Source organism: Telopea speciosissima, chromosome 6 (genome assembly GCF_018873765.1).
Source record: "Telopea speciosissima isolate NSW1024214 ecotype Mountain lineage chromosome 6, Tspe_v1, whole genome shotgun sequence".
NCBI classification, from domain to species: Eukaryota; Viridiplantae; Streptophyta; class Magnoliopsida; order Proteales; family Proteaceae; genus Telopea; species Telopea speciosissima.
The window spans coordinates 24,196,526-24,268,614 of record NC_057921.1 but is presented as its reverse complement, the minus strand read 5'-3'; the positions used below and the strand labels follow the sequence as shown (position 1 = coordinate 24,268,614).

Genomic DNA, 72,089 nt, shown 5'->3' with positions numbered 1-72,089 from the left:
TTCTTATAAATTTTAGTTTTAGTAATTTCTATGTCTTTTTCTCCATCAATCCTTCCTTCCCTCTTCATTGCTTTCATGGCTACCTAAACCTCTCCTCTTGGGAGTGGGTGAAAACATGAGAGAAGGAAGAATTGATGGCTAGCATTGTTTATGTGATTAATGGACATGATCAATATTGGACTTACAATGGATGACCGCCCAATGCTTGTATGTCATTCCAAGGGGAACTATTTACATCGTTAGCCGTATCTATTGTGACACCATTATGTTCATGTATTTTTTTGTTTACATTGTATGTTGTATGAGCACTATTTCATAGGATATGTTAGTCGTATATGAGCCGTGCCACATATCTTACAAACCTAGGTTGTATGCATGCTTTGCCCCCTAATATACTAGTCATTGTTCTACCCTAATTCTCATGGTGGAACCCATTCCCAAGTGACTTTCTTACTTTTAATTCATCCATTCCTTTAGCGGTTGCCCTAGTTTCTATTTTTAATTTGTTATCTTTGGTAATTTAGTTGCTTCTATATTTGCTAGTTTCCATAATTGGTAGTTTCCATTTATAGGTTGTTTCCATATTTGGTAAGTTGTACACTTCACCTTAATTAAAAGTGGAAACTTATTCAAGGTTGACCTCCTCGTGCTCGACCCGTAGCTACGATTGACCCGTACGCTTACGGTATTATTTTAGACTCAAACAAAGCGCAAGAAGGATTTGAGAGGCAGTTTAGAGAGCTTTCTGTGAAGGCATCAGAGGAGAAAGAGGCAGTTCGCGCTACAGCTGTTGAGGAGTTCAAGAAATCCAAGGAATTTGCCCAGGCAGTTGTCGAGGAGGGGGTGGATGCCTCCATTTAGGGAGGCACTGTGGTGCGCGATTGGGTTTTGGAGTCTCACCCCGATGTTAGCTTCCACGATTATCCAATATTCCACTATGAGGACTCTAGTCAAGAGGAAGATGCCGAGGAGGCCGATCTATCGATCGTCGGCTCTATGGCCGTTGATCAGCGGGCTGATGATGGGCTTGCTACCAAGAGCATCGAGGAGCATGGGCTGCCCCCTACACCAGGCCGTGATGACTTGTTCATCGGGCGGAGGCAATTTATATGCTTTTTGTAAGGCTGAGTGCCTAGAACTTGTGGTTAATCTTCTTTATAGGGCTTGATGCCCTGAATCTTTTGTAGGGCCTGATGCCCAGAACCTTGACTTTTGATTTATGAAAATCTTTATTACTTTATTCTTCCTTTGTTGATTTCTGTTTCTTGCATTACCCTTGCGTGCTTCAAGGGCGTAGTTGTTCAGCTTGAGGGTACAGTCGAGGTGGCCCCCTCGGTGCATTTTGCCCCTTCCAGGATGTAGCCGAGGCAACCTGCTCGACGTGCTCTGCTCGTTTAAGGGCATAGTTGAGGTGATCTGCTTGTCTAAGGGTGTAGCCGAGGTGACCTGCTTAGCATATTCTGCTCGTCCAAGGGTGTAGCCGAGGTGATCTGTTAGGCATATTCTGCTAGTCTAAGGGTGTGGCCGAGGTGATCTGCTCGGCATATTCTACCCATCCAAAGGTGTAGTCGAGGTGACCTACTCGGCATATTCTGCCCGTTTAAGGGACGTAGTTGGGGTGATCTGCTCGGCGTATTTTGCCCATTTTAAGGGCATGGCCAGGGTGACCTGCTCAGCGTATTCTTCCTGTTTAAGGGGCGTAGCTGGGGTGATCTACTTGGCGTATTCTACCCATTTAAGGGCATGGCCGGGGTGACCTGCTCGGCGTATTCTGCCCGTTTAAGGGTGTGGCTAGGGTGACTTGCTCAGCGTATTCTTCCTTTAGTTGGCACACATCTTGGTGAAAATTAACTTTACTGTTGATGAAAATAGAGTGGGCATACAAGAGTGCATGCCCGCACATAAAACATACGAGGTGGAATGCTTTTGAAAGGAAATACGGAAACTAAAAGGAAAGTGAACATAATTAACTCAACTACTGCAACTTCACATCTTACTGGTATTACTTCTTGTGGTTCTCCAAATTCCAAGGCCTTTCTATCTTCTTGCTCCCCAGAGTCTCCAGGTGGTATGTCCTTGGTCGGATCATCCTGGTGACTCTGTAAGGTCCTTCCCAGTTCGGCATGAGTTTCCCCTAATTCTTGGGTCTGACACTTCGGCCTTTCTCAGCACTAGATCTCCGGGTTGGAACACCCTCACCTTCACTCGTGAGTCATAGTACTTCACCGTTCTACGCTGGTATGCCAAGATTTCCGCATGGGATCAATCTTGAACCTCATCGATGAGGTCAAGGTTTACCTTGAGTGCTTCATCGTTCTCCTCATTGTATGCTTGGACCCTATGGGATGGTAACCCTATCTCAATTGGGATTACGGCTTTAGTACTATAGGCGAGGTTGAAAGGGGTATCTCCCGTCCCTGACCGGCTTGTAGTCCTATATGCCCATAAGATGGCGAGTAACTCTTCTACCCAAAGACCCTTAGCGTCATCCAACTTCTTCTTAATGCCATCCAGTAAGGTTCTATTTGTAACTTTTGTCAGGCCGTTAGCTTGGGGGTAGCCGACCTAGGTGTTCTGGTGTTTGATCCCATATGTGTTGCAAAAATCATTAAAGGCTGGGTTATCGAACTGCTTCCCATTATCAGTTAACAAGACCTTTGGTATGCCGAACCTATATATGATGGATTCCCAAAAGAATTTCTCTATGTTCTTCTCGATTATTGTGGCTTGTGGTTCAGCTTCTACCCACTTTGTGAAGTAGTCGATCGCAACTACCATGAACTTCCTCTGTTTTAACAGTGGGGTGAAAGGTCCGAGGATGTCCATCCCCCACATGGCGAAGGGGAGCAGGCTTGATATGGACTTCAGCTGTGTTGCCGGTTGGTGGAGGATGGGGGTGAAGAGTTGGCACTTGGTGCACTTTCGGACAAAGTCCATAGTGTCTTACCGTATTGGGGGCCAGTAGTATCCGTGCCTTAGGAATTTTTGGGTTAAGGCCCTGCCCCCCAGATGTTGCCCACATATTCCTTGATGGACTTCTCTCATGGCATAGTCTGCCTCTGACAGTCTCAAACACCTTAAGTATGGCATCGTGTATCCTCTCTTGTAGAGCGTACCCTCTAGGATGGCATACCTTGCTGCTCTTACTCGAAGCTTCTTGGCTTCTTCTCTGTTGTCGGGTTGAATATTCTCTATGAGGTAAGCCATTATCGGATCTATCCAGGTCTCTTCTGCTGTCACGAGGAGTATTTCCTCATCTTTTCCAATGCTTGGGAAGGGCGAGACTTCAACATAGACCGTTTTGCCGAGCTGGGAGAATTCTAACATGGCCAGCTTTGGTAGAGAGTCCACACTTGAATTTTCATTCCTTCCGACTTGGCAGATGTCAAACTCTTCAAAACTAGTCGCTATCATCTTCACCTTGTTCAAGTACTCCGCCATTCTCTCTTCCTTTGCCTCGTACTCTCTGTTCACCTGTCTTATGACTAGCTAGGAATCGTTGTAGGAGATTAGCTTTTTGGCCATCATCGACTTGGCTAAGCTCATGCCTGCAACCAGTGCCTCATACTCGGCTTCGTTGTTCGATGCCGAGAAGGTGAACCTTAGTGCGTACTCTATAGTGAATCCTTCCGGGCTCGTGAGGATGAGCTCGACTCTACTTCCAAACAAGTTAGAGGCTCCGTCCACGTATAGGGTCCATGGCAGCTCTTCTTGCTCTTGCTCTGCCTCTGTGTCAGGGAGAGTGCATTCGACTATGAAGTCCACCAGCGGTTAAGCTCCGATGGCCGTCTTGGACTTGTATTAAATGGCAAATTCACCCAATTCTACTGCCCAGTTGACAAGTCTTCCCGACAATTTAGGTTTCTGCAGGATTTTCTTAAGGGGCTGGTCGGTCTGTACTGCTATAGTATGGGCTTGAAAATATAGTCACACCTTTCTTGCTGCCATGACCAGGGCATAGGTAATGTTACACCCGCACCCCAAATATACCCCTATACCTCGGGGCAGTTTAGACCTTACCCAATGGGTAATGTATTATGGCTATGGTCAACACTAATGGCTTTGAACTGGTAATACCGTAGAAAGAACCCCCTCGAAGACTTGGAAGTATGGGCCAAAGCCCCATAGATTTCCTTGAAGTTTGGGCCATAACAGCAACATCGGAGTCACGAATGGACTCACTCTTACTGAATCTGCTTGACGATCCGCCCGTTCTGTCATCAGCCTTTTTGGTTTATTTTCTTGTGGGACCCACATACCGGTATCCCAGACACCCTAATTGGACTCTTGGACCATATGGACCCCTACCCTCACCATTGATTGGATTATTTGGACCATGAAATGGGGCCCACAAGGCTTAACTAGGTGAATAATAGGCTTTATACACCCTAACCTAGGCCAAACAGACCCTAGTGGACAATTGAGTCCTATGGATTTAGGGTGCACCCCAAACGTGACCTAATGGACCTAATGGGTATGGCTAAAGCCAAACAAGCCCTAAGACCTAAACCAAAACCCATTTAAAGACCTAGGGCCACCAAATGATTGGGGGTACCTAAACCAAACACACCCTAAGGCCCATCTAACCCCTTAAAGGATACCTAAACCCCTCTCATTCACTTATCTCTCCCCTGCCCCATAAACCGTGGAGGAGAAGAGACAAGAGAAAAGAGGAGGAAGAGGAAGGAAGAAGAAGGAGAAGTAGAAGAGGAATAGGAGGGGAAGGGAAGAAGATGGAAGCCCTGCCAAGGTGGCTGGCAGCTCCACACTTCCTCCCCAGCTGGCCGGATCCAAGGGAGAAGAGATGGAGAGAGTGGTTGGAAGAAGGAAGCTCACCAAGGTAAGCTCCCTAAACCTGGCTCTCCCTCATTTCTCTTTATTTTGATGGTTTCTTGAGCTAGGGCTAACCTAGGGTTCCATTTGGGACTCAAGGTGAAGCTCGGCCCTAATTGGGAGCTCTAATGGATGCTGACCTAAGCCTCTAATTGCTACAATTGCAGCCATGGCCAATGAACCCTTGGTTTGAACCTTAAATCTCAACCCATGGACTAATGTGAGACCCACACCTTGTAAGATCATGGATCCTTGAGGTGAGCCTAGGACCTAGTGACCCTAGGAAGGCTTAGACACCCTCTCCATGACTCGGAGGTGCTAAGGAGCTCCAAGCTTCAAGCTGGAGCTGAAGCCCTCTACAATCTCGGGAGAGACTGCTGGCGGACGAACGATCGGATTCATCTATCATGGTACCGCTGTCAGTCCGTCGTGTATAAACCCTGTGTGTTGGCCTGAGCGAGCAAAGGCACGGATTCACTCTATTTGCCTCCTCCCGAAGCCTGTTGCTCTTGGGTCTGTCTCAGGAAATCGAACGGATGCAAGGGCAGACCCAAGAAGAACATCCGCCCGTTCATCCGCTCCCTTTTATGACTGCCTCAGGTGTCGAACAGATGCACCACCGAACTCAAGTGAGAAGTTCAGCTCGTGGGTCCGCTCGCTCTGTTTTTACCTTTCGGCCTGAACAGAGTCAAGGGCGAATTCACCTCTGCTGAGACCGCCCGTGAGTCCTCTCGTGCTGTCTTGGTTGAAACCTGATTTTAACCTTATGGGCCCAGCATGGGACCCTTCTAGACATACTTTAATGATTGTTTTTGTATTCCTAGGCTACCCAACTCGATGGTTGGCGAGAAGCCCAGGTGAGATTCATGTCAACCACACACGGCGATGCCTGTGTTAGGTGAGTGGGTTTTGGGTGATTTTATTGGGTTTGAATATTATATAATTATTAATCTTAAGCATGCTAGTACATATTTATAAGCATTGTGCGCATTGCATTATTATTCAGATGTGATCTGATATGAATGTGATAGCATGCTCACCATTGTATCGGGCTACGGTGTCGGGTGTGCTGGTACCGAAACCCCAATTTATTTAAATTATGAAAACTGTTGTATATCATCCTGATCTGTATGTGCTGTGCAGTGCTGGTACCCAGGTACTAGATGGAATGGGACGTTGATGCACCCGGAATGCCTCTCGGGACAATAGGACCTGCATATAGTATATCTATGGCTAGGATGCTTATTCCCTTATGCTACGACCCTTGCCAACAGGGGTTTATGTGTTGGATAGTCTGAGCACCTGCGGTCTGTGGAGGTGGGAAAGGTCAGAGCAGGGATAGTGATGGCTATCGGGGTTTGCCACTAGGTGGTCATGATGGCTTCTACCGGCGCAGGTCCCTTCGTGATAATTGAGGTCTCACTGGGGCGATAGGATAGGATAGGATAAGTGAACCTCAGTGTTTTCCGAGTTATCACAGTAGCATATACTTGACCAATCGATTTGTGTGTTAAGTGAAAACTGAATCTAACATTAGCATGCATCATTCTGATTGATATTGATTGTATGGTATATGTGCATTCCCCTTTGCTCCCTCACTAGCTAGTGTAGTTAACCCCGTTGCGTAACTCCTTTTTAGTTGATTATACAGGAGGTACTACTTGGATGAGCACCGATAGATGTGCATCAAGTGGAGCCGATGACTGTGACTTGGATGTAGACGTACACCTAAGATTGGTGCCCTTGGGGCAATTATTTATTATTTAATTTCATGTCTCTTTTGTAATAACTATATGATTATTTATACGGAGAGTAATGGATGGTTACTTATGTTAGAATTGTAATATGTGTTATCATTAGAGAATCGATGCTCTATAATTTCACATAATTTAATTTAATTTCGCTTCCGCTGACTCTGTATCTGGAACGGTTTATTCCTTCCGTACGTTCCTTTCTGTTATCAAGATGTGATGACAAGGTGGATTGTGGCTCGGGACACTGTATCTACAATCCTGGTAGGTGTTGGGATGGTGCGTAATTATCCTAGTCATACCCCTACGTGGCAAAATATCTTACATCGGGATAGGGGCTTGATAGGTAACCTTTTCCACTTTTCGATATCTGGTTTCAGCGTCCAACAATACCTGGCGACGGTACACAGGCTTTTGAGCTTTGTTTTCTTCTTGAACCAGTACCGCACTCATGGCCACAGGGGAGATCGTGAGGTAGAGCTGCAGCTCACCCCCTGGTTGTGGCTTAGCAAGCATTAGCGGGGTCAGGTACTCCTTTAGCTGCTAGAAGGCTGTTTCACATTCTTCTGTCCATTGGAATTGCTCGGCATGTCTTAGGGTCTTGAAGAATGGAAGGCACTTGTCTGCCGACCTTGACATGAATCTGCCTAGGGCAGCTACACGCCCTCTTAGCTCCTACACTTCTTTGATGGACCGTGGTGAGGTCATCTTCTGGATCACCTCGATTTTGTTGGGGTTCGCCTCAGTCCCCCGCTTCGAGACCATATACCCAAGAAATTTTTCTGAAGTGAGAACGCGCACTTGGTAGGGTTCAGCTTCATGTGGTTTTTCCTTAACGTCCCGAAGGCTTCTTCAAGGTCCGCGATGTGGTTTGGGGTCTTAGCACTCTTGACTATCATGTCGTCCACGTAGACTTCTATGTTTCTTCCAATTTGTTCCCTGAAGATTTTATTGACAAGCCATTGGTTGGTCGTGCCTGCATTTTTCAGCCTGAAGGTCATCACTTTGTAGCAATACTGATTAACGCTTACAAGGAAGGTTGTCTTCGGCACATCTGGATCGTACATCTTTATCTGGTTGTAGCCTGATTAAGCATCCATGAAGGAGAGTATCACTCTCGTGATCGACAATCGCATCGATCAACTGGTTGATCCTGGGGAGCGGATAGGTGTCCTTCAGGCAGGCCTTGTCCAAGTCGGTGTAGTCAATGCATATCCTCCATTTGCCGTTTGCTTTCGGCACCATCACTACATTGGCCAACCACTTGGGGTACGAGATCTCCTTGATGAATCCTGCATCAAGAAGCTTGTCTACCTCTTCCCAGATCTTCTCTTGCCATTCTGGGGTGAAATTCTTGCCTTTCTACCATACTAATTTCCTAGTGGGGTCCACGCTCAACCTGTGCTCCATAATGTTGCGTGGTATTCCAGGCATGTCCGAGGCTGACCAGGCAAAGGCATCTGAATTTGCCCTAAAGAAATCCACCATCTCATCCCGATGGGCTCCTTGTAGGTGGCTTCCAATCTGGAACTGTCGGCTGTTGTCTCCTTCCTGGACGTCAACTAAGACCAAGTCCTCGATCGGCTTGCTTTGGGTGGACTCGTCTCGGAGATCTTCTATTGCAATCGGGAGTGCCTCTCCTGACTTATTTTTTCCTCTGAGCACGGTCAAATAGCAGCTTCGTGTCGTGCTCTGTACCACTGTGGAAGCAATAGAATTTGTCTCAATTTCTTCTGCCGAGGTGGTTGCCCATCTTCGCCGGCCATTTGATGAACTTTTCCTCCTGGATCTGCATCAGTATTTTCGATCGAGGGCGGTTGAGGGCGGTGTAGCGCTCGAACTCTTTAGGTGGGCTCTTGGTTCGGTGCCTTTGTCTCTTCCTATCCTCTCTGCGCGAATCCCCCTCTCGATGAGTTCTCTTCTTCTCGCTACGGCCTTCCCGAGTCTCGAATTTCGCATTGAGGGTCTCCAAGGTGTTCATGTACTCTTCCAGGCATGCACGCAGCTTAGCAAGATTGCTTGGCTGTTTCTTGCAGAGCTCCCAATTGAGATCCTTATTGTTGATCCCGAACAGGAGGGCAGTGAACTTGACTGTCGGGTCTAGGTCTTCTACCTCCAACTTCACCTGGTTAAACCTGATGAGGCATGATCTGAGGGACTTGTCGGTCCTTTATTTCATCGGGGTTAGACTTACAGGCGTCTTCTTGAAACTTCGACTGCTTGCGAAGCCTGTCACGAATGTTGTGCTCAGCTCTCAGAAGGCTTTGATCGACTTAGGCTACAATCGATTGAACCACATCCTGGCTACTTTTCGCAAGGTCGTGGGGAAGGCTCGACACATGATGGGGTTGGAGGCTCCGCAAAAAGCCATGAGTGAGTTGAAGCCTTCCAAATGCTGCACTGGATCTGTGGTGCCGTCGTAGTGCTCCTGTGTCGTCATAATCTCGTCGATAAGTGCCGTCATGCCTGAGAAAACTGGTTTCTCGATGTCAGCTTGTTTCGAAAAGACTTTGTTGAACTGTTCTTGTAGCTCTTTCATCTACTTGCCGAGGTCATCCTCGGCAGGAGCTTTGCCATGCTGGTTGACAGGCGCCAGCTTCGAGTTTGCTTCCATGTTTCTGTCATCTTGTTTCTGGCGCTTCCCGCGTTGATGACGAGGGTCCCAATTCGAATCAACTGATCCTGAACTACTGTGGTTGCTAGCATCGTCGCCTGCAGCGAGGGGCGCGATGGACCCATTTCTCGACAGCTATGTTGACTGGGACAGCCTGTTGGATCGTCTGGGTGATTTTTCGGAGCCCTTCCTAGAGGGCTTGGAACTGCCCTTGGGTGACGGGTGCCTGGGGGTTGAGTTGACCCTGCAGCTGCTTTGGTTGGCCTCGATGACCGCCTGATCATTCTGAGGCTCGGCTCTGCGACCCTCTGGCCAGACTAGAACCACGCAGGGGTGAACGAGTGTGTTGGACACTCGGCTCAGAGCGAGGGTTGTCCTGGCTTGGCTCAGCAGGGTTTTTGTCGAGGTTGGATTTCGCTTTGTTTCTTGTGCTCGCCATGATGATTACCTTTCGTCTCACTCTCTCCCAGGGCCCCACGGTGGGCGCCAATCTGTTGTGGCTGAAAAGTCTTCTGGTGACGTGTATGACCTGCAAGGGGAGAAAAGACAAAGAAGAGGCCCGGAGCGGACTCCGAGGGGGGACTCTCCGATGCCAAAGTCAGTTCGGCACACAGATAATTTGTCAGAGAAGGGGTACGGAGAGAGTAGTAAGTGTGTAAAAATTAGAGTGTCATACCTAGGTCCCCTCCTCTTTTTATACCTGGCATGGTTATCAAGGCGGTTGGTGGCCTCCCTGTCTCCCACCTTCTGACACGTGCCGTAGTGGGGTTGGTTACTTGCCTCGATGAGGGGGATGTCTCCTAGTGGGAAACGAGATTCCTTCCCAAGTGCCGTTAGAGGGAACGGTTCTCTGGTTCGTGTTCTATGCAGTTGCTTTCCTCCCAAGCCAAGTTTGGCTATACGTGTCGCGCGATCCATCTTGTTGATTATCGGTTAAGATCTTGCCACGTGTTGACCGCTGAGTGATCGAATGTTTTTTGATGTATCATATACAAGGACCACGCTCCCTCACAGAGCATTCTTGCGCTTGAAGTAGTTGATCTGAAAGAATTGCCCTTGGGTGATGAATTCGTTGATACTTTCTATATTTTTCTTGGGAAAAGATTACGCACACGTCAACAAACAAAACACTATAGCCTCTCCACACACTCTCCCTCCTACTATCGCCCCACCCTCCCCTCCCCTCCCCTCCTCCTTTCTTTTATTAGTATGTAATATCCTCTTCATATATGTAATAAACTTCAATTACATACTAATAAAATATATTACAAATTAAAAATATAAAATGGAAAGTGGTTGGGAACTTGGGACAAATCGCACTTATTCTGATCTATGCTTCTCATCCCCATCGAACCAATAAATAAAAAAGATCAAATGGAATCTTCTTTTTGACATTTAATTTGGCAAAAAAGAGTTAAAAAAAAAAAAATCCAGCCTAGATCTATATATAAAAGGAATGAATATGCGAGAGAAAGTTATTCCATAAATTTTGTAAAGGAATATTATAATTATAAGAGAAGAGAGCTCATCTTACAAGTAAGATTTGGGACAGAAAATATGAAACAAATTAATAAAATGTAGTTGTTTAGAGGAAAAGAAGTTCGAAATTCTTTGAGTGTACAACAATACCAAATCCTTATCAAAACGCGTCACAAAAGGGATATGAACTTATGAAGAGGATATTCCATAACTACTACCATTACGTAATTCTGATCGATCCAATAAGAGGCTTGCAGAAACACGTACATGGTGAATCTCAAAATTAACTAATAAGGCCGGGAATGGGATGACCCAATTGTAAGGGTGTCAATCGGTCAATTCCATGCATGAGCTCTCACGTTATCCCTAATAAAAATTTTCTTTCAAAAAAAATATTAAAAAAGAAATATTCAATTCTGACTGAATCGGTTTTTGATGTGGGAAGATGAATCCAAAACCAAACTAATAAGAGAAAGTCCAATTTTGGTTCAGTTTCGATTTCAGGTTTTTGTCAGTTCTTTTTTTTATTGGTTTATTATTGGGTTGGTTTCAGTTTGGGTTTGGTTTGACATATATATGTCTACATACTTGCAAGAAAAATATGCTTTTTTTTTAACGAATTTCAGGGTGGTATCACTTCCTAATTGGTTTGGTATTGATTTCAATTTGAGTTTTTACTCGATTTCGATTTGGTTTTATGTTATATCAGTTCCGATTTGATTTGGTTTGATTTCTAATTCGCAATACCCCCAATCTAATGCGGATCCAATGAGAATCAGTTCAGTTTAGGCCAGTTTCACGGTTCGGTTTGTTTTTGTGACAACCCTACTCAATTGGGTATATTGATTGCCTCCAACAAATACTCTTTCACATCAGCTCCTCACTTATTGAGACCCAAATTAATTAATGCATAATAGATAGATGGGAGAAAGAAAGCTACCTGGTTGCATGCGGTGCACGGTCCCTATGACCAGACATAGAGCTGTGCGAAATGACCGTCATGCCCTATACAAAAGCGAAAATACCTGAGTGCGCGGTGGCCATTTCATGCGGTCCTATGTTTGGTCGTTGGGGCAGTACACTACACGCGACCGTGTAGTGTTCTCTTTCCCTAGATAGATTTAGGAATATCTTAGCTTTTGAATTTTGTATATTTGGATTTTAATTGGGTCGTGTTGTTCCTCAAATTTTTGCACTCGTTTTGAAAATTGTCACGCTTTGACATTCTTTGGTGGCGACTTGAATGAGACTTTTCCTTACCTGTCTTATTGTAAAGAGAATTTTGGGGTGTTTTTGTATTTGGTTTTTGGGAGAGAACAGCAACGTCATTTTTTGGGTGCTCTTGAAAAATCTTCATTGTAATCTTCTTCCTTTACACAGTGAAATAGCTTCAGCGTCGTCATATAAATAGCACATCATATTGATGTGTGAACCACAGTAACTCTCTGGGTTGTCTGTTTTAGTTTCTGTTCGTAATTTGTTTGGTGTTCGTCCTAGCAGGTCATCCACATCCAATCAGATGTACGTATCATGGTGATCATGTCAAATATTCGGGTTTGCTAAATGGACCCTTTTGACAAAAAATTTCTTTATTATAAACGATACAATCATTTTATAAAAATTAATTTCCTCATTTTTATAAACAAACAGAAATAAAGTGACAATCATAATTTATATATAATCATTCATTTAATATTACATATATGCATCAATTTTTTATTTATTTTTTTTAAATTATTATCTAACAACAAATCATGACTGAAACAGTGTCGGCAACAAAGTGGATTTCACACTGATGGAACGCTTTGGTGCAGTCTTTTTCCCTACTCCAGCACATTGATGGATGTTGATGCGAGTGGTTGATTGTCTTATGGCCCTCTGATCAGAATCGACTGTTTGTTTTTTCTTGGCCTCTGATCCCGGCCTTTGTAACTCACTCTGTAGTAGGGATGTAAACGGATCGGATTTGGATCGGATACGGATCGGATTTGATCGGAGCCGGATATTCCCTGGCCGAATACGGATACCTCTAAACGGATTCGGATGCAATCCATATCTCTTAGATCATGATTCTCTTTTCATCATATTCTAGAACTTGTTTAATCTTCAAAAACCCTTGAAATTATTATTTACTTAATTTTTTATTATTAAGTATTCAGATTTTTTTTCGGACGGATTTTAATCGGAGTATTCGAATTATTTTTCGGATATCTCTAAACGAATACGGATGCCCCTAAACGAATATGGATGCGAATTCGGATTCGGATTTCGGTTATCCATTTACATCCCTACTCTGTAGGCCTCAAACTCTAACCCTATAGTGTCTTTGGTGTATTAATAAGTAATTCCGGGATCTTCTAACAATGTGTGGTGTCAATGTGTCATCCCACATGGTGAGAGTCAACCAAATGCAATATCCAACCCATGTTCTGACACAAGAGTCAAAAGGGTTAGATGAGTGGAGATTCTGTTTGATTGGCATTCCCCACGTGGGCTAGCACCCCATGTGGGTATAGGATGATAACCATGTACTTCCTCTCTACTCCTAAAAATAATAATTTAAAAAAAAACACAGGAGAAATATGTTGAAGAATATGCTTCGAATATTTTTAATATCTGTCAATATGTTCCTATGTTTATTGAGAAAGACATTAAATATTTTAGCACAGTTATTAAAAAATGCAAAAAAACGAAAGAATGCTACTTAGGTGCAAGTGATGTGTTGCTCCTATGCCTAGACATAAGGGAATAACTCCGACACCTCATGGAAAAATAGAATTTTTCATAGATGGGATTAATTCGCCCATCCCTATGTCTAGGTGGAGTGGCAGCATACTAGAGGCGCTCAAATAGGATTCTTTTTTACCAAAATGAAATTACATATGTTGATTGATATATTAAATATTTCAGCACATTTTCCTTGGTTTTTTTTAAAAACAAATGAGAAATAACGCCGCCTTGTGCCAGGCACAGGGGTGTACATAATGACCACTGCACCCCCTTCTAAAGATGGAAATGATCAGGGGTGCAGTGGTCATTTTGCACATCCTCGTGTCTAGATAAGGTGAAGTTGAGCTGGAATACTGGATGAGTTCCACCGACTACTCAGCGAAATTTGAAAATCTGTTTCAAGTACATTCGTAGCAAGCAAGAAATCCATATATATCTCGCGATCCTGCGTTTCTTTACCTTACAGAACTCTACTTCCTCTCTCTTTCTCTATCTCATCTCTCCTCTTACGTTTCTCGCACGCTCTTTGAATCATTTCTCTTTAAAAACCACAACTATTACCTGCAAATCCACTCGACTTCCAAAATCCCACCAACAATGGCGCCTCAACCCACCACCACCACCACTTACTCTTATCCAATCAAAACAGTTGTAGTTTTAGTTCAAGAGAACCGTTCTTTCGATCACATGCTGGGTTGGATGAAATCCCTCAACCCAGAAATCAATGGTGTCATAGGGAACGAGTCCAACCCGTTATCTACCACCGATCCCAACTCGAAACGAATCTACTTCGGCAACAAGTCTGAGTACGTTGACCCAGATCCGGGTCACTCTTTCCAGGAAATCTATGAACAAGTGTTTGGCGTGGCATGGTCGGAATCAAATTCCGGCCAAAAACTGACGCCGACTATGGAGGGTTTTGCTATGCAAGCTGAGGAGAAGGAAAAGGGTACGTCGGAGACGGTGATGAATGGGTTCAGACCGGACGCCGTTCCGGTTTACAAAGAGTTGGTTTCGGAGTTCGCAGTATGTGACCGGTGGTTCGCATCTAACCCGGCATCGACTCAGCCGAACCGGTTGTTTGTGCACTCAGGGACTTCGCATGGATTAACCAGCAACAATAACAAGATTCTGATCGAAGGGTTGCCGCAGAAGACAATATTTGATTCGTTGGATGAAGCTGGGTTCTCTTTTGGGATATATTATCAGTACCCACCTGCAACTCTGTTCTACAGGTAATAAACACAGCTTTTCTTCTTAATTTCTTCTCTGCAACTATATATTTGTTCATATATAGAAACATTTCTTTTGTGGCAAATATGTAGCACTACCAACTCTTTAAGATATTCTTTTCCTTGCTTATAGTTTTCTTTTACTTTTTTAAATGTTTCTTTCAAAAAAGAATAACCACTTTTCAAAAAGAATATCCACTTTAAAATATTCTTTTCTCTCCTTATTTTTAAACTTTCGTCTCATTTTGTCCATTGTTGTTGTGCCCTCCCAACAATTGGTAATACAAGATTATTTGCTTTTAACCCCCCCCCCCCCCCAAAAAAAAAAAAATAAAATAAATAAATATTATATGTACATGCAGAGTATTAAGTGAATCAATCACCGAAAATGCTATGGGTTTAGACATAGTTTTAATTTTTAAGTCATATTTTAATGAAAAATTAAGTGATTTAAAAGCAATATTTTATCTGATATTTTATTTTTTGGGTAGAATTTGAAAGTTTTTACATGGACTAAAATTGGATGTTTGGCTTAGAAAATAAAAATTTGGGTGATTATTTGGCTTAGAAGTAGCAACTAACAAAAAGTGGAGTTGAAATGGCCTCTTACATAACACATAAAAAGTATGGCATCATTCTCATAATATATGTTGCGGGTATGATGTCTTGTATTAATCACATAGTCACATATGTGTCTATGAAGGTTTCACTAGATATTTGTAGTGAGATGACTATTCTTTATAATCTGGGAGCTGTGAGGATGAGCGGCGATAACATATTACCCATTGATAATGAAGTAGGTCTCATTTCATTATAAGCGTATACATTTTTGTCAAACCACGTAAATCCTTATGTGCATTGTGTGATTGTTGTCTGTAATTTTCATTCTTTTTTTTTTATCATTATATGTTCTCGTTTCTCTACAATATAGATAAATAATGGAGACTATTTTTTCTTTTTAATTTGACCTTAATTCAGAGATTTAAATTCATACATGGGTAGTCATCACTTTAATAGCACAATCCTGATTTAGTATCTTCAAAAATTTTTTTGTTTGGGAGTTGCACTAGATGTATTCTCTTTCTAATATCAATTTGTATTTTTTCTCTATCCTAGATTCCCCTGTAAATAGTGTTTTCTATTATTTCCAATCATATTTCTAGTGTTATGTACCCTAAAAAGAAAAAAAAAATTTCCTGCTCTAGTGTTTTTTTTCTTATAGATAAAGACAACAAAATCATTTACTTTATAGGAAGTAGCTCTACCAACTCTTAATTTAAGGTATTATTTTTTTTTTTCGATCTTGATAGGGATTTTGTAGTTTGTTTTACTTTTATTAGTATTTCATTAATAAAGAATATCCTGGTTGGCAATGAAGGATGTTCAAGTGCATACTATTAAATAAATGTCAGAGAGCGTGAGAGGACATATACTACTGAATTAGGTTTATATTTGTACGTCAAGTCATGCAAGTATAAGATTAAAAAAAAAAATCATACAAATATAAAGGTTTAAATAACTCTTGAATTAGGGGGAAAAAAGGAAGAACAATTTTGTGTAATTAAATAATGGTGTAGGGATCGACACACCGCCTGTATATATTAGATCTCCATGTCAAAACCAATAAACTCATGAGAGAGTAACTCATAATTTATAAAGAAAAAAAGGTCATATGGTCAACAAAGTGAGAAAGTGTAGAGAATGTAAGAGGGTGTATACTATAGATGATGTATCATTTATTTTTTGTTAAATAATTTCCACTTTATGATCATTATCTCATATTTTCGACCCCATCTAATTGAGCATTTCCTGATTTCCTAGGATATGCCTTTTTCCTCCTACTTTCATTTCTCTTCTCGCACTTCTATCTCTTATGTTTTCATTTCTTCATTTTGCTTACTTTCAGTTAATCGAATCTATGAAGTTGGGATAAGGCTGAGTTCGTTGTTATTGTTGATCATTATCTCTTATTTATCTTACTAATGTATTGTTTTTTTTTTTTTGGGTAAACGTACTAATGTATTAGTGAAATCTGAATTTGAAGTAACTACTCTTAACCCACATCTCATGACTTGATCTTGGGAAGGTGTGTTCAGTTAAAAAAACAGAGTTTTGTGCATTTAAATATTCATCACTTTACTATCAGTATTTTTTTTTCATCGATTATTTGATATTTTGGTGAGATGAGATATTAAGTTGAATTAAAAACTCTTAACAACTTCTCATGGATCGATCTTGGGAAGGTTTGTTTAGTTATTTATTTCTTTTAATAATCTATCACAATTATATATACTTCTTGTTTGTCTCTTACACAAAATCCAAGAACTATTAGCCAACTTTTCATCACTAATTATTCCATTATCTTTTCTTCATGTGAATCACATTTAGTCTATGATCATATCTGTATCACATGGTTTGCCTCAGCAATTAGGCTGGAAAGTAAAAGTAATCATCAATTGCTTTGTCCCTATTAACAGTTGTTATATAATTATTTTAGAAACACTAGTATGTAATATTAATTTGACCATTGACTAATTATTTTTTAATGAATCAAATTATAAGATTAGGGGTGGTATTTATTAACTTTCTTTTCTTTTCCCCCCCCCCCTTAATTGATTTTACACACTAATGATGATCATAATTAGAAAACCTCTTATAATGTTTTTATATATAATTTGAATTTACTTTACAATGGACAGGAATCTTAGAAAGTTAAAGTACATAGGAAAGTTCCATCAATTTGATTTGGAATTCAAGAATCATTGCAAGCATGGAAAGTTGCCAAATTATGTTGTGGTGGAACAAAGATACTTTGATTTGAAAATACTACCAGGGAATGATGATCACCCATCACATGATGTCTCAGAGGGTCAAAAGTTTGTTAAAGAAGTTTATGAAGCACTGAGATCAAGTCCCCAATGGAATGAAATGTTGTTCATAATCACATATGATGAGCATGGTGGGTTCTATGACCATGTACCAACTCCAACTGGAGTCCCAAGTCCAGATGGTATAGTGGGTTCTGCTCCATACAACTTTCAATTTGATCGCCTTGGTGTTAGAGTCCCAGCAATCTTCATTTCTCCTTGGATTGAGAAAGGAACAGTGATCCATGGACCTTCTTCAGGTCCATATCCTACATCAGAGTTTGAACATTCCTCCATTCCAGCTACAGTGAAGAAAATCTTTAATCTCAAGGATTTCTTAACCAAACGTGATGCATGGGCTGGAACCTTTGAGACTGTTCTCACATTGGAAACTCCAAGAACAGACTGCCCAGGTGAGACTTTTCTACTATATATATATATTTTTGAACCATGGAAATTCTGACTTCGTCTGGGAATGTGTCATGGAATGTACATATATATATATATGATTTGGCATCCTATACTTCACATAACGTGTTTTAAAGCCATGAGGCCCAGGGTTACTATCGGGAATATATTTACAGTGGAATCGTAAATGTAGAATCACTGAAAATCCCACATCGTCTGGGGATGTGGTCATAGGATGTACATATATGATATGACCTCCCTTACTTGGCACGGTAGCTATAGAATCACGCAAAATCCCACATCGTCTGGGGATGTGTCATAGGATGTACATATATGATATGGCCTCCCTTGCTTGGCATGACACTTTTTAAAGCCGTGAGACCCAACTGCCAAAACGAACAATATATATAGGGAGAAGGTTCCCTACACTGTCCATATCATCCCCTATCACATGAATAGTGAAATGTGAGGAGGTGTGGAATATATATATATATATATAATCTGTTTGATGATCAAGTGTTGTATTGATATTTCCATGTTTCTATGGATGAACATTGCAGTAACATTGCCAGAACCTGTGAAAATGAGGGAGGCTGTTGCAAAAGAAGATGCAAAGCTAAATGATTTTCAACAGATATTGGTGCAATTGGCAGCTACATTGAATGGTGACCATAGGAAGGACATTTTTCCAGACAAGCTAATAGAGAACATGACAGTTGGAGGAGCTGTTGAGTATTGTGGAGATGCCATGAAGAAATTCTTAGAAGCATGTGAGCAGGCCAAGAAGAATGGAACAGATGAGTCTGAGATTGTTGTCTGTTCGACTCTATCCACTACTCAACGTCAACCTTCTAAGACCATTCTTCACAAGATGTTTAGTTGTTTCAGTTGCATCAACTGATCATGCTACATTTGTAATTTGCATAAAGATTTAGAGTGTTTAATGGGTTTACTAGACTCATAATTACTCATTAAGGATGAAATGGGCTAGCACTACCTCTTTCTTCTATTCAAGTTGCACTACCTTCCCCTGCAAAAAACAGCAAGAACATCAGCAGGAGATACATGCTCTTTATGTTGCTTCAAAACCTGTATCTTTGCAAAGGAGAAATAAGTAATTCAGTAGTTTACAGGCTATTTAATATCCAAATTTTTTTTTTTTTTTCATTTTAAATGGGATTTAAATTTAGGAGATTGTTTCTTTTGTACAATTTTAAATTGTGAATCATATGAATAGTTTGTATAATAGGGTGATGTTATTAATTTATTATTAATTAGTTAGATTGAAAATATTAACCTTGTGTGTCTTTTTTCTTTAATTATTATTATGTGAAAAGATGATGTCTTGAGTCCTTTGGATGATCAAAAAGTCAAGGATGCCATTCTTATTTGAGAAAATTACAAGATTCCTCAAGATTGTGTTTGGGTTTTACCAAATTTCTCACTTAAACTTTTGTTTTTAACTATATCACTCAAAATCAAAGATGGATATTACAAAACTACCAAAAATAGTGCCCTATACTTCACAGCTTACCCTCTCTCTCTCTCTCTCACACACACACACACACTAACCCCTCCGCACCTTCCCTAGCAAAGACATGGAGCCCTTTCAGTTTAAATAATATTCAAACAAGTTAGAGTCTTAGAAGGTCGATGAATCAGCTCTAGCTTCAATTAGGGAAGAGTAAGCTTCTTTCCTACGCGGTAGGCTTTAGCTGATCAGATCAATGGGTTTTGGGGATACTGCCCGTAAGGGTCTTGATTGACAAGGAGTCGCCACTTAGATTATGGCCTAGGACTCTTACTAAAAATAAAACAAATATAACTCAATTCGAACTGTTCTAATCCAAAGGTTGGGTCTGTGTCAGGTTACGATCTGAGGAAGGTGTTAGGCACCCCCGGTTTATCCGATAAAAACTGGACTTCTACCCTAAGTCAATGTATTATGAATATGCCAAAATAGTAAAGAAACAAACATTTTGAAATTCACATTCACTCACAAAGGGGTGGGAATTGGGATGACATACCTTAATCCCGCTTTACCTTCAAGGTTTGTGTTATGGAATTTAAAGCACACATGGCTTGATTTGAAGGAAAATCCTATGGTAAACATGCTGAAGATCATCAGTTTACATGCTAAAGAACTACAGATTCACCAGTCATCTCATATATAACATCAAAGAATGAAATTCATCATTAGGCATGAATATCATGGGAATCATAGCAAGCATGGCATACATGCATATTTAAGTGCCCTAAGCATGGCGGAGAGACATATATCATATTGTTGCATATGAAAACCTCCGTCACCCGGTTCGGCCACGGATGAGCCTGCAAAAAATTGAGTGAGCGCAAGAGAGCCGGTGTGGCTCCGGCCTAGGACTCTCCGACGCACAAGTCAGGTCTCCAGTGCAACAGCGTAACAGCTAGTAAAAAGTGAGATGAGCAACAAAGCTCCATACCTGAGTATTTATAGAGTGTGGGTGAGGCGGTTGGGAGCGTCCTAGTATGGTAGGAGTCCTTCTTTGGTAAGGCTCTTTTATGCGGAGTGGAGAGTTATTTTTGGGGTCGGACTCTCTCTTTAAGGTAAGAGTCCATGTCAAAGTGTGATTCTGTATTGCTTTGGGGATTGCGGCTCGATCCTTATCCCACGATTCCTGGATGGTGCTAACGTGGCCCCGCGATTTCCAGCAGGCCATTAAGATAGCTTCGGTGGAGGGCTCTGCCTCAGTGGTCAGCCTCGGTGGTCGGCCTCGGCCTATTGATGTGAGGTCAGCCCTGGGGCCCTTGGCTGACCTGGGTGGCGGTCCGCGGCACGGGTGCTCGGCACACAGGAGACGGAATGTCAAATTTGTCGGTGGTCGGGTCGGCCCGACTTCGCACGGCTCGGTTCGGTTTATCGGATTGTCCTCGGCGGGCTGAGTGGTCGGCCTATGTGCTTGGCCAGCTCGGAAATGAAGTGTTGCTTCCTCCGGGCAAACGGTTCGGCCTGGTCTGGCTCGTGCTCGGCTTGGCTCGGCTCAAGGCCTCGGTCTCAGCACATCCACGTGGCGACCTCCGGTTGGTTGGGTGATTTATGACTCATCACATATCAGAAAAATAAATAAAACAAAATTCTTGTATAGAGAGATTACAAAAATACCCCTATTAGTAATCTAGTTTAAAAGGGGTGAAAAATATAATAAAGAGGAGGGCAATGGGTCAATGACCCAAAGCAAAGATTAAAACAGTTAAAAATGGCAGTAAGGACATCTAAAATAGGCCTAAATGAAATGAAGATAATCAAATCAAAATGTTTAAAAGAGGCTTAAATGATTAAAATGGTGATTGAAGAAAATAGAAAAAAAGTGGTAAAATCAGTCTACACTGCAAACAAAAACCTAGGACAAAGTACAAAAACAGCAATGAAAATTCTAGTAAAATCATAAGAGAAAGATAATGGGATGAGGAAAACGTGGGTGTAGATGGGTCCTCTTCAAACCCAATATGATCCATATAATTATGCACAACACCGCTGCCCCATGAAGGGAAACAGTGCAACGTTCTCAATAGAAAAGGGATATAAATCAAAGAAAAATAAAATAAAGACTGAAAGAAGGAGGTCTCACCTGCCTACAAATTTCATGAAGGGAGGAGAGTGGTTTTAGTGGCCTAGATTCAGGTTTGAGAAGCTTCAAGTTGGAATTGACGCAACAGAACAACAACTCAAGCTCCAAAATACAGCCTAACGCATGAGCATACATGTCATATGAGTGTGTAATCATCGGAATCCCCCTAAAACGTGTAAGGGGTCATCTATTCATAGCTTTAGAGTCCCAAAACCCTGCAAGGTATGGGTTCTAAGCTTGCATTTGAGTAGGATCTTCTTGCTTTAAGAAGAGGGGTCAATCTTGGCCTTGGATGGAAGGAGATCGCTTCCACCCGTCAAAGGAAGGCTTCTAGGGTCTTCTTGGGTGTCTTTTAGGTCTTAAAAGTGTTTATGGGGAACTAAGGTCATGGGATAGGAAACAAAAATTGAATCCTAAGTTGAGATTCAACAAATCCCTGAATTCTCGCCAAAATGACGTGTGATGAAGAAATCAGCATGCAGTGGGGGCAAAATGGCACTGTTATTGGGAAAACAATGCCATTTTCCTAAAAACTTGTGTTATTTTTGGACAAGTTGAATTTGGTCCAAAAATAGCACCAAGGGGAGTTTTAGCCAAGAGTCTAAGCCTATTCCAATGGGCTTGGTCTTTGGGACCAGTCTAAGTCTATCTAAGTGTGTCAAAACCTCTTACCATTATTTTTCCATTTTTAGCCACCTATACCATCATGGGGACTAAGAGCACTACCTAAGGTAAGGGAGACACTATAGGACATAACAAGGGGATCACTTCCATACTTTAGAATGATTTCGAGCTCATCAACATCTAGGGCCACTCAGGGTGACAAAATGGGGTGTCTACAATAGCTTCATCAATTGGCGCTTTGACTTCTTCCCTCCACACTCCTTAGGAGTTTCTCTCCAATAGAAATATCTACATTCCAAACTACTACTTTTGATGGAACACAACTGAAAATGTTGATCATTTATTTTTGGAATGTCCATTCTCGATGAGTATCTAGAATGGGGTGTTCCAGAAGTTCTTCCCTAATCATTCTCCCTTGCCTTCTTTCAAAGATGAATGGAATTAGACTGAAAAAGACTTCCGAGGAAATTTGATCTATGCGAGGGTTTTAAAGATGGCCTTTTGTGCTTTGTGTTAGAATCACAGGTACGATTCGGCGGAAGCGAATTGGAATCATTACAACTGATGAGATAAACCATTGAAAACTCAAAACAAAACTTAGGGTTTTGATCGTTACCTGAAACTTCACAAGCGTATAGCCTCCACACGATCTTAGCTCTTTCGCAATGAGTCCCACGCACACGTACAACTTTGTGTTCCCTTGAATGCAAGGTTCTCCACAATCTATTGGGTTTTTACAAAAACCTTAATCACAGACTAGTAGAGAAGAAAACTGGAGAAGATGGAAAACCTCAGTAATATTGTGAGACTATGTACCAGGGTTTCACACCATATCTATATATAATGCAAAGCCCCAATACTAAATGATGGGATAATTACCAAATTGCCCCTGGGTTTTCCTAATGAGAATCGAAATCAGATTCATAATCGAATTCATTTTCCAACAATCTCCTTCATCCTAATATAAGATCTTATCTCGTATGAGGATCCATCATGAAAAGAATTCATGATCCAAGCGAAGCACATATGAGTTGGACTTAAAGGGAAGAAGTAGGATCCCATTGGGATTCCACCTAATATGCCATGTGTCTTATGAACTATAGTCTAAACACAGGGTTAACCAACACAAAAGCTACCAAGTAGAATAACAATCAATACTCGAAGAAAGCAGAAAATACATGCATCAGTCCCCCACTGAGCAATATCGCATGGTTCAATATAGGGGGTCTGTAAAATACTGTCAAATCCCCAATGAATCGGAATGCCATGTCAGAGATCCCATAACCTTGATTGGATAGAAAAGCATTTTCAAAAGGCTCGAGAAATATAGATAAAAATTTGGGTAAATTGCACGGTGACCCCTTGAGTTTTCCTAAATATAGTACGACCCCTGTGTTTCTAAAATATAGACTACCGACCCCCTGAGTTTAGGTTACTTGTTACACTCAGCCCCACTCCGTTAGAGCAATCCCATTAGTTGCCGATGTGTTGGTCATTGATGCCTTAAAATGCAAATTTACCCCTATTGGGGTGTGAACTTACCATTTTGCCCATAGGGCAGCCCAAACTTTACACTATTGTCTCTCTTACTTGTCTTCGCTATCTTTCTTCTTCTTTTTCTTCTTCCTCCTGCAAACTCACCTGCCCCCACCCCTTTGCAACCCCATCCACGCCGGCTTAATCCCCCTCTCTCTTCTTATTTTTCTTATTTCATTTTCCCCCAACCTCAACTTCCCTCACCCCTTTGCAACTCCGCAATCTAAACCCTAACTTACCCTACTCGGCCATTACACATCGACTTACATGCCCGACAACACTCCTTAGAAGAATTAACCGTGAAATCCGTTCCCCATTTGACAGCATGCCCCCAGAGCTCCAAATGATCTATCCTTCTACAACACTTTCCCTCCTCCAAACCCAAATTCTACTCCCAATCACCTCCACCATCAGAAGACGAAGAACCCACCAAATCGAAGTCCAAAAAGGATGAAATGTTCCTCAGTTTGAATGCCGAAGACAAACCCATGTAAACTAAAGAACAGGAGACGAGACCCATTACAGAAGGATCAGGAAAGCCCAACGACTAGTTTCTGAATCGTTTGGCTTTCGACCCATTTGGAATCGAGGGATGAAGAGAAGAAGTTGTTCTGTTTTCTTCCCTAGTTTTGCAGATTTAGTAATAGTAGTAGAAAACAGGAGCCATTGGCTAGAGGAGCAATGGAACCCATAGTCTAAGTTTGAAATAGCAGACTTATATATGAGCTACAAAGTATATCTGGGCGAGGAGATATAAACCAAAATACCTTTGTTAAGTATCATTTCACATTTTGACTGATTACTGGACTCAAAACTAAATCCAAATCTAATGGATACTAACCACTTAGTACCCTTAGGGAAGAACTTGTTAGGCATTCGCCTTGTCACTTTGTCAATGGTATTTTGTTCAACATAAACATTGGAAAGAAGGAACATAGGTTACTCTACATATTGACCAAACTGCACATATAGAAGATGTGTACCCCATCCTTGGTTCTACAAATCTCTCCTAGAACAACTAGAACCCCTATGTCTTCTTTTGGGTGAGAAAGTGTCAACTAGTTATTAGGGACCTTTTGTTTATGAATTTTCTACAAGAAAATGTTCTTGCCATGGCATGAAAGTGAAACCACTGGCTGGAGTTTCAACTAATTGGTTCCCAGTGGTTCTGCAGGAAAATGGACATGAAATTATGTTTAACATAACTCAATCAAGCCTAATACCAACTAAATGCCATACAAATCTTGTTTAGCTATTCAATTCTATTTTAAATGCTATTTCTTATTTTTTAATTTCCATTTGTATCGTATATCACCACTCAACCACCACCACCTTCATTTTCAGTCCATCATTGTTCTTTTGGCTCAACTAAGCATGCAATTACATTTTACATGCCCCCAAGAGCCAGGGTCAACACTATATAGCCTCTTTTAATGGCTCCATTCAGATCAGAGACAAAAAACTATAAATTCTAAACTTGACAAACAGGAAAGTGACCGCTCATTTGGAATCGAGGGATGAAGAGAAGAAGTTGTTCTGTTTTCTTCCCTGGCTTTGCAAATTTGGTAATAGTAGTAGAAAACAGGAGTCATTAACCAGAGGAGCAATGGAACCCAGAGTCTGAGTTTGAAATAGTAGTATTATATGTGAGCTGTAAAGTATATATGAGCAAGGAGGGTCGAAGAGCAATGCAGAATTGGTGAAGTCGGTTCAGCGTGCCCTTGATGTCGATTATTCAAATGGCTCAGCGGTGCCTTCCGGCTTATGGGATCCTCATTAGAGGGTCGCCAAAGTTTGCAGAGCACTCACTAGTGCTGGTATAGGATGGCGTTAGCCCTTGAGGTCGCCACTACGGATCCCATAACCTCCTTGTGGCTGTTAAGGTATCCAAGAGGAGGATTTGGAGCTATTTTAATTGAAGGATAAAATTGCCATTTAAATTTTATGCTTAACACCGTCCACTTAAAAGGTACTGAGTGTATATTTTAGAAACACGGGGGGTCATATTGTTTTTAGGACAACCCTCAGGGGGTCACCTTATAATTTACCCTAAAAAATTTATATACATAAGTATACAAACATTTTCAAACCACAAGAAAATGCCACCGGACCTGGGTTTGCATCCAATCTGTCATAGACTATCTCTCTTTTCGATATTCTTCCAAAAGAATGGGCAGTGGATTCCTTGTTGGACATTTCTTTCGACTACAGCCAAACACCATGAATCCAGTATGCCGATACATAGTCAGAGAGACATCAACCTTTGGTACACCAAAATGCATAGTGCATGACTGCATCGATAAGGACCCCTCAAGTCCAGGGACTAATCGTGAACTACTTAATAGAATTTTATTTTTTTCTTTTACACTGATAGTATCACCATATGTGAAATTCTCGAGTGATCCGGTTTAATGTATATACTGTATGTACAGTCATAGTTGCGCTTTGGAATAAACATTCCTAAGAACACACAGTGTGACCACCATATAAGACAAGGTGTCCAATCTTGTCCCTAGTAGTGAACAATTATAGGTAAACAAACCTATGGACAAGCTGAGCTCAATATATGATCATGCCAATCAAAATAAATTAAATACTTTAATTTAAATAATCAAGTTTGTACATCAAAGCCAATCTCCCATAAGCTTAATGCCTATGTTCTTAACATGTTTCTCAAATACAATAGGTGACAAACCCTTTATCAAGGGATCAAAAATATTATCTGCAGAGTCAACCTTAGCTGTGGCCATATCACCACGCTGTATGATCTCACGAATCAAGTGATAATTCCGCTCCATGTGTTTATTACTTTGATGAGCTCTAGGTTCCTTTGCTTGTGCTATAACTCCCCTGTTATCATATAACAATGAAATGGGATGCTCGACTAGCTCAGGAACCACCCCTAGGTCGGTCAATAATTTCTTGAGCCAAACACCTTCTTTGGTTACCTCACTAGTTGCCAGGTATTCAACTTTAGTTGTGGAGTCGGTTGTTGAATCTTGTTTGGCACTCCTCCAAATTATAGCTCCACCACCCATCATAAAGACCATTCCCGATATAGATTTCCTATCATCTTTGTTAGTCTGAAAATTTGAGTCTGTATAATCCATAACTGACAGCTGATCGCAACCATAAACTAGGAAGTAATACTTGGTCCTCCTTAAATACTTGAGGATCCCTTTGACAGTAATTCAATGCTCTTGTCCTGGATTTGATTGATAACGGCTCACAACTCCTCCAGCATGACAAATGTTTGGCCTGGTGCACAACATGACATACATGAGACTCCTTATAACAGAAGTATAAGGGACTCTCTTCATAGCTTCAATATCCTCAATAGATTGAGGACATTGTGAATTAGAAAGACCGATTCCATGCCTGAGAGGAACATTTCCTCTCTTGGATCCTGCATGTTGAACTTATTCAACACTTTGTCAATATAAGTGGACAATGATAAGCCTAACATCCTATTTTGCGATCTCTCACAAGCTTTATTTCTAGGATGTAACTGGTTTCACCTAGATCTTTCATTGAGAATGTATTGGATAACTACATCTTTACAGATGAAAGTATTGTTAGGGTTTAGGGTTTAAGCACAAGGTTGCTTAAAGCAATACACCCTGCAAATCAAGTTTGCAATAATGCAGGTTGCTGCCTCCACCTAATATTTATAGGAAAGACTAGGGTTTTTAGGTTAGATGGGTTTTATCTAGTGGGGCCCACCATACCCTGATTTTTTATTCAAGTAGAGTTATATTAGACATATTTTGGGGTTATAGAATATACCCTACAATCTCCTCCTATGTTCTACATATAGTCAGCACCAAGAATAGGTAAATATTGTTCAAACGAATCAAATAAACAGAATGTTTAAAACTTTAACGGATCATAAAGTAAACTTCAAGAAATAAAACTTTCTGAGTTTTAGATCAAATCTAAACCCAAACATCTAGAAGTTCCACATGCAAGTGAAACTTAAAAAGAAAAAGATCCTTGTAATCCTTAATGACTTTACTCATCAAGTAAGTCATCATCATCGAGATCCAGATTTAAACATTCTCCTTCATCTTCACCATCCTCAGTAATTTATCAAATATGAATTTCATAACAAAAATGAATTCAATTATTTGCATAAAGATATAAGAGTATCTAGTTCAACAAGAAAAACTTAGTACAATTCATATAATGGCTGAAAATGAATCAAAATTCAACAATAAGCAATACCGTCAAGTTTCTATACAAGAACAAGACTCTATATAGTCTCTTTCATAAGGACCATATCATGTTTCCTTTTGGAATATTATGATCGTCATATTAATCACAGATGTTGTATCATCAAGTTTGAAATGACACATCATACTATGAAGGACTGCAAGACAAGCATAATATCAACGAAACATATCAAAGTAAATTTTCATATTTCTTTGTGGAATAACAAAGTAAGAAAACGAAATACAAAAATTTGCTACACCATCAGATTTGGAATGGTTTCACAAACCTCCATACTTAGTAACCTTACCAAATTATCTGAAATATGTAAATTGTCACAGATGCTTAGTATGGCTAGATGAGATTCAAATAATTCCAAATAACATAGGATTAGATTAAGACATGCCTAAAAGGTCTTTAATCCCATTTTTCTCACAGTTTTGAATGTTCGATCTTTGTTCAGTCCCTTTGTAAGAGCATCTGCCATATTATTCTTTGATAGCACATCGATCAAAGTGATAATTCAGTGTTCTGTCAGATAATTCAGCATGGCCTGTTTTAGCTTGATATGCCTCATCTTTCCATTAAAGAGTGAATTATTAACTATCATTTTCGTAGCTTGATTATCACAGAATATAGATAGAGAGTTTAACTTCAAACTTCTCAATGGAATATCCATAATCAGATCTTTGATCCACTCTGCTTCATCTCCTGCAGAAGCTAGAGCAACAAGTTCTGATTTCATAGATGACAGAGCAATACAAGTCTGTCTCTTGGATTTTCATGCAACAGCTGCTCCACCCAGTGTAAATACATATCCACTGGTAGATTTACTGTCTCCTAAATCTGAGCACCACGATGCATCAAAATATCTTTCCAAAATTAGAGGATGTCCAATGTAGTAAGGCATACCTTAGAGTACCGTTAAGGTATCTCACAAGCCTTGTCAGAGCATCCCAATGCTCTTTACCAGGATTACTAGTGAATCGACTCAACATGCCTACCGTAAAGGCTATGTCTGGTCTAGTACAACTCATTACATACATGAGACTCTCAATCAATTTAGAATAATCTAACTGATTCACAGTTTCACCTGTATTAGGTTTCAGTCGTTGGTTATAGTCATAAGGTATCTCAATCGGTTTGCAATCACTGTATCCCCATTTAGAAAGTAGTTTCTCAATGTAATGAGTTTGGCTAAGAGTGATCCCTTGCTTATCAAAAGTTACTTTTATACCAAGAATGGTGTCTACTACACCAAGATCTTTCTTGTCAAATTCTTTGGATAAGGTTGCTTTAATGTCACTCACTATAGAATGATCAGAATCAAGAATCAACATATCGTCTACATACAAGAAAATAATCATAACCTTATTTGACACAAACTGAAAGTAAAGGCATTTATCCGAGTTACTGGTATGAAAACCAAAGCTCTTTACTATTTTGTCAAACTTTTTATGCCATAATTTAGGTACTTGTTTAAAACCATATAGAGATTTGTTCAACTTACAAACTCTCTTTTTAAAATCTTCCATGATAAACCCTTCAAGTTGATTCATGTAGATTTCTTCCATTAGGTCTTATTACGAAAGTTCGTTTTTACATCCATTTGATGTACAACATAATGCTCAATAGATGCCAAAGCAAGAAGAATCTTTATCGTAGCCAAGTGACAAACCAGTGAGTAGATATCAAAATAATCTATCCCACTAACTTAAGTATAGCCTTTAGCTACTAAGTGTACTTTATACCAGGCTATAGATCCGTCAAGATTAAGTTTCTTCTTTAAAATCCATTTACAATCTATTGTTTTAGCCCCTTTAGGTAAATCAACAAGCTGTTAGATCTTATTATGCATTAAAGAGCTTATTTCTTCATCAATAGCATCTTTCCATAATAGTGAGTCCCCAGATCTCATCGTTTCCTTAAAGTTGGATGGATCAGCCTCTAAATGGTAAATCACAAAGTCCTCACCAAAATCTTTGGGTATTCGATCCCTAGTAGAAACACGTCTATACTCTGATTCAGGAAGCATTGTGTGATGAGTGTCAGAAATAATTGGTTCAGATTCTAAAAGTGATTCTGTAATCATTCCTGTCAGACCTGGTAAGGTCATTCCTTTGTCTTTGAGAAATTTATCCTAAAAAAATATAACATCCCTAGATTCTATCAACACATTGGTTGAGAGATCCAAAAATCGATCTGCAACACTGTCTTCTGCACATCCTAAATAGATACACACAAGTGTTGGTTCTAGTTCCCACTTTAGGTCTCCTAGAGTCTTGTATCCTTACATAAGCTATACAGCCCCAAGTTTTATGAATGCCAAATCTACAGGGATGATTATGCTAAATTTTATAAGGAGTAGAAGTCAACTTAGAGTTTGGTAACCTATTCAGAATGTGATTGGCAGTCAACACTGCTTCTCCCCAATAACAAACAAGCATGTCATCTATCAATAACATGGAGCTTAACATTTCTGTCAGCGTCCTGTTCTTACGTTTAGCTATTCCATTTGATTGAGGCGAGTAAGGAGCAGTAGTTTCAAGTATTATGCCTTGAGAGGCACAAAATTCTTTAAACTCTAACAATTTATATTCTCCTCCTCTATCACTTCTAAGTCTTTTAATCTTTAAGTTCAACTGATTTTCTACTCGATTCTTGAAAATTTTAAAATTTTCAAAAGCTTCATCTTTCGATTTTAACAGATAAATATGATAGTACCAAGAGAAATCGTCTATAAAAGTGATTAAATACTTCTGACCACCTTTGATAGTGAAACTTTTAAAATCACGAATGTCAGAATGTATTAATTCAAGAAATTGTGTACTCCTAGAAACCGAACGGAAAGGTTTTCTAGTAATTTTGGTATAAACACACACTTCACATCTGTCAAATTTAATCAAAGTGTCTAATGATAAATTATGAGTTTTAGTTAGTTTGAGTAATTTCCTATAATTCACATGTCCTAATCTACAATGTAATGTTTTAGGATCAAGCAAATTTGAACTAACTTGATTAATTGTCTCATTTGCTAAACTTAATCCATACATGCCATTGACTAAATAACCACACCCAAAATAATGAGAGTTAACAGACAAAGTTACTCTACCACCATAAAAAGAAACACACATGCCAGTAATAATAGGCTAAGTGAAATTAAATTCTTTTCAAAATCAGAAACTACTTTAACATCTTTTAAAATTAAAGTCTTACCTGAAAACAATACCTGATTTGTAGTTCCTTTCTGAGTCACCTCCACTGATGCTCCATTGACAACTGTAACCGTCTCTGCTACTTTGGCTTTCTTAATCAGCAAGTTCTTGTTGTTGCACACATGACAGGTTACTCCAAAATCCAACCACTAATTTGAAGAGGATCTGGCTTCACCTTTTTCAACCATGGAAACAAAATTTGTAGGCTCAGTCTTATCCACCATTATGTGGACTTCCTTCTTTGGTGTGTCAGAATCCCCCTTTTTAGGGTGTCTACACTCAGATGCATAGTGACCCCACTTACCACAGTTGTGGCACTTACTCTTCTTTTTTAAAGTAGTCTTTTTGGTCTCCAACTGCTTTGATTAACTTTTAGGTGGCTTGAATTTCTTAGAAATATTCTTAGGATGTGTTACCATGTTAGCAACTGACTGTTGTTGTTTAACCATCTCCAAGTTATTCCTAGCCCTGTTCTCATCTTCTATTCGAATGAATCCCTTGAGATCATCCAACCCCACTTGCACTTTCTTTCTATACATCTCAATTTTAAAAGAATGTCAAATCGAAGGTAATTTAAAAATAATAGCACCAACTAGGAATGCATCACAAACAGGTATTTTTTCTAGGTTTAATTTAGACCGTAAATTCTCAAGATCAGTTACTTGAGGGAGGATTGTCTTATCTTCCTAAAATTTGAAGTCCATGAACTTATCCACCAGGTGAGTTTTGGATAGTTCCTCCTCTTTCTTAAATTGAGCATCTAAATTATTCCAGATCTCTTTTGTAGTTTCAGATTTACTGTAGGTCTCTGCAAGTCTATCTGACAAGCAATTCAACAAATAATCTTTGCAAAAGTCTTCATCACTAACCCATTGAGATTCCTCAATATCAATACAGTCGTTGAAAGTACTCGTTACGGTATAGAACCATTTTCATGCATTGAACTCAGATCCACTAAAGGTTTTCAATTTGGTCATCTCAAACGAAATGACATGTTTCTCCATCTCAAGATTGCTATATTTTATTTAAAAAAATATTTAAAGTAAAACAATCGCACTTGATCAGACGAGAAGCGAAGAATACAGTAGATCAAACTCAACTGGGGGTGTCGGAGGCGTCGGGCAGCGATGGCGCTGGTCTCTGGCGGAGGTGGTGCCGTTCGATTTTGAATAACCAAAACCAGAAAAAAAAAATATTTGGACAAAAATCCGATTTTTCTTTTACCTCTTTTTTTTTTTTTAAACGATCAAATCAAAAGCTTTTGAGAAAAAGAACAAAATTCCTTTCAATTCAAAAGCAATCAATGCTTTGGGAGAGCAATCAATGCTTTGAACTTTTTTTTTTTAATCAAAAGCAATCACATCAAGCTTTTGAAGCAATCAAAACAAACTAGAGCGATGAGAGCCGAATGAGATGAACACCGAAACATCATTGGCCTTTTTTCTTTTTTGAATTGAATCAAACGAAGAGAGCCGATCAAGACGAACACTGAAGCTAAAGCTTATCGTTCTTCTCCAAAGTCGATCACACAAACTAGAACCGTGACGTACGATCGAGGAGAAAAAAAAAATAAAACTATTGCTTTAAGATTGTTAGGGTTTAGGGTTTAAGCACAAGATTGCTTAAAGCAATACACCCTACATATCAAGTTTGGAATAATGCAGGTTGCTGCCTCTAGCTAGTATTTATAGGAAAGACTAAGATTTTTAGATTAGATGGGTTCTATCCAGTGGGGCCCACCACACCCTGATTGTTACATCCATAACTAAACCTTTACTAATTTAAGCTTGTGTGTAGGGGAGGAGCTCTATTATGTTGGGGACCTCTGGAACATCACCATGAAACCAACCTATAAGATTTTCAATATGTCGAATGGTGAACCAGTTGAGGAGAGGTTTCTGGATAGGGATCAAGGAAGGTTCATCAACGACTTCGTACATGTCAACCTTCCCCTGGGGCAACCCCTTTGGAGGAATGAAGGTATGTATAATTCACATTATTTTAATTCTAATTATATCCCTGGGGAAAATGGTGTACCAACCTCCTCCATTGATGCCCATTAATACCCCCTCATTGGATGGGGCCCACTCATAGAGGTCTTAGCACTTTGGGACCCCTGAACTGCCATCTGGGACTGGTGGATCATGCAGCAGAAAACTGGCGCATCATGCATGAGCCACCAGCCCATGATCCGCTAAATGTCAGAATTGTCTCTGTGTGGCTAAGAACCACTTGGTTCGACCTTGCCTTAACCTAGGGCTTAGCCAATGTTTGACTTAGGCTATTTGGGACCCAAGGGACCCAATTGGGCTACAAGCCATGAGCCTATGACCCGTTTGGGTTACATCTTAGTGTAAACCCATTTTTGGACTTTAAACCCATCCATAAGCCAAACATGACCTAGACCATTTATATAACCCAACCAAACCCTATCCCTCCTCATTTCACTCATCTCACAACCCTTAAGAGAGCTGAAAACATGGAGAGCAAGCCAAGGAGGAAGGAAGAGGAAGAAGGGAGAAGAAGGAGAGAGTGAGAAAGGACTCCACCTCCATTGGAGCTAACCTTGAGCTCACACCTCTTCCCCAACCAACCCTTCACTCACCTATGGATTAGGAGCTCATGGGAATGGTGTCTTGGAGCCCAAGCTCAGCTTAGGAACTCATTCTCTTACTGCTCTTGGCTGCAACTCATTGTAAGCCATTACTTCCACTTAGTTCTTATGCTAATCTATGTAGATATCATGTATAGATGTCCAATCCATGCTCCAACCAAGGGGCTTTCCATTTCTAAGGAACTAGCCCTCTGATTTGGGCTTGATTTCATCAATTAATGTTCAAGAAGGGACCAATCCCTCAATTCTTAGCTTAGATAGCTTGGAAAACCCAATTGGAACACCATTTCCATGGATGTTGGGTGCTTGGATTAAGTTCCAGCCCATTGGTACTAATTAGAGTCATATCCACTGACCTAATGACTCCATTAGGGACCCTTGACACCCCCCATGTTGTTCCCGAAGAGCCTTTGACCATTGGCCTCAGTTTGGATGTCATCCGAGCTGAATACAGCTCTCTCAGAGTCTGGCGGACGATGCATGATCCGCCAGGTTATATAGGGCATCATCCGCCAAGGCCAAATTGCTCTATTTTGGTGGTTCCAGCATTGGGACTTCAGTTGAGCCACCTCTCACTTGTTGCACATTCATTTTATGACATGTTAGGCTAACGTGTGCGTGTGGGAGGGACGTACATTACACGAAAGCCCTTTCACCTACGCGTGGACTTCAGTGAGTGGATCGAACACTTGAACTATTTTATAGCATGTTTTCATTAGGCATTAAGCTAGGTATGCATGATGTTTGGCTGAGAGCATGATACACATGTTTGCTTTATCTTTAATATATTTAAGTTAATGGAATCGGACTCTATATGAAAGGAGTCATGATCACCTTTGCATGTTGGTAATATTGAGAAGGAGACATGTATATTGTCGGATGTTTTTTATATATATAATTCTTCATATTAATTGATTTATTGAATTGATTCGGGTTGTGACCGGTCGACCATTATTTTGGTATCACACCTGCCGTATTGTTATTTGGGTGTGGGTATAAGCTAAAGAGATAAGAGGATAGTGACCTCCGGATTAGGTACTATGGACTCGGTCTTCAGACTACACTCGCACAGTGTGGGATTATAAATATAAATATTGCATTCAGTAGTTGTTTGCTGGCTAGGGGGTGATGTACCCAGTACTACGACCCTTTTGACAGGGGTGTAGGTGTCGGGCAAACCCATGGGTCCCGACCGTATTTTGGGGTAGCCCACCGCGAAGTCATCGTCGTATTTCAATGACGCCAGGACGGGGTTTGTATTGGGGGCTCACGGATAACTAGGTGAGTGGGTCCGGTCTCGTGGGTTTCCTTGGAAACAAAGGGTTGACATGGTCGGAATACCATCCATTTCTATGGCACCATTAGTTGTCATCCGTTATGGCACCGTTAATTGTCATCCATTTATGGTACCGTTTATCGACGATGCTGCCTGTGTTATTGTAGTACTTGACCTGACTTAGAATCTTGTTGTTAGGTGGGAAATTGGGTAAAAGCATTCATGCATCATATGTGATGTGCATACCTTAGCATGCATTGATAGTGTATCTATTGTTGTATATTGTGGATGGTTTGATTGCTCGCTGGACTTTGTGAGCTCATCCCTCGGGAATCTTCTTTTTAGATGTGGATACAGGGGTAGCGGACACAGTTGAGGGAGATTCGACGTTACCCTTAGGCGAGGACTTTGAGGCTTGGGGTGCTCAGCCAGAGTTGGAGCTGGGGTCGGGTTATCTTTGCGATGAGTGGCACCCATGAGGGGTATTAGTTTGAGCCTGGGGCTTGGACTTTGGATTTGAAGATGGATGTAATAATGACATATTACTTGACTTTCTTTTCCTACTCTTATATGGTGATTAGTACTGGCGTTATACTTGTGAGTTGGGGTATTTGAGTTAAACTGTTTAATTACTTATAAGGTATCACATAGAACTCCTAATCAATTGTGATCATTATTTATATTCTTCCGCCTTAACTCTGATTCCTTCTTATTCATTGAATGAGAAGCCGGGTAGTGTACATGACACAGCAAAGTATGTCGATCCTGTTGTTTGGTGCAGAATACAGGAGTATTCCCATCACATTTCCCTGAGTCGAGTGATGGGGGTGTGACACTGATTCCTTATTCAAGTAGACTTATATTAGGACATATTTTAGGGTTATAGAATATACCCAACAAGTATTCCCACATCATTCCCAATGAACAATATATCATCCACATAGAGGACAAGGAAACACAAGCCATTCCCCCTGATTTTCTTATAAATGCATGGCTCATCAATGTTTTGTTCAAACCCAAATTCTTTGAAAATAACGGATGTTCCAGCAACTGGAAGCCTGTTTTAGTCCATAAATGTACCTCAACAATCTGCACACCTTGTTTTCTTCTTGTGGGGAAGAAAAACCTTCTGGCTGATCCATGTATATGACATCATCTAAATGTCGATTAAGGAAGGTTGTCTGTACATCCATCTATCATATCTCATAATCATAGAATGCAGCAATCAATAATAGAATTCTGATGGATTTGATCATCGCCACTGGTGAGAAGGTTTCATCGTAATCAATACCCTCTTTCTGAGTGTATCCCTTTGCCACAAGTCTTGCTTTGAAACGTTCCTCTTTTCCATCCACACCTCTCTTCCTCTTAAAGATCCAATTGCATCTAATGGGCTTTACACCTTGTGGTGGATCCTCAAGAGTCCAGATGTGGTTGGAGTTTATGGAGTCTATTTCAGAGTGCATTGCTTCTAACCATTTTGCATAATCAATATCCTTTAGAACCTTAGAGTAAGTATAATGATCTATGTTCAAAGCATCAGACACCATATGGAACTCTTCCACTTTTTGATCTTCTTCAGTAAGAAGGTTCAAACAAGTTGGAGACCTGATAGACCTCCCACTGTGTCGAGGCTCTTGAAGTTGTTGTTCCTCAATTGGTATGTCGACTGAAGGTACTATAGATGCAGAAAATTCTTGGTCATTAGTTACTTCTTTAATGACTATTGGATCAGATTTACAAGAAATCATATCATCCTCCAGGAATGTCGTGTGTTTACTTACTATAACCTTCTATCCATTAGGGTCATAAAAATAATATCCAATAGTAGTTTTTGGGTATCTAAGAAAATAGCATCTATCGGTACGAGATTTCAACTAGTCTATTTGCTGCTTACGTACATGTGCAATATAACCCCATACCCTAATATGTTGTAGACTAGGCTTGTACCCATACCACAACTCAAAGGATATTTTAGGTATAGATCTTGTTGGCACTATGTTCAATGTATAGATTATAGTCACTAAGGCGAAACCCCAAAATGATAAAAATAATTCTAATAACTCAACATAGACCGAACCATATTCAATAGGGTTCGGGTTCGTCTCTTTGAAACACCGTCCTATTGAGGTGTTCCTAGGATCATCAACTGAGATATAATCCCAGCAACTTTTAGATAGTCCCTAAACTCATCTGATAATTACTTTTCTCCTCGATCTGATTTGAGGCACTTAATACACTTACCCAATTACTTTTCAACCTTTGCTTAGAACTCTTTAAAATTTTCAAAGATTTCTGACTTGTAGTGCATTAGGTATATGTAACCATATCGAGAGTAATAATCTATGAAGGTTACAAAATAATCATAGTCATACCTTGCTTGAATGTTAATGGGTCCATATACATCTGAATGTATCAATTCTAACAAATATTTAGCCCTCTTGCCCTTATTGTAAAAAGGTTTCTTGGTCATTTTTCTTTGTAGGTATGATTCATAGGTTAGATAAGGCTCTACCTTTAGACTATTTAAAGGACCATCCTTTACCAATCTGTTTATTTTGTCTAGTCCAATATGACCTAATCTCAAGTACCAAAGATAAGTTGAATTGACTTGGGCTGATTTCTTTTAGTAGTAATATTAGAGATTTCATTTACATTAAGAACCTGTTTCAAGAGATATAATCCAATATCAAGGAAGCCAGTAGTAACATATGAACCATTCAACCGAATAGATAACTTAGTTCAAACTGAAAAGTATATCTATCCAAAACTGGCTTCAAAACAGAAACAATGTTCCTCAAAAAACTAGGAACATAAAAACAATCTCTTAAAACCAAAAAATATTATCAAAACATAAATAAAAATCTCCAACAGCCTCTGCAATGGCCTCAGCCCCGGTACCTATTTTGAGACAAACCTTGTCCTTACTCAACCTTCTTGTCAGCTTGAGCCCCTGCAACATGTTGCAAATGTGGGTGGTAGAACTAGAATCCACCAATAAAGTGTTAAATGGTTCTTCTGACAAATTAGATCTCATAAATGATAAAAGTTTCAAAAATACCTTCTTCCGGCTTCTATTCCAAAGATGCCAAGAAAGCACAACAATTCCTCTTCCAATGTCCCTCCTTTTTTTAATAAAAGCAAGGTCCCTTTTCAATTTTCTTGCTCTTCTGAATTCTCTTGGATTCTACCTTTGGGGTCTTACCCTTGTTGGTCTTCTTCTTCTTGCCCTTGGGCTTAGAAGAGGAAGGCTTTTTTTTCTGTTATTAAGACGTCCGCTCTTCGATGCTGCCTCAACTTCTTGCAACATATTGCCAAGCTCGGGAAGTTCTATGGAGAATCTATTCTTGTTAAAATTGATAATAAAAGACCCATAAATATCCCGAGGAAGAGAGTCGAATATAACATCAATTTTATATTCCAATTGATGAGTTGATCCTAGGGTATCCAGTTCCTGGAATAAATTCATCAACTTCATGAAAGGAAGCTAAGGGGAATTATCAATGGACACTCACATCTTAAACTTCCCTCCAAGCTTTGGGGTATGCATTGGAACAAATCAACCCTTATGTACATGTCTTACCCTATCGGAGTTCGTTACATAGATGTTGGTTGAGTAGACTATTCTATCCATCACTTCCAATGATTTTTGATCACCTGAGTGCCATGTTCATTCCTATCGGCTAACACACACTCATGTCAAGTGCATACCCTTTGTCTCGGAGTGAATCATGGTATTGTGGGTTTAATGCTCACTATCGTAGTGCATCTCCCACTGACCATATCCTCTACCTATCACATAGGAGATGAATGCAGGCCATCCCATTTAACTAATGAAGCATTATCTTATCGACATCTGCAAGAGTTGGTCAACAGGATTTCTACACCCACCGATTAAGAGAGGCCATGGAAATCCTACCAGTTAGGGTTTCCTATATCACACTTGTTTTAAATAGGAAAATGCTTCACCTATCTACTATCGTTGTGCATCTCCCATTGACCATATTCTCTACCTATCACATAAGAGATGAATGCAGACCATCCCATTAAACTACTGAAGCATTAACCTATCGGCATCTGCAAGAGTACGTCAACATGATTTCTACACGCACCAATTAATAGAGGCCATGGGAATCCCACCAATTAGGGTTTTCCATATCACACTTGCTTTAAATAGACGAAAAATGGGAACGTATACAATCATCACCATAATGTGGTTATCCATCCATCCATCAGATGAAAATAAAAGGAACTAGTGGTTATGGGATTACATCTACAATCAACTAGAGTTCGCATCTAGTGCGAAAGGCCTTAAACTCTTCAAGAAAGCAATCACATCCTCCAATCCTCTCTCGATCAGCACCACCGAACAAGGATCGATCCATGATCACCATCATATCATGATCAAATAAAATTAAAATCTAATCATTTCTATTACATTCTCTTTAAATAAATAAAACTCAAGAAACTAGCCTACCAATTGGATTACCTGAGGGAAATTACAACATTTACATAAAAAGAGAAGGAGAGAGAAAGAAAGGAGAAAATTACAAACATCACCACTTGTATGCCATACCATTCACCATCCATATAATGCATCTCATGATTATATTTTTTAAATCTCATAACCACAGTCATCATATTGTACTTGATCCTTTCAATTTAATTCCAATTTATGTGAAAAATAATAAAAACACATTATATCATACTAATTCTTAGTATTGCAGGACATCTCATGTCAAAATATTCATGTACATCCAATGTACAACAAAAATTAGATCCAAGTCCAATAGCCCAATCCACTAACTAGTCAATAAAAATAGTTAATAAACAAGTCTAATAACCCAAATCCCATGATGCTATAAATTACCTTCAGCCCATGACTTAAAAAAAAATTGGGGCAAGAGGGTTGTTACTGTCTTTTCATGATAGGGTTTCAAAAATCCTATCATCTTCTTCCTCTCCTTCTTTCTCTTGGCTGCAGGATGCTGCAACTATTGCAGCAATATATTATTTTTATTATTCCTCAACCAATAGGAATGGGTAAAGAGAAGGAAAGTGGGGTTGGGATTGGCCTTGGGTTGATGTCGCGGGGGCAGCGTGTCATGCACGGCCAAGAGGGCCTAGCCAGGAAACTATGATACCGGCTGGTGTGCAAAACACCTGGGTCGCGGGTTGCAGGTTCTTAGTTCTTAGCGCATGGTCACGATGGCCAAGCAAGTTTGGTGGCTTGGGTCTTTGTTGCACAACGCATCAAGGTTCAAGGTTGTTGTTGGCCTGTGATGCTAGATGGCAGTAATCATAACCCCTTTTTATAACATATTATATAGAATATGACAAAAGCAATCATAAGCAATCATTGTGTTTACTATTCTGTGAAAATCACATTATTGTTCACTGAACAGTGAACACATGGTTGCTTGCAATTTTTTTAATCAGAATAAAAACTAAAATGATCTCGTACAATACAGTGCAAAAATTTAAAGGCTCTCCCATGCGAAAGTGAGGCTTTAATACCATTGCTAGAATCGCGGGTACGATTCGGCGAAAGTGAATTGGAGTCGTTACAACCGATGGGATAAACCATTCAAAACTCAAAACAAAACTTAGGGTTTTGATCGTTACCTGAAACTTCACAAGCGCAAAGCCTCCACATAATCTTAGCGCTTTCGTAATGATTCCCACACACACGTAAAACTTTGCATTCCCTTGAGTGCAAGCTCTGCCATAATCAATAGGATTTTCGCCAAAACCCTAATCACAAACTGGTAGAGAAGAAAACTAGAGAAGATGGAAAACTTCAGTAATATTATCTTAGCCCTTTCATAATGAGTCCCACACACACGTACAACTTTGCATTCCCTTGAGTGCAAGCTCCTCCATAATCAATTAGGTTTTTGCCAAAACCCTAATCACAGATTGGTAGAGAAGAAAACTGGAGAAGATGGAAAACCTCAGTAATATTATGAGAGTGTGTACTAGGGTTTTCACACCATATCCATATATAATGCAAAACCCTAATACTAAATGATGGGATAATTACCAAATTACCCTGGGTTTTCCTAGTGGGAATCAAAATCCGATGCATAATCGAATTCCTTTTCCAACACTTTGGTGTATAATATTTGATGGGAAAGGAATATGCGTAGGAGGACCACTTCCTCTCTTACCTTCTCTAAAATTTGGACCTCTATTGACTTTGAGGTTAAACTAGAGCCAATCACATTCAGGCTGTGGATGTAGACTGCTTTAGGAATCAACATATTGTTTCTGTTTGGGGCCTCCAGATTTGGCTCCTTTGATTAGCTTGTTTTGTTCTCCTTGTTTGGGTGATCCTTTCCCCCTGAGGGGGTGTTTTTGTATATATCTTTTCTTCGTAATATATTTCGGGTTCACCCAAAAAAAAAAAAAAAGAGCAATGATGACTCACTTACAACGGCCACTAACAAACTTTAGTAGTGCTCTAGAGCTTGCCATTCTCTTCCTTCTTTCTCCCTTTCTCTTTTCTTTTTTTTTTTTTTTTTTTTTTGGTGACTAGAGCTTTTAGTGGCAAGCTTGGAGCGCTTTGCTGCCTAAGCATTACTAGGTGATATTGTTAAGTGATAGCTATTTGCAGACCTTGTTCTAGTTTGCATCTTCCTATTATGGACCAAACAAGGAAAAACTCTCATAAATAAGGATTGAATTAAAATGGATATTGGTGGACAAAACCAATAATAGATTTTGAGCTGGAACAGACACAATGTGAAGCTCTAAGATCAAATCCCATTTATCCCAAGAAAACAACCATGCAATATGTAGGTACAGCGGCCTCCGAATGCGGGTTTCTCTGCCTTGTGAGCGGGATCCGTTGGTTTCCGTGGTCCCTTGACGACAAAGGTTATGGATGACATCGAGTTTCTATGTATCAACATGGGAGGTTGGAATCCTGCTTCATATATTAAAAATAAATGGAATTGCCACTTAGGATTCAGGCCTAGGACCCAATGGGTGTAGTCTCATCCTGGGTGAGCGGAATGGGCTACGTGATTCCATATGGTGTGGTCCGAGATTCTGGGTAAGTGGTTAGGTTACAAGCGTGGGAAGGTATTAACACCCCATCTCGCCCAGTTAAATAGGTCTTTCTACTAGATGCTAGATTTAGAAGATTCTCCCATAATAACACGTCTTATACCAACATACAAGGCTAGATTATGATGCATCAAACATAAGAAAGAAGGAATAAAAAATCATTTACTATGTACACTAAAGTAAATTACTTTAATGGTCTACATTGTATCCAAAATAAAGGAAAAAGTAGAGATGTAAACCTACAAACAAAATTAAACAAAGTAACGAAAATACAAAAGATACAAAATATGAGGTGTCCCTACGGCTCAAGTGGTGACGGACGATCGGCTTGCCTCTCTCTTGTCGAACATATTAATGACTATATAAAAGGGATTTCGCTACTTAGACTTCGAACAGAGTAATGGTTGTATATAGGATTTCGCTATTTGTACTTAGACAGAGCAACGACTATATGTAGGCTAAATGTGGATCAAGAATTGAGGGAAAGCAAGACTTCAAACCAAAACAACCTTTAGATAGGGTAATCGAAGGATCTAACCATGGGGAAGGAAGATCAAAACTAGCAAAAGGGGGCTAAAAGGGATGTGCAAAGGCATAAAATGAGCAAAATGGGAGAAAAATGGGCTTGGAACCCATCCAAAGATCTTTTTAGCTTGAAAAATGAGGGTAGGGGTCACCTCTAATTATAGGAGTAATCTGGTCAATCACGGCGCCGTTGTCAGGGAAGATGAGCACTTCCTCCTTTAGCATTTGGTAAAGGAATAAATTTTAAGAATGTAAAGATGATATGACTTGGGTATAGGGATAAGAATCCTTCTAGAGACAGATGTCAATGTCTGTCCGTGTCTTGTTGTATTATCGCCGGGGGGTGACAAAATTCAACGTCTACACAATACAACATGGAGACCATATGGGCATACAAATTAATATGAAAATGGGTATTACCATACCTGGATCCATGGTAGAAGAATAATAACTTCTCTATGCTCCCCTCACTATGATGGTCATCGATCTTATTTACCCTCCTTTAATCACAATTTAGGGTTTGTGCATGTCATACACTTAATGGGTCAATGTCGATAACATATAGAGTGAGGTAGGGACTAACCTTGTAAAAGGATACAAAATGTCTTTTCCAATTAAAGGATGTCAGAATCTGTTGGTGGCAACGGAAGCAGTACGATACCGGATACATAATAAAAAATTATAAAGACAGGATCTCAATGAACACATGTGATATCGAATTAATCACTGGGTAAGTAGGTTACCTAGAAAGCACTAATGGCACATTCCTCCAAAGGAATGCAACACAATAGTATGATCACCAAAGCTTTCCTCCAACTCCAATGGCAGAAACCCTAGCTTGAGGAAGAAGAAGACTTTCTTTTTCTCTCTCAAAACTCTTTCTCAACTGGTGAAAATAGTTATGTTGTCTCTCTAGGGTTTGAACCAAGCCTTTCTTTAATTAGAAAAACCTTAATCAGAAGATTACAAATCAATGATCAAGGTCATATAAAGTGGTGTGATCCTAAAGGGGTAGCCCTTTAAGTTGTCCATAATTACACAAAGAAAATCTCTACACTTTAAAGTTTTCCTTAATTAGACAAAAAGACATCTCTATGAAAGGCATGAAAACCCCCTATGCTGAAAACTTTCATTACACTTTCTTCTGACACTACCAACATCTACAATGCATCCTCACAAGTATGGAAACAAAACGTCCTACTAAAATTACAAGTGCACTGCATAATTAACCGTGAGTATTAGGACCAATGATCAACTAAATTATTTAAAACTTCTTTAAAATAATAATATCTAATATTACCGAGGCCCCGGATTCCAATCAATTATTATCCAATAACTCGTATACTTGGATGTTCACCCTATCGGGGGCTGAAACCTTATTGAGGAACATCCCTATTCACGCATATAAATCATATAATGAGCGTCTGGTGTGTAGTAGTAAGTCCTGTCGGTAGACATCAACCACTGGATCACCACAATCACATGAAATATAAACGCAACAGTAAGTGCCTCTTAGGTATAGAAAAACATAACTACCAAAAATTCCCCTTACAAATGCAATAGCAGTAAACTAAGTTGGAAATTCTAATAGATCAATGTTCAACACAATTAAGTGTACACATTTATATTTCTATACTAATCTCCATTAGGAAAATATATAATGTGGCAACCCTAGAACAGAGTGTCCAAGTCTGTCCATAGTTGTGAACTAATAACGGTAAAAATAGGCAGTTGAATATTATCAAAATAATCAAAATAAAAAAATAAATATAAAAATACATTAATTAATTTAATCATATTAAATCGGGCTTGATGCACACATACATCAAATGCAATTAATCCATCAACCTCACACTTGTACATCAAATCCAATTACTAATTAATATTACACCCATGTTATCTACATGCCTGTTGAAAACTATTGGTGTAAGTCCCTTTGTCATAGGATCAGATAGGTTAGCTGCAGTGTCAACCATGGTAAAAGATATGTCACCGCGTTATATAATCTCCCGAATGAGATGATATTTACGCTCCACGTGGTTATTCATCTAATGTGCTCTAGGTTCCTTAGCTTGAGCAATGGCTTTTCTTTTATCACATAACAAACAAATAGGATGACTAATAAGGTCAAATACAACCTCCAAATCGGTCAAGAATTTTCTCCAGCACACACCTTCCTTGGCTGCCTCACATGCTGCCAAGTACTCAACTTTAGTCATGGAATCTGTAGTTGACTTCTGCTTCACACTTTTCCATATGACAGCACCGCCTCCCATTATAAACAGCATCCCTGTTGTAGACTTCCTACTATTGACAAGTCACTTGCACCATAAAAGAGGCAATAATCCTTTGATCTTCTCAAGTACTTCATGATGCACTTGACACAATCTAGTGTTCCTGTCCAAGTTGCATGGATATACACACGATGTATACCAATACAAAAGGGGATATTTGATTGAATTAAACTTTGAAATTTGACATGTGTCTTACCTAGATCATGTCCTCTCCATTGGTCGGAATGGATATATTATTTGTCCATATGGCAGAATAGATGTCTTGTGACATCGGGAGAAGATAACAAACCTTTGTTTCAATAACAAATTAGCCCCAAAAAAATAGTGCAAATGTATAATTAAGGTGTGCTATAGATATTTTCTATTACCAAATAAAAAAAATATAGACATTTTCTAAATAGGGGGACAATGAGAGATGAAAATTTACTTTAATGGAAGAATCAGAAAAGAAATATTCAACAAAGGAGTTTGAATAAATATGGATCTCATTAAAGATCATAAATGTCTCACACTAGTTCTTCCTTGTAGACACTTCTGACAATAAAAGTGTTTCGGGGGAGGGGGGGTTTGGGAACAAAATTTTGCCACTAAAATGAATAGTTGGAAAATCAGGTTTTAACTCGGGTAAGTCATCCAAGTCGAGTAAAAAAATAACAAAACTTAATCAAGAGTTATGTCAATTCGAACAGATTAAAAAATGATCAGACTCAGATCTGAGTTTGCTCGGGTAAAAAATGACTATGTTTATGCCCGAGTCAAATAAAAGTAGTCAAGTTCAGTTAAAATTTTGAAAACCTCACTCTAAACGATGGATCCAGATCTTCTACGATGCGGGCTGCCCATCCTATCGTGTTGTGCAGACACACGATGGTGCACATTGACCGCCTTATCCCTGTCCAAACGCCTTGTTCGAGCGGAGGTAAGGCGATCATTGCGCACAACTCTATGTTTGCGAAGCACAGGCAAGATAGGGCAGCACGCCATAGAAGATCTGTATTGCTAAACGATATTTAATATACAATTTGAATTTGCATTTGAAACTATGAGTAACTTCAATGTCCAATTCATCCAAATTTTTTTTTTTTTTTTTGGATTAAGAGGTTGTATAATAAGGAGGGGGGAATTAGGGGATGGGGATAAGCCCCAAGGTGGTTTGAATTCATGGTCTCTTATTTGAGGAGTGGTCTTTTGCCAACTGAGCTGATCCCTTGGGGTCCAATTCGTCAAAATAGAATGTATAAAATGAGAGCCTCGAGTCTCTTTTACTTCCTACAAACCTCTCACGCATGACATCATTACCCACCCACCCCCACCTCCACCCCCACGGCCCCACCCAACTTTGTCTTCAGTTTCCTTGACAAAAGGAAACCTTTTACTTTTTTATCGGTTTTATAATCACATTAATAAATATTCTATTTGAATTCATGTCATAGTGTTGAGTTTTAAATCTTGTTATTCAAGATATTTAGAAAATACACGTCTCGTTTTGACCGGGTATGACTCGCCTGATCCACAGTTACTGAAGAGGACGAGTCTGAGGCACAAAACTTGGTTTTTCAATTATGCTAAAATGTATTATTTTCATTGCATTGAAACATTTCAAGAGAGCACAAGAAGTGACAAGAGCGGGAGAGATCCATTACAACAAAGTTAATTCTTCATTCAGAACCAAAAGGCAATGGAAAGGATACAAAGATCAATTTTGTGTTGCAACATCATTCTTCAGATACTGGACAAACTCACCTACGTAGTGCTCTTGATCAACAACAGCAGCAACAGCTTCTGCTACTTTGAGGCCTATCCTGTTCCCTTCTTCTGACACCATGGCTTGCCTCAGACACTCGGCAATGCCATCCCTACTAAATGACCCATCTTCATTTTGCTCAACTTGGACAGCCATACCCTTGTCCACCAACAATCTTGCATTATATATTTGATCGAAAACCAGTGGCAAGACAATGAGTCGATGACCATACCTGAGATTCTCTATCACAGAACCCCACCCAGCATGAAACAAAGTTCCTCCAATGGCTGGGTTTGCTAGAATTTCCAGTTGAGGAGACCATCCCATGCACACCAAACCTCGGCCGGCCGTATTCTTTTTGAAGCTTGGAGGTAAAATGTCGAAATCTTCGGTAAGTTCAGATGCCTTTTCAGGTTTGATAAGTGACCATAGAAATGGTAGATTGGAAAGCTCTAGTCCATAAGCTATCTCATCAACTTGATCTTTGCTTAATTTACATGTACTTCCAAAAGTTACAAACACAACAGACTTGGGTTTTTGTTGATCAAGCCAATTAAATGTTTTAACCCACTCCTCACCATAATCTCTTTGCTCAGCAGCTAGCTGATCCGGTAGAAATAACCCCAAAGGAAATACTGGCTTCTGGAAGATCTTCGTAAGTACTTCCAAGTAGTCACCTTCAATTTCCTTGAAGCTACGAAGGGCCACGGCCTTGCAGTTCTTTAGAATTTTAGGTAATCGCTTACCCAACACCATATTGTAAAAGAAATAGCAGCCAATGGCTTCGGGGCCACGCCGGACGGCAACCGATGATGGAAAAGTGATCCACTCAGGCGGTGATGTCAGTGATTCCGGTGATGGACGGACCTTTTTTAGGCCATGTTCCGTTAAAAACTCCGGTGGCCCGGCAAAGGCCATGGTGGCAGCCGAGAAGGCGGAAAATAAGAAAACTGGAACATGGAAATCGTCGGCAATGTCAATTGCCCAATGCGGGAAGATATCAACACCTATCCAATTGGGTGATTCATTGGCGATGAATTGCTTAAAGGGATGACACAAAAGATCATAGGCAGCCATTAAGTCCTTCTCCTTCTCTGAAGAAACATCCAAGGTGGCCTCGGCACCTTCCGGTAAGGAACTGCCGTCGACTACCGGGAGCGGAAATGCCACTAAGTTTATGAAAGCAGATAATTCTGATGGTAGTTTTGGGAGTCTTTGGATGTTTATAGGGGTAGAAATGAAGGAAACACGGATCCCAGCTTTGGCCAAAGCCACGGAGAGATGGAAGAATGGAAGCAAATGGCCAAAGGCTGCATATGGAACCAGAACTACATGCAAATCTTTAGCCATTTTGATGTTTGAGAAATGTTTCCACTGCTTGGTTGCTTTTATTGGTGCGCCTAAGCTACTATGATCACTCCTATAATTAATTAATAAGGATAAAATTTGTGATCTCTGTCCAGCTCATGTTGTTTGCAGCTGTTGCACAATAATGCACATTTTTGTTAGGTGTTGCACATGTTTTGTTACCTCTTTAATTCAAGTTTTTATCCTAACGACCTAACGACCTCCTCTTCTTTTTTAATCTTCTTCTTCGACGAATGCGAAAAGGCAACGCCGCACCTCACTTTCCTCACTCCCCAAGTCCCTTGACCCTTTTACCAAAAAATAAAAAAAGTCCCTTGACCCGCCCTCACCCACCCTTCCCCTGCCCCTGCTCAACCCCACACTCCCATGTAACCCCGCCGAGCCCCACCCTCTGGTCAGGCACGACCTTAACTAAGATTTTTTAATCTAGACACTTGTCACCGTAACTCTATACCTAAGAGGGTCTTGTCACTAAGATACGAACGTGTACTTTGATATATCAATGATTAAGGTCCTATGGTCCAAATCCAATATGTTGGGTGCGGATAAGTATCTTGTGAGTGAAAGAGCCGCTCAACAAGGTTTCCACTACCCGATTGGGGAGGAACATCAGAGAGAGATGTCTGTGGATAGTTGGATGAGAATCAGGATCCTGTACCTTTTAAAATGGTTTGCAAAATTTAATTTCACATAAAATGTTAATTATATGTACGATTTAATTAAAGTATTTAAATCGAGTTTTGTGATTTTGAGCACGTATACAGATACTCTAATATAGACACGTACTATGGAATGGGTTTGGCAGTGTTTACATACATGCCTTAGATTCCATAATGATGATGTTGATTAGTGGAGGATTGTTACATAATAAATGTTATTATGTAATTTAATTTTGGGATTGATTTGCTAATTAAAATAATTGATTTATTTTATTTAATAAATCTGATGTAATATTTTAATTGTCCATTTATCTATCTATTTATCAAAATACATACTCTACATTTTTTATCCAATTTTTCAGATGTCCCAAATTCCCTTGAATTTCCTTACAACCTCTTTTTTCTGCGGCGAACAGACACATCCCCCACACAAAAGATGCCACACCACTGTCTCTTTCTCTCAAACTCTTCCCACCATCCCTCTCATACGCAACCTAGATAATGTAGTTCGGTCTCTCTCTCTCTCTTTCTCTCTCACCCCTCATCCGTCCCTTATTCTCTCCCTCCCACTATCTCACCATGCTTTCAAACGAAAGGTCTCGCAATGTTCCCTGAGTCAGATTTTTATCCTCCTTTTGATTACTTATGAACACATTTGGTTTCTTTACTTTTATATGTCGCTTGCTCCTTTCTCTTCTTCTTCAATGGCCAGGTGTTGTGTTGGTGGCATAGCATGGGTGACCAATGACCAAGTAGAGGGGTTTGAGTCAATATGGCGAGATTATTGAATCAAATGTCTGTTATTATACGGCTTCATCTTCTTAGAGAAGAAGATCGGATCAGGCCGATTCGGCCTTACTTCTCTTCTTGGTTTTCACTGATATTGGATGGCTCCCTTGCTCTGTACTACCTGTGTCTCTATTCTCTAATTGATTACCAGAAACGATGTTTTTTCTTTCGTCGTCCAAGAGACGAGGATAGATCGGTTCGATAGAGGCTTTTTTGATATTCTCATTATCTTGGGGGGGCATTTGATTACATAATGAGTTGGTCCAGCTTACTTCTTTCTCTTCATCTTCGTTGTGCATTCAAATATCCAAGAGAAAAGGCTCCACGAAAGTTGTTGCAATGATGAGTCAATTCTATCTTAAAATTGACTCTTTTTTCCTTTGAATTCTCTAATCAGAAATTGAGGGTTTGGGACCATGAAAAGATTGTAATTTTCCTTATTATTATTAAATATTCACAAATCACAAGTTAAGATCGTCGTAATGTGGATATCTTGAGGGATTTCTTCGAGGAGTCAAACATTAAGTACTTCCATGATTTCAAAGATCTTGGTAATGTCAAGGTGTGTTTCTGTCTTTCAGATTTGATTCGTTACCAGTCTTTCCGACTAAAAGATGTTATAATTCTCTAAACATGTCTTAATATTGCATTGCATTTACTAACAGGCTAGCCCAGATTATAAAAGCTTTTGCTATGTTGCCCTTGCCCAAGAAGGTTTCTGTCTGGATGTTCCAATTGAAGCAAACTTCATAAAAATTCCACCAATGACAGATCCTCTGTTATTTACCCAAAATCACTCTCATATTGGATTGGATAATTTAGGTGATTGGAATTCATAGGTTCCGAATATATAAAAATGAGAAACATTATTCACATTCGTAGATAGAGAATTACCATATGATTGATAGCTTTATTGATTCATCAGAAGTTGTTGTGGTCATAAAAATTTGCTTAAATGACATGACGATGCATGATTGAGAAGAGTACTATTCATACTAACTCATTTTCTTTACTGTTCTATAGATTTATCCATGGAGGTTGATCTTCTCTATTTAGTTGGTCATCCTACTCTCAAATTAGCCCTAATTAACGAAGATAAGAATATTTCATGGCTATTGATTGAATTAGCATATCAATTCTCTATACTTTTTTCCATTGTTTGTTGCTCGTGTCTTGTATAAGTACAGTGTTACAGATTTACTGTTGATAAGCAAATGCAGCAAAGAGGGTGAAGTTGCTGTTGCTCCCTAATTATATTTCTTGCTTGTACTTGTACCCGCCTATTCCTTCAGAATTTATAAAAATTTACTACTGAGAATTCTAGGTTTTAGATAGATTGTTGATATGCTATGAATAACTCTCTCTCTCTCTCTCTCTCTCTCTCTCTCTCTCTCTCTCTCTCTGTCTCACTCACACACACACACACACACACAAAGTTTCCGATTTAACAAATTTTACAACACAACAGTTTTGTTGATTGGGGAAGTTGATATTCAATATTTGTGATGAATTTGCTGGATTGACCTACTTTTGCTACTTAACAGACAACTAAACCAGCGTAATGTTTTACTCCAGCAAACAAGAGAGGTACAAACAGAGAAGTGGGAAAAAAAGGTTTCAGTTTTCATTCTCAGCTATTTGCTTTATTCCCAAATCCAATCATTCAGATGGCTTACACTTTCCAAGCTTCTTCCAAACCATGTAGATGCCAAGAATATCCGGCAAAAGAATGTCAAGTACTTGATATTCATTGCATGACCATAAATATTAGTGTTTTCAAAACACAAATATATCACTTGATTTTTTAACTTAAGTTATCTTTTTCTGCTTTCTTGTGTTGGTTGTTATTTCCAACTGGTAGAATATCATTGTTAGACAGTTAAGCAATGGAAAGTTCATGCAAAGAACAATATTGGTGTTGTTTGTTAGTTTTGGAAGGACAACATTGGACTATCATTAAGTTATTCAATTTAATGTAATAAATAGTTGTTCATGTCTCTGTTAAAAATTATGATTAGCATAACTTTGTTGGAATCAATAGAGAAGGTAATCCTGCTATTTTCGCAGACATAATCCAATTACATAAGTTTACACATCAACATGCTCAGGATTGAGATCCTATTGGCAAGAACAGTTTTGTTATGAAACTCATGATTTCTCTGTGAGAAATTATCTTATTACGTATAGATTTTATTTTATTTTATTTTTTTGGGGAGGGGGAGGGGGAGGGGGTTGGTTTGATTTTACCTTTTGGTCCTTCAATAAGTTGCTATTTGTGGAAGGCTCTTCGACTCTTTATTGATTAGATAACTCAAACATACTTTAAAGAGTGTGGGAGAGGAGAGGGAGAATAGTACACCTCTACAATTCCTTTTTCCAACAATCACAAGCATCTTCGATGGGTCATTCTAGGTATTTCAGAATGTAAAAATGATATGAGAGAGAGAGAGAGAGATCTGTTGCCTCCCCCAAGTCTCTCCCTCCCATCCCTCCCTCTCGTGGTCTTTTTCCTCTCCCTATTCCTTTGCCTCACACTGGTCACACCTGTCTTCGTTGTTTGTTGAGAAATCTATGGGGAAACCATTGAAGAAGGGTTAGCATTCATGATTTATTCAAAAAAAAAGGCATACTCATTGTACGAGGCTCCTACAGTTGCGGTCTACAGGTCTGGGGACGATCATAATGTATACAACTTCACCCCTGCTTTCGCAATTTGAACCTATGACCACTTGAACCTTACTATTGCACCAAGGCCCGCCCTCTAGCATTTCAAGATTTATAACACTCAAAAATACATTTGCACTTAATATTGAAGTGAAAGTGATGGCTTCCTTTTGGTTAATTTGGCTGGGAATCTAGATTTAGAACGATGCAAGGGCTGTCATGATTCATTCTAATAGTTGTGATTGGTTGCAGCTAACAAGAGTTATGAATTTCAAAGCATTGTCATCCTTTAATGGAACGATTTTGCATATATTTTTATCTGCATTTAGTATTCTAAAACTCTAAATATCCAAATCTCTATCTATTGTTATTATATGGCTATATTGTTGCAATTCCTACCTTTCAAATTATTATGTAATAAAGAAGGATCCTATAGTAAACTAAGTTGTTTGTCTTGATATGTACATTCAACATTTGGTGTCTTTGTGGAGAATAAGATTGCAATTTATTAGCGGAAGTTGTTTAATTTTTTGGACCATGCTTCACCATATCAAATCGCCCAACCATCGTATCCTCCACTTCTATGGAAACTCAGCTAGAACTCCTAAACTGTCACCTGCTAAACAATTTAAAACAGCAAAGGTGAATGCTCATTAATAGGCTTCCATCCATTCTTGCAACTAAAACCACAAATTCCACCTCAATCTGTACACCAAAAATAGTCATTGTTAATATGTTGCATGTAAGCTTTCTCTCTATTGTTCTTACAAAGGAAATATGGATAGCTATTAGTTAGCTGTTAGAAACAGGTACCCGATTTGATAGAATAAGGGTGAAACGAAGTTTTTGATAGCCACGAACAAAACACGAATCAGCCAATGTGGTTGAATTGCATCAATAAAGACGCTCTCCTTAGGTCTGAAACACCCACTGTACTAGTGCAACCGGGGTTCCTTGCGTTTTACCTGCAAGATAAAGCAACTACCAAACCGCTGCCTTTTGCACCAAGACTTTGGTTACAAGGGAGAGCAAGGCTAGCTCAGAAGATGGTTTTAGAAAACCACTGTATGCAATAACAAAAAAGGAAAAAACAAAAACAAGGTTCTGTTATCGTAGAGAAGAAGAACCAAAGAGAGAGAGGAGAGAAAAACCACACAATGGAATGCCATCCATTTCACCTCTATTTATAGTGGTGGATGCATCCCTTCAAGGCACCCCATGGAATGGGTGTATCCATTCACTTGAGTGGAGAGGATTAAAAGATTTCAATCCAAACACTTATCTGTAAGTGTCTCTTGAAGATACCCCTATGGTGTAGGTGTGTCTCTTGGTTTAATGGATTAGAATAAAAGATTCTAATCCAAGTGCTATGATTGCACCTATACAAATGAATATATCTCTTTAAAGAGACATGTCCCTTAGCCAAAAAACCAGGCCAACTTTGAACCAAAGAATGACCCAAGATCGGGCCAACTTTGAACCAGCCAATTTTGAACCAATTAACTTTGAACCAAAATTAAATACACCACATTGGACTGCCACGACTCAGCTCGACGCGTGTGCGCATATGCCTCTATTAAATCTCTTCCACTTCTGATGTGTGACTAAAACTTTATACTAGTTTTAGCTTCCTTCTTCATTAACAAAAACAAAAAACCAAATGCAAGGGGACATGTTTTGAAACTAACATTTTAAATAAAATAAATACAACAATCCCCCCCAAGTTACTAAACATCGATAAACCATGAATGAATCTTTTGAGCGTATTAGACACAATAGGACACATCGTTGCAGGTGTTTTCAAGACTTGATCCTACACTAAGTCTGATGAACTACGCTATAGAGTACGGGTGAAGTCAGACTTCTTGAACTTTTTCTCATCGCCGTAGCCGACTAGCCCACCAGCCATATCCTATCGGTCGACCTTAGCAATCATCCCTTTTATAAAAATGGACATTTTAACCAGCCTTATCCCTCATCTTGGTCTCATGGATGCTTAGAAAGTTTGCCTTTAAAACTATCATCGATAGGCGGGCTCACCCCTACATCCACTTAGGTCATCCCATAGTGTGAACTACAGTTTGCACACTCTTACATTTGTGAGAATTGACTTAATTAAGAGTTTAAAACTCGTCCTCCTTTCTTTGTGGTGGTACTACTTTACTATCTAACCAGAATGAGCAAATTATAATAGTACAAAACAAGTCACCCGATGACTTCGTTGTTACCCTTTGAACCTAATTCAGGAAAAGTCCTCTTCACATAGGTTGGGAATCCATCACATGACTCACGACACAGGCTTTAAGCTAATTCCTTTAGATAAATCATGTATAACTTTAGTAAGCAAGGGCTTTGCGAATATATCCTCCAGATTGCCTTCTGGCTGTTGGCCAAACAACGGTCCAGGGATCAAACCATGGTTCCCTAGGGAGACCAAGATATTTATTCTTAGGGTTTTGCACGCCCTGGGTTAGCCCATGGTGTCCCATGGGTGCCCCATTTTAATTTTTAGGGCTTCTCATGGTCGCCCATGGGAACCCTGGTGCATCCCTGTTAGGGTTTCTCCTTCCCTCATGTGTCCCATAAAATTTATTATCACAGTAGGGACGAAGAAACTCATCCCTAATCCATCACATGGCAAGGGGGATCCATCCCTAACTCGAATGCACAGCGGAAAAGGTCGATTCGAGTTTCTTTCGCATCCCATAAATATTAATAATCAATAAACTGAAGGAATTTATGAAGAACTGCTAACCTGGTGAGCCTCAAGTGTTGCTCCTCCAATAGACAAGTGGTTCTTCCTCCAACAGCGCTCAAGCAAACAGATCCGAACCTCCAATGGTGCTACCAAGGTTCTATACGCCAGTCCCAAATGCCCTCAAACTCCTCAGCACAGATCTAGGGTTTCACAAACCCTAACTCTCAAACATAGGTGAGAGAAGCAAGAAGAAGAAGAGAGATCACAAGAGGGAGAGAGAGAAACCAAAAACGTAGGAGAGAGAGTGTCTGCTCCAAAAACGTGGAGAGCTTCCCCTTCTACATTTTTTGATCCCCTATTTATAATAATAGGGTTTAATTAAATCCTAGATAGATTTAATAGAGCCTTAGTAAGAGTCTGACTCTCTCTCTCTCAGTCTGGCAGTTCTGTTTAAACTCAAAGTGCTACACAGGTGAAGAAGCAAAATCTAATAGGGAAAGTATTAATTAGATTATTTATTTAATTATTAATGGATAATTATAATTAACACCAAATCCATTAATTAAATAAAGAGCCAATTAAATTAACAAATTCCAAATAACTCCCTATATGATAACAATTTATCATATACAACCCCCCCACTAATCAACACCATCATTATGAAATCTAGGGCATGTACACATGTACTGCCAAACCCTAATCCATAGTACATATCCATAAAAGAGCGTCTGTGCATCCGATTGAGTCCCGCAAAACTCGATAAAACACTTTATTTGAAATAACTATAAATAATGTATCATTTTATGTAAAATAAATTTTGCAAAACCATTTCCAAAACGGTACTGGATCCAGATTCTGATCCGATCTTGGTGTTCCCCAATCGGGCAGTGGTGACCATGTTGGATAACTCCTTCACTCACAAAGTGTTCACGTATTCCCAGAACACCGACTTTGACTCGCTTGAGTCTCCATCATTGATGAACCAAAGAATGCGATCACACTTTGCAGTGACAGGGTTCCCTCAGGTACAGGGTGTTAGTGACACATGTCTATCCCTTCCTACATCTGGCAGTAATACATGAGGGAATCGATAAAGTAGATTCTTCGCCAATGCACACATCAAACATGTGAGCACTCGCATTCGTACCCTGACATCACATGTCTAGGCATACCCAATGCAACGACCATATGATAAGGGTGCCCAGCCCAAACCCTAGTCGTGACTACCATTTTAAGTATAACTTACGGACACATAATGCTCAAAAAGTTTATATCGCATGTGACAATATCAAACTAAAATGTATAAATGTTCAATACAAAGGTGAACCGGGTTGAACCGAACCGAACCGGGTTTGATGGACACACACTTGTCCAACACTGACCTCACAAAGTCGACGACTATGGTACCTTCACTTATGTACTGCCTTACTAAATTATGTCTGAGACAAATATGTCTCCTTTTTCCGTTGTAAATATAGTTTTTAGCCTTAGCTATAGCTGCCTGATTATCACAATGTAGTGATATTGACGGCACCGGCTTTTGCCACAATGGTATATCTGCCATTAGATTTCTAAGCCATTCGGCTTCTATTCCGATCTTTTTTAATACCACAAATTCTGCCTCAATGGTGGATCCTGTTCTATAGGATTGCTTTACCGATTTCCAAGAAATTGCTCCACCTCCTAGAGTAAACACAACATTCATGTTCGACATCCAATTGGCATCACAATAGTCTTCTAAGACTACTAGGTCTCCACTATAATGCAAACAATAGTTTATAATACCCTTTAAGTATCTTAGTAATCTATTTAAAGCATTCCATTTTTCCTTACTTGGATTGTGAATATATTGACTCAACTTTGATGGTACCGTGCCTATCTCATGGAACCATGACCTTCCAAGAAGCATATTGAAAGAAGAAGGGATTTCAGTCACTTGAAAGTCGACCGTAAAACTAGTAGGCCCAACAATAATATCTGTCGTGAGGATTCCTAAGTACTAACAACCAGAGCAATATCCGGCCTTGTACTGTTCATCAAGTAAGAAACATAACCAATTATTTGAGAGAATCTCTTTTTAAGTATCGATTCACCCAAGTGTTTCTTTAAATAACAACCAACATCAAAAAGTGTTCTAAGAGGGGTAGAATCAAAGTGCTCATACTTTTTCAGCATGGCCTCGAATAGAGAGCTTGAGATAAGATAATATCTTTCTCTTTCCTAAAGATCTTGATTTCAAGAATCACATCAATTTCCCCCATATCTTTTGTATCAAATTTAAACATCAAGAGTTTCTTGGTTTTTTTTTTTTTTGATAGTTGAGCCCCAAGGAGAGTTAAACTCATTACCTCTTCTTTGCAAGGTGTTGGTCTTTGCCAACTGAGCAACCCGCTTGGGGTTAAGTTAAAGTGGAGGGACTTAATTATAAAATCTAACCACTATCAGGGTGTCTAAACTAGTTCCCATATTAAGCATATTATCTATATAAAGTATGATAAATACGCCTTTATCATTATAGAACTTACTATACCAACACCTTTCTCTATCATTTTCTTGAACATTTTTACTATTGTAGAACTTACTATATAAGCACCTTTCTACGTCACTTACTTTGAATCCACTTGATAACAGAAATGTATCAAGTTTTTCATGCCATTGTTTAGGCGCTTGCTTCAGTCTATACAAGGATTTTACAAGCTTGCACACCTTGTGTTCTTGTCCTTATATAACACAACCTTCCAATTGCTTAATATAGATTTCCTCGTTTAGGTCCCCATTTAAAAACGCCGTTTTAACATCCATCTGATGTATTACCAAGTTATATATGGATGCTATTACAATCATAACCCTTATTGAAGTAATTTTTTAAACTGGAGCATAAATGTTAAAGAAGTCAACATTGTGTTTTTGTCGAAAGCCTTTAACAACAAGTCTCACTTTGAACTTTTGTAAGGACCCATCGGCCTTTAACATCTTTCAAAAAATCCACTTTGTATCTAAAATTTAAGAGCATCATGGTAAGTCAACTAACTCGCAAGTGTGGTTAGAAATTATTGAATCTAACTCACTTTTAATTGCCTCTTTGCAAAAGGCGGCATCCAGAGATGTTATAGCCTCCTTATAGGTTAGAGGATCCTTGCCTACTAAGTAGACAACCACTCATCTCCCGTATAAGTAGTCTTTCTTTGATTTTTCTCTCCCTAGTTGATTTTCACTGATAGGCAAGAAATCATTGCTTGTTGACACTTCTTTACTTATTATACTAGTATTACTTCCATAATCATTGTTACCAGAAAGACAAGACTTAAAAGAAAGTATATCCTTAAAAAATTTGGCATCACAAGATTCGATGATGGTGTTTTCTTTATACACATCATCTAAGGTTTTAACTACTAAAAACCTATATGTCGAGCTATGAACCACGTAACCAATAAATACGCAATCACAAGTTTTAAGACCCAATTTTCTTTTCTTTGGCTCGGGTATGGCCACCTTAGCCAAACAACCCCATACCCTTAAATATTTAAAACTTAGAATTCTATCAAACCATAGTACATAAGGTAGCAGCCCAGTCTTTTGTAGGGTACTCTATTCAAGATATAACAAGCAGTTAACATCGCTTCCCCCCCCCCCCCCAATATCAAGAGGTAAACTCGAACTTATTAATAATGAATTCATCATTTCTTTCAAAGTCCAGTTTTTCCTCTCTGCCACTCCATTAGACTCGGGTTGGTATAGAGCCGTAACTTCATGTATGATTCCATTCGAATCACAAAATTTAGACAAGCTAGTTGTACCATATTCGGTACCTCTATCGGTTCTTAATCGTTTAATCTTCTTTCCTCGTTGATTTTCTACCTCAACTTTAAAGAACAAAAAAGCACTTTTAGCCTCATCCTTAGATTTTAGTAGATAAATCATAGCAAATTTAGAATAGTCATCTATAAATCTAATCACATACCTATTTCCACCCCTCGACTCATATGACTTAAAATCACATAAGTCACTATGAATTAAATTAAGCAATCTACTTTTCCGTGTGACTGACTTATGGGGTTTCTTAGAAAACTTAGCCTCTACACATATAGGACATTTATCAACTTTCAATTTGAAATTGATATCAATCAGTCCTAACTTAGAAATTTTTCAAACATAGAACAAATTACAATGACCTAATCTAGCATTCCACATATCATAAGACTCAACAAGGTGTAAGAACCATGGATTCCGAAAAATCCAAATTCCCTCGATAAGGGGTTGGTTCTCAATGCAAACCGGATCTCACCGGCGAACCCTAAAGCAAATGATCCTGATCCCTCCTAAGAGGGCAAATGGGTAAAATTGAAGCCACCACCTAGAAAGGGTCCAGGACCCATAAATGTTCTCACTGGGGAAAGACTAATGACTCAATGGATAAAGATCGTGGTCTACCCAGATCATGGGGCAAGTGTTAGGTTACGGACTGGGAAGGTGTTAGGCACCCAGTCCGCCCGGCCCAGAGCCAGTCGTCCTTCTTTTGACCATTGGTAGAACTAAACTTGCTTGCAAACCCTAAAGCTAGTTACATTGACATAATAAACAATTAAAATAAAAAGGATGAATATATATACAATCTAATCACAACAACATATGGCTAAATTATTCTAACTTGACTAGACATAGCATGCATGGAATTCACACAATGAAAGCAAATCTATTTATTCTAATCATGTCAAGTAACCGACAAAAGAATTACTAAACATCCGCGGGCTAGATGACGGGCTAGCCCAACTCCCGCCTCAAAGAGCGTGCAACTACATCCAAAGGGATCTCAAAATACTTGGTGCTTCAACCCATGGTCACTAGATGGACCCTCTCTCTCTCTCTCTCTCACGCTCTAAATCCACGATTGGTCATTGGGCCAATGCTTAGACACTCACGACCCAAACGATTCCTATGCAGAGTCTCAAGTGATCCGAATTGGGGTAGGGGACCAACATGAGGACTATGTCAATAGACCGGAATTTAAAATCCCGATACAAGTCATAGCCTCATTGGTTTTCACGGCATGATGTCGAGATCACCTAAAACCCTACATTCTACTCAAATCATTTTCTTGAAATTCATTTGGAATCCCATAACCTCGATTCAAAATTGAAAGAATTTGGGGAGGACTTATTTAATCCTAAATGGTGAACTAAATGCGCTCATGGGCCCAAACCTCTCCACACATGACTTATCCTTAGTCGGTGGGCCTAAACCCAAGGTAAAATCCAAATCCATTTCTAGGTCCAAACTTGCCATATATGACTCAACCTTGGTTGATGGGTCAGTGCCCAAACCAAAACTAAGATTAAATGGGCCCAAACCATCATGGGCCACTCACAAACCGAAACCAAAATTGAATGGGCCCAAACCATTATGGCCACACCAAAATCTGAACCAAACCAGCCCAAGGCCCAAATGACAAATAAGCTTCAAACCAAATCAAAAATTCTTACAATTCACGGATCCAGGTGCTGCAATGGCCCAAGCTTGGCCCAAGAGAAATCCACATGAACGTTAAACGGGCAACAATTTTAGCCGTTGCAGCCCCTGGACCCATACCTCAAATTGGGCCACATCTATATTTTATAATCTCATGTTTAAGCCCATCTCTCAATTAATTGAATTATTACAGTTGGAGGCCCAAGCCAAAACCAGACCCAATTTTGATCACATGGGCCACTGTCCAAAAACCCACGCCAATTTCCAATGGGCTGGTTCAAATCTAAAATTAATCTCTTTAAAACATGGGCATCAAAATTGACCCTATGATTCAACCAAACCCAAAACATGCCAATTTTGAAATCTGAAACTCTACATTCTCTAACAGGACTTGAGGCCCGATTGGCCTAGCCCAAGGGCCCATATCATGTATCATCCAAACCCGATTCAAATATGAAGAAATGACTGGCAGAATTTTAGAACCTAACACTCAAAAGTTCATGCTATTTCGGGCATACCGAAAACACAAATACACAAGAAAAAAACTCAGAAATAGAGGGCAGGAAATCCAACATATAAAATGCAAAGATGATATTATGGAAACACAGTACTCAGATTAAAGATAGAATGGGCTATTCCAAGCAAAGGGAAGGGGAGCATGCAACAGACATTAATCACACAAAACAGAGCAAAACAGACCAATATTTAAAACCGAGGGAATCATGTAACAGCAATGAGCTCATCAAGATCAGGCACGGAAATGAGGGCATGGTAGTATACAGCAAATAATGATATTTCCAAGATTCAGTACTAAACAAAACAAAGGAACCGAAACACTAAAATGGGGACAGATTATATATGGGAATCAAAGTAAAGTAGGGTAAACAAGAAAGGAAGAAAATATACCTGAGAGACTTCTTGGAGTTCCCAATGCAATCGGCAGTGCTCAGAGGGTGGAGGAAGTTATTACAAATTAGGAAAATAGATGGGAAGGGGTTATTACAGACCATTTGAAACGAATACAAAATAAAATCAAAACAGAAAATAGGAGCTTCGTCGGCCTCGCAGCAGCGCTGGCGATGAGAATCACACCGTCAAAGTGGGGCAGCAGCTATGACTGGAATCTCCGATGATCATTCAAACTTGTACTCCATTCTCAACATTGTAGACCTTCGAACATGGATCGAACAAATGTTCCAAGCTTGAGCAGGTTCGACAGAGGAGATGGTGGTTAAAGAAATGAGTGGATTGAGAAAGAAGGGGCAAAAGTGGGTTTCGATTATGGGGTTTAATGAATGGGTTTTGGAAAGATTTTCGAAGATGGAAAAAGTGAATTGAGGTTGATCGGTGATGATGAGGTCAGAAATAGGTTTTAGAAAATGGAAGGAAGATGGAGAACCATGGCTGGAATTTAAGCAGAAGAGAAGAAAATAAAAACAAAAACGAGAAGAAGATGAAGAACCACGCTGGCTGGTCGCCTCCTCCGGCTCAGAGAAGCCTCGGCTTCACTGTCTCAGATCCTTTTCATTCCCTCCTCCTTTTCACTCTGTTTTCTGCTCTCTATTCTTTTCCAGTGCTCTCTGTTTTTTCCCTTTTTTCACTCTCTCTGGTTTTTTCCTCCTTTCTCTCCGTCGTTTCCGATGACGAGACCCTTCTCTGTCCCCTAAATTCCTTTTTTTTTGCCTTGCTGTCTCCTTTCTTTTACTCTCCTCTCCTAAAGAATGACGGCTCTCTTAAATTAGAAGTATCTGTTCTCGTTTAAGCCTCCCCCCTTCCACTGTGGTTTAGGTGTTTTACCATCTTATCCCCATCTTTAGGTTTAGGTATCTTTTTTAAAAAGTGTTTTTTTCTATTTTACCCCTTCCCTGCTTAGGGCTTCAGAATTTTATCTATTTTACCTTCTCAAACAATATCTCATTCTTTTTTAATCTTCCCCCATCCTTTTTAGGGTTTAGAATCTTATTGCTTTACCCATTCCCTTTTTAGATTTATTTCTTCTTTTGTTTTCTTTTTTTTTACCCTTCCCTTTAGGGTTTATTCTTTCTCTTTATTTTTACTTTTTTACCCTCCTTTTCATTTGGATGCCATGTGGCACCTCCTTATGGGCTTGGCACCAATGGGCCTTTCTATGGGCTGAGTCCAAATACTCCCTTCATTTATTTTTATTTATTAATTTTTGGAGTGTTTGAGACGAAGATCGTCGGTCCTCTGTATGTCATCATTACCAGGGAGGGGTGACAAAAATCAGGTGTCTACACAAGGTAAACCGAAGAAGCACTAGCCTTATCTTTCATTAATTCATTAATGCTGAGTACAAAAAGGCCCTCATGAAGGTAACCCTTTCCAACAAATATATTATTCTTCAAAAAAATATATTTATCCAACTCAAAACATAACTTCATCCCTGTCTTATTCAAGAGCGGTCCCAAAATCAAGTTTCGATGAATATCCGGCACATAAAGCACGTCTTTCAAAACCAAAGACGACTTTATCAAAGTAAATATGGACATTGAATCAAGCTAATTCATTATTCAACATATATGTTTTAGTAGGCCTTGTTGAATAAACTACAAGGATGCACAAATATTGACCAATTGCTATTTCCCTCCCCCCATGACTCTCTCTCGCTCTCTCTCTCTCTCTCTCTCTCTCTCTCTCTCTCTCTCTCTCTCTCTCTCTCTCACACACACACACACACACACACACACATACACATACATATTTTTGTCCACACATGCATGTTTACTAGTTAAAATAAAAATATGTAATTATTTTACTTTCCTATTTAGATTATGCTTCTTCCCTAATTTGATGCACACAAGGATAAAGTTGGAATTCAAGTCAATTTGAGGAGAGAGAGTGTCAGACTCTCACAAGGAGTGTGACCTCTCTTTAGACCCCATATATATAAAAGAGCACCAAAGGGGGAGCCGTGTGGATTTTCTTGGCTCCCCCTCCCCTTATCTGAGCTCTTTCTCTCTTCTCTTCTCTTACCCTCCTATTCCCTCTCTAGAATCTTGAGAGCTAGGGTTTAGTGAAACCCTGGTTTGAAGGTTGTGGATTTTCTATCCCTAGGAAGATTGTTGATCTGACTTGAAGATCTTTCATTGCACTAAAGCGAATTGATTGTGAATTCTTTCCCTGTGTGCTTGTTTGAGGAAGAACTACTATTTGGAGGAGGTGCAACACTTGAGGTTCTCTAGGTTAGCAAATCTATTTAGTTTTTATTAATGAAAAATTTTGTTTGGTAACCATGAGATGTGAAAGAACCCGAATAGATCTTCTCCGCTACACATTCGGGTATGGAATGGTTTCTTACTATTTTGGATCCCTACCACCAACAAAAAAAATTCAATTATTGAACTAAACCTATTGTGAATATTTCTTTGTCGATTTAGAAATTAACGTAGCTAATGTGGAACACTTATTTGTCTTTAGGTGGAATATAGTAGCATGAAACAAGAAATAAGAATCAAGGATCTTTTTGAAGAAAGGAGTTTGTCTTGGACATGAAAAAGTTGCATACATGCTCAGACTAATCTTCCTATGTACCACTTACCCATTGAATGCCAAAGCTTTAGAGATTATGGAAAAAAAGTGGAGCAAGGTTCACCATTAACAAAGAACCAAAATGTCGTGAACGATTGAAGGGGATAGTCGGGAAAATATGGACTAGTACTGGTTCTCTCTGTTACTCCCAGGTTGACACTGAGAGGGGGTGAATCTGGGTCACTAAAAACCACTTGAACAGTATCCACCCTTTGGTGTTCCCCAAATTTCAAACACAGTTAGCACTCACAATTGGCTCTCACACAGATTGCTCCTACACAAGTAGCACTGCTTAAATGGCACTGCTAAACCTCACACTACTACTTGGAGCTAATACACATAAGGTTGCCAAGAGCTGGTATATCTACACTATCCACTATTGCCACTCACAAATTGGCACCATCATTGGTACAAAATCGTGTGACACACGTGTCCTCTCAACCACAGGTAGGCATACAATTCATGTGGCAAGGACTACCCGGTGTACACATCCATCCTGGAGACAAACACTCCAATATACAATGCAGGCATACACAATCATGACATAAGATATATGTGCTTCGGCAAGTTACCTACATGCAAAGAGTAATTGTCATACTAACCTCAGCATTTACTCAATACTGGTATTCAACTACAATCAACATTACTGATCCTACCCCTGCTTCAACTCCTAATATACAAATGCAAGGGAAATTTACCCCAATGTTGTTTCTATCAATGCTATGACAAAGGACACCTTTCCTACTTCAACCCCTGATCAATACAAAGGCAAGGGTGTTACCCCCAATCATACACCTTTTGGTTATCCAAATACAAATTTAGGGCTTAAAATAATGCCCTACAATGAAACTCTTCTAGTCTAGGTATTTGACAGCCAACAACCTATAACCAGCATATGTAAATGAATAAAGAAATACAAATGACAAGGCTAATGATAGAGATTCTCACAACCATGTCTGATATCTGGAGAAGTTCTAAATGGGCAATGGAGCTTCACAAGAGATGCCCTGACAGTGGGGATCTCTTCTTCTTCTTGCCTCTTCTTTTGCAAAATTGTGAAGACTTTCAGAGACTTCAACAATGCCATACACACACACACACACACCCCCCTTCTCTTTCATTTCCTTCCTTGGTGTTTTCACTAACACCTTGAGTTTTCTTTCTTCTTTTTCTCTTCCTTTCTCTTCTTCTTCTTTTTTTCTTCCTTCCTTTTCCCCCTATCTTTTTCTTTCCTTCTTTCTTCTTCCCTCTTTTCTTTTCTCTTTCTTTCTTCTTCTTCCTTTCTTTTTTTCTTTTCTTTTTATGAAATAAACCTCATGAGAACAATAATGAAAACATCCCTTCCCTAATTCGATCTTCAATGAACTCCATGAATGCAAGGGCATAGATGAGGGAAGGATTCAAAGTGCATACAACAAGAGAAATGAGTTTTTTGTGATTTTCAGCAGCACAGTGGCTACAACCCCTATGATTTTTCACCAACACTGTGTAGAGCTCGAAAAACTAAGAAATATGCAGCTTGGATAGACTCAGTTGGACATCAGATGAAGAAGTTATGGTATTTAAAAGTTTAACAAACCAGAAACAAGCATTCAGAATTTTTCGGCTAAATGTATGTAGCACGTGGTGATACGGTGTATTGATGAACACTGAGATTTGATACACATCCAAATACAATTCGCACCCTAGAATCTTTGGAGCGACGTATCTTCATCATGGTACACGTGAGAAACGCCAAAACTTGTCCTCTGAAAAAGTAACCTTGACATGTTTCAAATGCTCATTGGCTCATTCGTGTATGGTAACATCTTGACCAATAGATCAGTAATTGAAGTACTGGCGTGATTTAAGCCCTTAGATCAGGATCTATGTTCAAAGCACTTATGTGTTTAATGTACATACCGCACTCCATATGCCACCAAATTAAAACCCATTGAATTGAATCTCAAATGGGGCTACACATGACTTTGTACTCCTCATCTCATCACCATTTGATTCACATTGTTATATATGGCCGATTTTCAATCGTTGGATAGCATGAGTCAATTTAGTGTTACGGTATAACAAAACACACTAAGACCAATACACCCAACTAATGTGAAGATAAGAATTAGTATCTTCAGCATACCAACAATTCATTGATCCACATATTTAGAATATTTCAAAGGATTTTCATCTCAGCTGTCCAATCCATCTATACATTGTTATTCAATGTATGTCAGTGCACCAAATTATTTTGTCTTCCCAGCATACGAGAACACCTGAAAGGGTATCTGGTATCTTACTTGTACAATCGAATTTTTGGATTTGGTTTACAACACTGTGCTCATGAAAATGATAACTATCACTCCACATATCCAAAACCAGTCAAATGTTCCAAAATTCATCTTAAAATTCCAAAAGCCTCTCCCATTTTGCTTCTAAACTACGCGACTGTACGGAAACTGCAATATCTTCATCACTAAGAATCAAAACGCCACCCTTCAAATTGCATTGGAAAGGTGACTAAATGCAATTCATTATATTTCTCATGCAGATTTATCTGCCCAGTTCTACCATTTAACCCTCCAAAAATGCCGATGAACCCGTTACCAATGTATGATCCTATGAGATTGGCACATCTACTATGCTAAGCTTCCACTTGCTGCTCATGTGTGTTGCCTACTACTGCAAAATAGTAATATTTATTGTTCCTCAATTCAAGGAGCTTCACCTCAATGCCCGAAATCGATAAATTGACTAAAATTCCCTTGCCAATGCCCGAATGCTCTAATTGACTATCTATCTTCCTAAACACTTCCAAGGCATATGTAAGGACTGATATACACTATAGTTGGCCATTTTGGATTGCCACCTACTGCCAGATATGCATGCCTACAAGCCTCTGAAATACTACACAGCTGCCAAGTGTTCATGCTGTACTGCCAAGTCATATACTTGCCATTCTAGCTCTGGCAACTCACCAATATCCACTACCACGTCATCTGTGCCACATCTATACTATTTATCTCAGCCTGTGAACACTACCATATCACTGCCATGTCATACTACACACTGTACATGCTATCATGACTATAAATGACAAAATTACCCTTGGATGACTCCCAATCACTGTGGGACCTCTATGTATACTACCAAACCCCAGTAGTATTGTAAGAACCACTGGGGATGTTGGGAATATTTTCCACTCACTACTTGCATTGCCAAAAGTCTGTCAATGCATCTAGAATGCTACCTGAACTGTTCTGACCACTATAATTGCTATTCTGCTGATTGAACTGCACCAAGGTGCACTATGTTAAGTACAACAAACACGCATGCACTATGTTGACAACAATGACAACCAACACACGCCATCACCATTTGTACTGTGTGTTCAATAATCTCCCCCTTTAGAATTGTTATCAACACATCATGAGCAAAACATGATCAGTAACCATCAATGCTCATGAATCTCTCTCTCTCTCCCACCTTGACAATAATTGCAAAGGGCTGAAGTAGACTACCCTCCACCTTCAATAGAATCTCTCCCCTTTGAAAAACTAATCAATGGGCTCACATTGGAATCCCCCTCAGTCCAACAACTATTCTTTATACATGAACAAAACTGCCTGAGAATTCCCCCAGCTTGGGAGATCTTTGTGCTCAACAGGTGTTTCTCTCTCTCTCTCTCTCTCTCTCTCTCTCTCTCTCTCTCTCTCTCTCTCTCTCTTTCCTATACATGTGAGAACACCCTCTTTAACATCAGAGAACTACACATGACTCTTAACATGAGTTGAAAGCAACAAAAAGGTGTAATCTCATAAATCCATTTGCTTCCTCTGACTAACTATCTCTCCAGATAAATCTCTCCCAGTATAGGATACAAGCACGTATAGGAGTACCTACCACATCTTGCTATTCTATAGGTGTGAATTCTCAAACTACATAGGAGTGCCCATATGCATCTTCCCTATCCTGTGAGTTGAAAATTCAATTTCTCATCACAAACCAACTACAGTATCAACTACAATACAATCACAAATTGTCCATCATAAACCTTTGCATCTAGTAAAAAAAATAATATTAATATCACTACCCCTTTCACCATTGTTGAAGCATCTTACTTTGCCTCAAGTTAAATAATCACCATACTCACTAAATAATTGCACTCGACAACTAACATAGAGAATGATACCAACTGAAACGCTGGCATACATACTGGGGGTGCAAGTTTGGCCTTATTGGCCCGAACCTGAGAATAGGGCCTGGGATAAGATATTTGACCCTGAGGGCAGGTCAGTTAGGGTTGGGTCAAGTTAGGGTTGAGGCCTCGAGCTAAGCTTGGCCCGGTCTGGCCCGAACCTGATTTAAGTTATACTATAAAATATATATTGATATAATTTATACATTATAAACTTTAAATTTCACCCACATTTTTTTTATATAATATATTATATCTGAAGACAATAAGTGTTATAATATATTTTATTATATTGTTATTTTATGTAAAATTGATAATGTTCTTCCCAGCCCATTCCAGCCCATGCATTTCTTTCCCCCTCCCCATGATCAAGGCCAACCAGGGTCAACCCGGCCAGACCCTGAGGGCGAGTTAGGGTTGGATTTTTTTGGCCCTGAGTCAGGGTCGAGTAGGGCCTAGGCTCAGCTAAGGGGACTTAGGGTTGGGCTAGGGTTCTATAAAGCCCGGCCTAACCCGACCCTGTTGCAGCCCTACATACTGATGAAACAAAAACTGAATGTTGGTTGCCACACTCATAACTGCATACCTTTTGACCATCACTGACATCCATAACTGCTCTACTCTCTGACACTAAACAGCGCATTTGATGATTGCTTAATCAAGATAAAAAAAAAAAACTTAAAGGAACTGCATTGTGTCAATAATGTCTCTAATCAAAACACTATTGTGGAACTCCACTATCATAACCTGCATCCCATTGGGATGCAAATAACATCTAGTATGCTCCCCCTCTCTTGTACACCTAAGTGGACCTAGTGCCTAGGAGTTTGCCCACTCCCACGCTTAAACCAGGTAGTGTGAGGGTGGTGAGTGTACTGCACACACCTTTGTATGCCTCTCTCACCATATTATCTGACTCACTCCCTTGGTCCTCTGTCTGGGCTTCTTCTCAGAAGCTCTCCTGCTTTGTCTGTCTCTCTGCTTAGTCACTGTCCTCTTCCTTTGACACTATCCCTGTCTTTGTCTCTGTTTAGTCAAACCAACTTACCTCTCTATTGCCTACCCAACTGATGGTCTACTCTCTCTAAAGCCTGCCTAGACAATTGTTGAACTGACAACTATATTCTGTCTGTAGACACTATCCACAACTATCCTAGCCTTCTGTCTAGTTTATTTAACTGGTGCATGTGTCTTCTGTGTCCCACTCATACTCAACATGCTACACACGGCTACCTGAGACTAGTCACTGGATTGTGACTACTACTCTTTCTTTTGCCTCATAGAAACTCTTCTAGATTTCTTGGTTCTATAATTATGATAGTCTCTCTCCTCTTAAGCACGCTGAGGGGAGAGTACAATCCTGCAATACTTATCCCAATGCCCAAGCTGGTGACATCTAAGGCACTCCACTGACTGCCTACTCAAAGATGGTGTGGGAATCTTCTTACCACTATTGCTAGGACCCACTTTGGATGTGCAATCTACACTTGTATGCCCATATCCACTACACCTATGGCAATATGCATAAAAGTGTGATTGTCTCACTGGGGGCTTCCTATGTCAGCTAGGTGGTACTCTAAGCCCTCATGTAGGAGCCATTTACCACTGATGGGGAACCATCTGTCATGCCACAAACCTTGGATAAGGGAAAGAGCAGCCCTCGCGAGTGGAGACCGTAAGGCCATAAATTTCAATTTTTTTGTGTTCCCTTTTTCTTCTCCCTTTCCCTAATGGCTTTGGTGTAATATGTACACCCCTCCCCCATTTTCACAAATTGATATCATTATTCTTTACAAGTTTCCTCTAATAACATATTTACAAAGGTAAAATAAAGACTCTTAAAATATGCGTATAAACAGAACTAGATTCTCCTCTGTTCGATCCTCATCAGGTGAACTCGTTACCTTCCAATTCTAAAGGTTGTATAAAAGAAAGTCCCACAAGGGGTGAGATACAACAACCCAGTGAGTAAGAAGTACTCCGAAATAATCTCACCATTCTACACATTAATACAATTCCATAATATAATATCATGCACCTCATTTATACATATGCTTATGCCCATGCTTCCATTCATTTATGTATGACATATCATTACAATACACTAAATCATATTTTCATTTATACATTACAAATAATACCACACCAAAATCGTTGCGGAGTGGACTCCCGTCTACCTCGCATATACCTCTTTCCTTCATATTTCTATAACCACACAGTGATGAAATAGTCTCCAATCTTCTTGCTTCTCATCATTTGTCATACCCATGTTTAGGCGGAATGACCTTTATGTTGAATCTCCACTTCTCCTCCCCTGCTAAATGAGATCAACCCTCTGTATGCTCACTCCTCCTATCCCTACTAAATGGGATACGACATAAACATCCCATTCTCATTCCTCTCACTCCTCCTCCCCCCGCTAAGTGAGGTACCTACACCTATCGTTTCCCACATGAAATATTCAAATACATGGATATAATATGCAATGATTCATCATTTATTACAATTCGACAATCTCAATGCCCCATCATTTCATAACATCTCTCACACATACCAAATTACTCAATATTTTATAAACATACTCATATACACATTGGAACATAATCACACATTTAAATAATCATATATTCTACACAATATGAAAAAAAAAAATTTCAAGGTAAATTGTTATACCCGTGCTCAAAATTCAGAGCTAATTTGAATTTTCGATTGTAGTACTGGAACCCGAAGCCATATCCACCAGTACCTTGTGGTGCATTGACCCAGTGGTCGAGTTTAACTATGTAACCCCACTGATGATATCCTACATACCGGCGAGAAGACAAATACCAACTCCTTGCAACTGCACTATTCACCACCAAATGTACAGCCTAAGGTAAGAATCCTCTTAATATTTCTAAGATCCTACCCAAATACAGATTGCATTGATCTAAGAAGCATGCAGGGTGAATGGTCATGCGAAGGCATTCGCCTTTGGGATGATTTGACACAAAAACAACAAGGACAGACACTCTGGTCAATCTGGATCGACTAGTCCAATCGACCAAAGTTGTTGTACTGTGTAATTCGCATCCAAGAGTGTGGGGCCCAGTATCACGCATCGGGGATCCCCTTGCCATGCTCTAAACACCTAGTAGGGGTATTCCCCCAATAATTTGACTAAGTGAGGCCCGCGTATCATCCCGTGTACGTAAAAATCCAGAGAATAATATGTTTTTCCATAAAACACCCCTAGCCAAATAGACTCTAAGACGTTAATTATTTAACCACAGCTCATCTCTAAAATCTTCCACTGTTCAAAACGTAAAGGGATGAAGGAGAGAAGATAAGAGAAAGAAGGAGAAGAAGAAGAAGAGAAAAGGAAGGGAACCTTGGACAGCCAAGTTTCTGAATCTGGGTAAGAGCCCCATCTCTATCTTTCTTTTCCCATGGTCCTTGTTATTTTCTTAAATCCCAACTGTTTTAGCCTTGCCACTACTATACAATTGAATTAAAAGGAACCAAGTGGAAGAACTCATCTCAATGTCAAGATGATCTTAAGCCTAATCTACTCATGTCTTTAAATTCTTTTCCTAGATATAAAAACCAATTACAGTTCTGATTTTAACTTATGCATCATTTATTTAAGTTGCATGCATGTAGATTATCTACCAAACAAATGGAATTTGAACCCAATTCCCTTGCATGCAAGTCTATCCCAACACTAGGACCCAAACCCAACACTGATTTGATCTAAATCAAAACATTCCTCATCTGGTAGATATTTGTTGCATGTTGGAAGCTAAGCTTCTGCCATGCATGGCTATTTTATTATAATCTAAACTGGACCCAACATATAAACCCAACATGTATGCTTAATACCATTGTGAAATTTTACCATCTAGACTTTAATTGAATGTGCCAGCAGTGTGGAATGAGCCCCTGATTCCATCCCTAGAACTAATTGAGGAGAACCATGCAAAAACCCCCCCATAAAATGTTCAAATTTTAGGTTGAACATAGACAGGTCGATCCACTCTAGTCGTTCTGGATCAACCAGTTCAAGCGACCAGAGTTGGTTCTTAAATATAGAAAATGGATCCA

At 39.5% G+C, this 72,089-nt stretch overlaps 2 protein-coding genes and 1 long non-coding RNA gene across 3 annotated transcripts; 2 read left to right on the top strand and 1 right to left on the bottom strand.

Moving 5' to 3' along the window:
* The first annotated feature begins 13,974 nt into the window (after positions 1-13,974).
* Positions 13,975-18,830, top strand: LOC122663723 (non-specific phospholipase C4-like). Its single transcript, XM_043859357.1, has 3 exons — positions 13,975-14,642; positions 17,339-17,919; positions 18,475-18,830. Exons 1-3 carry the CDS (start codon positions 14,005-14,007, stop codon positions 18,813-18,815), a joined length of 1,560 nt encoding a protein of 519 aa, XP_043715292.1. The 5' UTR covers positions 13,975-14,004; the 3' UTR covers positions 18,816-18,830.
* A 12,821-nt stretch (positions 18,831-31,651) lies between these two features.
* Positions 31,652-49,792, top strand: LOC122663975. Its single transcript, XR_006333254.1, has 3 exons — positions 31,652-31,662; positions 36,760-36,770; positions 49,714-49,792. It is a non-coding gene; the product is annotated as an uncharacterized LOC122663975 (long non-coding RNA).
* On the bottom strand, positions 46,553-48,014 carry LOC122663974 (UDP-glycosyltransferase 91C1-like). The gene has a single exon (XM_043859646.1). It carries the CDS (start codon positions 47,978-47,980, stop codon positions 46,583-46,585), a length of 1,398 nt encoding a protein of 465 aa, XP_043715581.1. The 5' UTR covers positions 47,981-48,014; the 3' UTR covers positions 46,553-46,582.
* Positions 49,793-72,089: the final 22,297 nt, after the last annotated feature.

Coding starts and splice junctions, on each gene's coding strand:
- LOC122663723 (XM_043859357.1), top strand. CDS start 14,005: ATGGCGCCTCAACCCACCACCACCACCACTTACTCTTATCCAATCAAA. Junction 14,643..17,338: donor CCTGCAACTCTGTTCTACAG/GTAATAAACACA, acceptor TACAATGGACAG/GAATCTTAGAAAGTTAAAGT. Junction 17,920..18,474: donor TCCAAGAACAGACTGCCCAG/GTGAGACTTTTC, acceptor TGAACATTGCAG/TAACATTGCCAGAACCTGTG.
- LOC122663974 (XM_043859646.1), bottom strand. CDS start 47,980: ATGGCTAAAGATTTGCATGTAGTTCTGGTTCCATATGCAGCCTTTGGC.